Source organism: Amblyomma mixtum, chromosome 6 (assembly GCF_055824585.1).
Source record: "Amblyomma mixtum isolate Tamu chromosome 6, ASM5582458v1, whole genome shotgun sequence".
Classification (NCBI taxonomy): domain Eukaryota; kingdom Metazoa; phylum Arthropoda; class Arachnida; order Ixodida; family Ixodidae; genus Amblyomma; species Amblyomma mixtum.
In genome coordinates, this window is record NC_143017.1 from 153141786 (window position 1) to 153212970 (window position 71185).

Genomic DNA, 71185 nt, shown 5'->3' on the forward strand with positions numbered 1-71185 from the left:
AGCATGGTCGCGTAGCCTTTTGTTGAATACATCATCCGCTCAAAAACTATAGGCCTACATCTGAGCTGTTTCATTTCCCTAATTATGTTTTTGTTTTCTGTGTTTTGTTTTGAGAACTGCACCCAACGGGAGACAGATGTCCACAGCTGGCTTCTTCGTGGTTTTTATGTATATTTTCGGCGTAAAACTACACGACTCATCTGTAATAAACATTGCATCTGAAATACTGTGTGTCATATTGTGACTGTATTTATAATCAAGGCATAATTATATTAGTCAGGCACTTGCTTTAGGATAGCCTTGACTGTGGCTGATCAAATTGCTAACACCCTATAACTTTCTCTTGGGTGTTGTCACGGTCGTTGCTATCAGTTTTTTCTGTCCTAACGAAACATCTCTTTAAGCGGATTTAAAAAGGAGTACAATGTAGGCGGAAAATGCCCAAGTGTGCCAAACTTTGGGGGTGGTCTACCTAAATTTGGAAGCCAACACTGAGTTTCCCATAGTCAAATTAGGTTGGACCCCAATGTTGGTCAAATATGGATGTCAAATTTATGGGGTCCAGAGAGACAAATTTTGGGGATAGCCCACCTAATTTTGGAGCTCACCATTGAATTGGTCATATTAAAATTAGGATTGACACCAATTTTGATGAAATTCGGACAAGGTCAAATTTCGGTGGTTGAGAGGGCCAAATTTTGGGGTGCGGACACTTTCCTTGGATGACGGAAAATCGGTGCGCGGATCTTTGGCTCTCAGCTTCGGCTCGACATCACCTCAAGGTCGCCCACAGCGGGAGCTGAAGTCGTTTCATGCGTATATGAAAAGTTCATATTCGTTTTTAAGCCACCGCGAAAATTCTCAACTACAAAAACGATTAAGCCGTTGCATGTGCACTGCGTGGTGCCAAACTCAGTCTGAACCTTAATGAAAAATTTTAGAACGGCCATCGAAGCAAATGCCCCAGCTTGTTCCCAGCAGCCATCCCACTTCTGAAACTCCACTCGTGAACAACTTCATAAACTGTACTTCCGCGATAATTAGTTCGAAGTGAATACACATTTAACTAAACATTGGTATGCTGAAAATACTCAGGAATGTTCAAATATATTGTAAATATTATGCTTCATATACTATGCCGTGTTGAGACAGACGGCATTGAAAAGTAAAAAAAAAAGGATGTGAGATGTATGCAGCAAGTGGTTTTGTTCATGCCGGAAGCGCTCGTAATTGGCACTTTCATTGCGCGTACGAGACGCTAATTTATGTGGCTCGTGGTAGTCACGCGTGTCGCATGTCTTTCTCGCGTTTTTATTCAATAACAGAGCGTGGAAAAAGCGCGAACTTAAGAGCGCGCGCATGTGCCAGGCAACTGCCCGCACGGCGAGCGAGCGACGCCCAAAAAAGCGTGCCGTGTGCAGCGCGCGCAGCCGGCGGGCGAGGATATTCGAGGAGGAAAACGCCGGAGTGGAGGAGAGTGTCGCTACTTTCAAATTATTGAGGGGCTTTAGCTGCTACGCGCTCTCATCGCCCCTCTCTCTCTCCTCGCTGCCTTCGCAATCCTCCAGGTGTAGCCAAAGCTAAACCACTGCCTACTTTTTAGCAAATAGTCTTCTTGGGTACCCACCATGATGGCTCAGTGCCTCACGAGAATTTCGATCTCGGCTGCGGCGACCGCATTTCAATGGGGGGCGATATGTGGAAATGCTCCTGTGCCGCGATTTTGGTGAGCATAATAAAGCCATGTGACCGATAATAGTTCGGAGCCTTTCGCTACTCGGGCCTCTTGCTCATAGCGTTTGCTTTGACAGATCAATCAATCAATCAATCAATCAATCAATCAATCAATCAATCAATCAATCAATCAATCAATCAATCAATCAGTCAGTCAATCAATCAATCAATCAATCAATCAATCAATCAATCAATCAATCAATCAATCAATCAATCAATCAATCAATCAATCAATCAATCAATCAATCAATCTCACATGTTAAATCTATCAATGCTATACACGGGCTGTGAGAGACATCGTAATGGAAGGCGTCTAATTTTGACCACATGGTGCTCTTTTAACGTGCGCTGACATCGCACAGCACACGGCCATTTTTCCATACGTCCACCATCAAAACTCGGCCGCCGCGGACGAGAATCTACCCCGCGTCCTTGGGATCAGCAGAACGCCAAAGCCGCTAAGGCAGCGCGGCTGGTTCTCAGTGTCTTATTACATTTCGATGCAAGAGTACAAGTTAATTTCTACCCCGAGCCCGGGCTGCTCGAGCCTGTACCTGACTGAAGCGCACAATAAGGCTTCGGATTTGCTAGTAAGCCGCATTTTCGTGCATTCCTAGGCTATTATTGTGCGTCATTTCCGTGTACGGTACTACGCGCAACTGATACCTCATTCGACATTGACAACAAACTGCTGTTCTCCTGAGCCGCTGGTCGCGCCTTGTTTTTGTGGCTGGGATGCTGTTTTGGTGAAATAGCGAGAGCAGGCGAGGCACTTTACTCACCGGACCTCATGGCGACCAAGGGGCACGCAGAGAACGTGCTGTCTTCTTCTCTTTCTGCGCTTCTGCGTGGCGCGCTGCTTCACTGGAAACTGCATTCTATTTGAACTATGTTTCGCTGGACGGCATTGTGGACTCTGTGCAAGCGCCTGTTCTTGCGTCGCTTTCGAGGGAAAAAAAAGAAAAAAAAAATATAGCGTGGAAGCCGAGAGCGATAAATTTCATTGTGCGAATGTTGACTTGGAAGTCAAGCTCCACTTTGCATATGCGTGACAGGGTGTCAGGCTCCGTGGATGGAGAAGAAGAAGAAAACTTTATTAAAAATACAGGTGTTATGAAAGATTATTATTATTAGTTTTGTTTCTTTTTTCTTTTTTCATCCTCTCCGTGCCCTTCTTGTGGTAGACTCCCCCGGTGTTCCTCTCCCGTGTGCTTTCCTTTTGCCTTTACTACGTACAGGTGAATACCAACCTTTACCACCCGATTCTTGGCCGATCCCCCAGAGTGGGTATGTGCCATTCTGTAGGCTACAACAACAACCCAATGTACAGTCATGGACACAGGTTTTCGGGATGAAGAGTCGGGGAAAGGAATTTACAATGTAGTATGTCTGTTCTGCCTCGCTGACCAGCTAGCATTCTTCCAGAATGCTCGTCATTGAACGCGTTTCATTGACCTGCTTTCCTCAAGTACCCAGCGATAATTTTTTTCCTTACAAACCCAGATCCCGCTAACTTTTGACCACGACTATAGAAGTTCTTTGTCCCTTAGAGTAAATTACTACACCATAACACCAGCATAAGATCTCACCTCGTTCCAGCTTCGAAACGCATCAACCTTTCGGAACTTTCACACCTCGCGATGGAGGTTTCGAGTGTCGGCGGGTGTCAGGAGGCGGTAACCCTGTATCCCGCTAGCCGCCATAATGTTGCAAGTTTAGAAACTACAAACTCAACCAGCAAGCTGCTCGTGGCCCAAAATACACTGCACATAGACAGGGGGATGGGGAAGTGCAGGCCGCCTCCTTAATAAACGTGCGGAAGGGTTTAAGAGATGACACTAACAATGTTTGCCCCCTTCCGCCACACCTTGCACCGGGAGTCATTAGAGAGTTATAGCATAACGGGATCCGCTATTCGCTACCGTGATCAGCTTCCGAGGGGCGCTACTGCGCATGCGCAGGTCGCTTTGAGGGCGCCAGATGGCGCCAGGTACTGGCGAGAAGCCTGCCGCGCAGGGGCCAATCAGTGCGTGCGCAATGGCGGCGCGCGTAAGCAGATCAGGGTAGCGGATAGCGGATCCCGTTAGATTTGTATTATATGATTTTCCGGACCACCGAACTTCCCGGCCCCTGTGGCCGTAGATTTTCATGCCTCACCTCACTGACCTTTGAGTCACAGCTATAGTTCGGCTGTTGAAACCAGAACCGAAACAGCATGAGAGAATAAATTGAGTTATAAATAATTTAGGCGGTTATTTAGGTGGTGATTTTTGAGTACGGACATCTTGCAAAGAAAACACGCAACCCAAATTTGGACTCCTTTATTCTTGGCTCCACTTGGATTGTATTTGTTCTGCGTAATTAGGTTACAGCTAAAAATTCTGTTTTAAATATTTTACGTGGAACGAGACCCGTATATGCGCATGTCGCGGCCGAAATAACGCGCAATCCTTGGTCCATAGAACCTTTGTTCTTGAAGTTCACGTGAAGCCTTTGGAGGGCAGGGCGGCAGTTTTCGATTGCTGCACGCGCCAACGGAAGGAAAGACGATAGCCAGCCTTTGGAAATTTATTGCGCACTGCGTTAGCTCCTAGCACGAAACTTACAAAACCTGTCTCCAACTTCCTTCGGTTCCTTACATCGGACACCTTTCGATGTCCCAGATGTTTGCTTCAATGCCTCCGACATTCTTCAGTCCCGCCTCCTAATACTCTGCCCCGTGGCGGCGAGACTGAACACTAAGTTCACTGATTAGTAGCGATAACTGTATGTAGTTCCACTTTCTTCGGTGTGAACGGCGACGGCGTTCATGTCTTATCATGCCCTAACCGATATCTTCTGCTTCCATATTCTGCAAGGGATTAGTCCAAGGTGTCTATGAGAGTCCTGCTTTCGTTTACTTGGCATAGCGACTGCCCCGGATAGGCAGTTGTCCCGTCTTCGTTTCTTGCACCAGGAAACTACGAAGTTTGAGTGAAAGCTGTATAATTTTTTTTGTATCTTTATGACTGGGCGTGCGCGGATGCTAATGAATGATTACAATTCCTTATGCCAATGGTGAATACGCACTGATGCGTATGGCCATTGCGAAACCCGTGGGCCAGGTATTCTCCGCTTTTCAGTATGTTTTGTCTATAGCCATATGCATATGATCCACGTAGTTTAGTTATTGAGCCGGTGCGCTCACTTTATGGAGATAGGTGGGATGCCGTAAAACCATCGCTGTCGGAAATATAAATAAATAAATAAATAAATTCTTTATTTCACTCATGAAGTGAGGGAGTGCGGGAAAAAAAGCTGAAAATTCAGCTTGACTAGTTCCCAGCTCCCCAGAGTACAAAAAATTCAGGAAACAAAAAAAAGAGAGGCGAAGAAAAAAAAATAAAATAAAATAATGGCAGAGCGGCATAAGAACAGCACAAATCAAAATACAGAAATGTTTTGTTTACAAATTCAGATCGGCTTGTACAAGGATAATAAACAAAACAATTCTAATTGAACTGTATGAGACAACGGTGATAAGCGAAAGTACATGCCGGAAAAAGCCCGAAAAAGCAAGAACGTTACATAAGTAAAGGAAAGAGACGAAGAAAAACAATGCGCATGAACAGAAAAGCGTCGCTCAAGGAAGGGTACAGCGTACATATGCAGAATGCGAGAAATACACCATCATATGAACGGATTGTTGTCTGTGAACAGTAATTTCAGTTCTCTTTTTGAAGTTATATGGCTCGCCTTTTAAAGTATTTTTCTCCTGATGGAGCTTGTCTTCTCCTCCGTCCATTCTTCTCACTCTCCAATTATGACCGCACCGAATGCATCAGTCATTTCTATAAAATTTCATCAGTCATTCATAATCAGTTTTTTTTTTTAAAATAAGCAAAAACAGAAACAGACTGCCGAATCCATACGCCTGTAAAGCTGATGAAAGGCCCTGAAAACAACAAAAGCTGGTGACTTAAAAACAGGTGGCGGTGTGCCAGGTTCGCTTCAGATTCTTTGAAGCCGTGTGACTCCTGTCAATCACTTCGAGTGTCGTTCGGTGTGGGTTGAGCTCACTGAATTTGGTCGTGATGGATCCGTTAAGTCAGGGGCCGGACGAACTTGAGGTGGCAAACGAGGGTGCTTCACGTTCTCATGTCTAGATGTTCATGTCTCGAGAATCTTTACGACATAACTAGACGTAACGCATCAAGACTGCACCGTTGCTATCTTTTATCCTCCGATTTTATTCTTCCCCTCGAACAGCAACCCTCAGGAAAAGGATGCTATCCCGCGCCCACAGTCTGGAAAGCACCGAAAGAGTGCGTTTCTTGCTTTGCCCAAATATATAAACCACAAGTGACGCCTCTGCAAGTTTAAAAACATGCCTACAGGTGAATTTTTATTGGAAATATTTACAGCAGCTATATACACTCGGCTCTAAAACAACATTTTCTGGTTCTGCTATGTAGAGCACACTTCACATAATTTGACAAGGCTACATATCAAATAATGGAGAAAGTAATTAAGCGACGCATTTACAGCACAACCTCAAAAAAAGCAGCTACCTTTAGGCATGTGAATTCTTACAAGCCGTGCGTTTTTGTAAAGCAGCGTGTATTGCCCCGCGTTACCTATCGCTGGTTGAATAACAAAAGAGGAGCATTACGTTATAGAGGTAAACACAGTGTAACTCAAGTGAAAGGTCTGAATCTCTCTGTCATGTTACTTGACCCCCCCTCCCCTCTCATTTTGAGGTCATTCCAGGCAAAGGAGGGCACTTGGCTGCACGTAAAAGTGCATGCTTTTCTCAATCGCACGACATCAGGTTTGTTTCACAAAAGCACATGGCAACTACAAATGATAAACTAATCTTACACCGCAGAACCTTCTAGAGCCGCGAGGAATCCATCCGGAATACTATACTCGTAGCGATCAATCACTGTTCAGTCTTGTTCTGCGCACAGAAAACTCACAAAACTTTTCACACTGGTGTTCACTGTCATTGTTTAAGAGGGAAGCCATTTTGTTTTTGCGTGCGTTGTGCAAACCAGTCATGCTATTGTAAGATCACGCTTTTTAAGCCACCAACGACGTGTTGTTGACAAATCTGGTGATCATTTCGTACGCCGCTTCTGGCTGGTCGTAGGGCACGATGTGACCACCGTTCCGGATGAGAACCATTGAGAAGTTGCTGGTCTGCGTGACGTAGCCAAACAACTGGTCACCGTCGGACGAACGCCAAACCTGACGCCTAGCACTGGCGAACTCCTTGGCCCCCGACCATTCCAGAGAAGACATTAACGCCTCGGTTGCAGTGTACGGAACGATGATGTCCAGTTGGCCGCTGTAGACGAGTCCCTTTGAGAGAAAAGAGGAGATAGTGCGGCCCGGATGAGAACCACATTTTTCTCTTGCTATCCGAATAGCCTAGCTCTTCTATACGAATGAGGTTGGAATGACAGTCAAAGGAGAACAATAAACCTATGATTTGGTGATGATATTATCTTGCTAAGTAAACCAGAAATGCGATTGCAGCGCATAATTGAGGACCTAAACACGTAAAATACAGCGGTGTGATTTGAAGTTGGCTTTAAGAAAATTAAGTTAATGTTCAGCAGTCCGAAACTTAGTAGAAGCTTACCATAGGTAGTATGAGAGAGTGACGGACTTCAATGAAAGTGAAGAATTTAAGCGGCATCGAAACAGCACTGACAATTACTCTGTGATAGTGAGGGGTTTTAGGAGAGAAAGGTGAAAAAGAACTGCGCAGGAAATCGTTAAGCAAAACAAATAATAAAAATAAAATATCTGGTAGTTGAACTAGGGTGAACGTAGATTAAAGCTGGTGTTTAAAAGTATTAAGATAAGGAAGAAGTTCAGTTTAATAAAAGTTCAGTGCAAGAGAATATTTACCAAGAGGAAGGAGGCAGTGTGCAAGAAGGTTTTGTTTGTCAATTAGTTCGGTGCTCTGTAGATAGACAAATAAAAAGTAGGTAGTAAGGTAGTAAATGTAGAAGAAGTTGTAGACCAGGTAGAGGCGAATGCTGGATAGGGACGGCAGATCAGTTACGCGAGAAGGAAATAAACAGCAGAATGAGGATAGCTCGTACTGCTTGTCGCAAGCACGCTCAGGTTGTGGACACCAGCTTACCAAAAAATTCCTTAAATAAAAGTGCATGAAAGTTTTATTATGCGCGTACGCTTGTACTTCCGTATGGGGCCGTTATATGGAAACTAACGAAAAGGCTTGAAATTAAATTCAGGGCAGCGACGCGCGCCAAGAAAAAGAAAACTGGAAGGAAACGTTGAAAAACAGAGAGTAGAGTCCAGTGGAGAACAGATTTGAGTTAATGATATCCTAGCTGAAGTCAGAAGGAGAAATTGGACTTTGGTAGTGCCGTCTTTGCCAAAAGTCACCAGGAAGTGGGGCATGTTTTCCAGCAGTATAGCGGAGCTCATACGGCACCCTCAAACACCAGAATGTCTCGAAGGTGAGGACAAGCGTTCTCCTTACCTTACACAGATTTACAGCTTAAGAATTGTCATCAGTGTGCCGCTACACGGTTAAGAAACAAGCACCATTGCCTGGCTACTTTTGGTAGAGGCAGTACGTGTAAGGCGGAAAAATTTGGTGGTCTGTTACTGTAACAGTGAATTCAGAGTGAAGGACAGCTTAGTCGTGAGGCACAAATGGTCAGATAGGGAGTCTAGATTAAGACATTAGCTTTGGCAGGGAGGTCTCTGGAATGCCACACATGCAGCATCAGGGACAGTCAACAATTCTGAACTGATGTGTTGATGTGTGAAGAATCACCTTGTAGTTGTCCAAAAGCAGTGCGAACTTGTCTCTAACCGACTTCATAAAGCTGCTCAGAAGAGGGCTGGAAACGGGCGCTTTGTTCACGTGGAACTGGGCCCCTCCTACGTGGATGGCTTTGCGTACAGCAGGGGTCTGGACGAAGGTCTTGTAACGATTGTGCGACTCGGGCTCTCTGGTGGACAAGTAGTTGTAGGCGTAGTCATAGCCCGTGACCTTTCCAAAGTACGAAGGAGCTCCTGACACGGTGCCATAGATGAGCGGGATCATGATAAACATGGCCTCCAGATAGCGCTTCTTACGGGTCATTTTCGCTGCCACATCGCAGCCTTTCTGCATGTGTGCCGCTTGGCGTCGATCCATGAGACCAATCCCGTGCAAGTAGTCCCCGTACCTGAGTGCGGTTATGGGGTCGGTCATGCCGTTGCCAATAGCGATACCTTTGATGTGGATTGGCAGCCGCAGTTTGCCTCTGGACTCGTGTAGGGCGGCACCAATGACAGGAACATATTTGCCTGTAGAAATCGTCGTCATCATCACCATCATGCTATAAGGTCTCTCCCACTGAAATTCAATCAACCCTGTCCTCCGCCACTTGCAGTCATCCTATCGGTGCGAAATTCCTTATTCCCCCTCGCCACCTGATTACCTGCCGCATCCAGCTAGTTTTTATGCTCTTCGGAGTCCACCCTGCTACAGTAAGAGAACATCATGTCTAATTGTTTTTCTGCCTTGCATACTCCTGCGAAATCCAGTTTATGCTCTTTATTTCCCCTAAGATGTGGTTAGTGCTGATTTGTTCACAAATACACGGCCCCCTCTTCAGCCTCTTCGCGTTTCTTTAAGCTGTACTGAAGTGAATTTGAAGGTTTCTCATTAACCTCCAAGCTTCTGTCTCGTAGGCAATTACTCCAAACTTCTATATCGCAGGCAATTACAAGTATGGCTTTTTAATGGATATCGCTAGATTGACGGTCGTAACCAGCGCCTCCGCCAAATGAGTTCCAACCCTCTCTGTGTAATTTCTTCCTCACCGTCCGGATCTACAGCCAAGGCTTGACCTAAATTTATCTGCACCTTTACTACTTGCCCTCACTACAGATAGACAGTTGCTCTCTGCACTGTTGCTCTTTTCCCCGTCTGTTGAGGATTACTTTAGTTTTCTTCGCAATAATATGTAAGCCTATAGGCTTACAAACAACATGCAAACTGTTGAACAGTATACTGTTCAACAGTTTGCATGTTTAGACATTTACAAACATTTTATAGGCTTACAAACAACATGCAAACTGTTGAACAGTATACTGTTCAACAGTTTGCATGTTTAGACATTTAGCCATTCGCTGCGCATTCTTAGCCTGGCTTACTCAGGATCACAGTGTGATGAGCCAGGCACACATTATTTAAGCGTTCGAATAACAGTGCTGAAAGGAAGTTTGAGCGCTTTCCCAGAAGTTAACACTCCGAGCATTTTCTTTCGTTTTGTATCGCTGCCGCTGTTTGCATGCCGGAAAACCAGTGGCATGGAATCGTCTTTGCCGGTGGGAGACATTATGCCCCTCATTAAAACTGTACACAATCGCTTCTTTGGAATTAGCTCTCACCGCCGTAAGATTCCCCGGCCAGGTAGAAATCGTTCGAGGCGTAACTGGCGAAGAGTGTGAAGAACTGCTGCAGAAACTCCAGCATGTCCCTGCTCACGTCGGTGAAGTCGTGCGCGTAGCCTCTCAAGCTCTGCGTGAAGCTGAAGCCGGTGCCCACGGGGTTGTCCACGTAGAGAACAGATATGCTGCGTGTCCACGTGACTGGGCGCAGCTGCGCCAAATTGTGCTCGTCCACGTAGTAAGGGCCGTGTTCCACGAAAAAGCCCAGGAGAGAAGACGTGCCTGGCCCTCCCTGTAGCCAGAGCATTACAGGCGCCCGGTCGGGGTTTTCCTGTGGAAAAAAAAAAGGACGCCAGCATGAAAGTCGTGCAGCATATCATTGGAAGCCCAGTAAGTAACAAAAGGGCTAGGAAATTCAGCGATCAACAAAGCAAAGTACGCAAACAAACCGAACCGCAGAGAACCCTCGGGGACGTGGTTAAGCGCTTACTATCGGCAGCAGTGCTCTTAAAGTGCACCGCTGTTCTTGACGTAACTTGACCTTCGCTACTCTTCTACGATAGCTGTATGGGGTACTTCTTTTGGGACAAGCAGTGTCTGCTCTCTTGTGCCATGTATGAACACTTCCGTTCTCCGGCAGGTCAAGAAGAATGTTACCTAGGTGGGCATTGTTCGTAAAGGTCACGGGAACTGCGGAGGTAGCTGCTGTTTAGAACATGCCACTTGAGGTCATGCCATATATGCCCCATGGGGTGGGAGGAAGCGCTTGGTACTTCGAGCTGTCACAGGGAGCGTGATGAAGCAATAGGTGTCACTCGTGAGTGCGTGCATGTGTGTGTGTGTGTGTCAGCTAATATATAAACCAAGCCCACCTTTACTCGAAGAAAGTGAAATAATCATTCTATGTGAAAATGCGGTATTTCATGTGGCATATAAAGATGGCTTTCTCTTCTTTTTTGAGTAGAAAACCTGCCAAACTTTCCAGGTTTACAAAGACGTTACAGAAGTTTTAAATGGTAGTAAATTAGTAAATTTTGGTAATGATATTCGTGATACTTGGGGGCGCTCTTTGTGATAAGGTATTTTTACTGCAAAAAGTGGTGAGATCCAGTGAGAAATTATCTTTTTTTTTATGGCCAGCATAGCATCGCAGAGCTATGTAGGGCTGTGACAGAGTAAGCACAGAATAGGAAAACACAGTGGTGATAGTTACCATGGCAGGGACAAACCAGAAGAATAGGTTGCTTCCCAGTTGCTTGTTGACGGTGATGAAACCGGAGTAACTGAGCACTTCAGGGAGATCACCTAGGCTGCCTACCCTGCTTTTCTTCAAGGCCTCGTCATACTTGCCGGCTTCGATAAGCGGAGTCAAGAACAGGGTTTCTCCCACGTCGACTTCTGCCTTCGACTTGCCGCCTGGGCCGAAAAAGAGATTTGATATTTTGCTCCAGCTTTCAGGTTTGTCATGTTTTTCGGAGTAAATGGCGTGAGAGAGAGAAAATAAAGTTTAATGCGAGGAAAAGCGGAGCGGTAAGTGAAGCGAATAAATGAGAGACCAAGGACGTCAATGAATGAAAATATTCATTCATGCTCTCGTCTCGCCCAACATCCACCATTCGTTGGGCTCTCATTGAAGGTGCAGCATGTGTGAATGTAATACAGTTCGGTTTTAAGACCTTATGCGTTGATTTAGACAGGAAAAGAGGCACTTATCGCCTGAAAAAAGGAGGTCATCTTTTAATAAAGAGCAATAAAGATATTGGCAGAAGGACTTAGCACGAGTTAGTTACGATTCACGATCCCCAGTGTGCAGCTTTTATATGAAATACTTGACAAGAACCTATATGGGCAACGACTATAAACATGCTTATATGATACAATCAGCTCCGAACAAAGCATGTTCTTTGCTGATACTGTTCACGAAGTTAGCTCAGTCTTGTTGATGCCTCCCAGAGAAATTCTTGGAAGAATTGTAGAAGTTAGTTTGAAAATACACCGAGGACAAATCGAAGATTAGGCTACACCGCCATTCATTTCGAAACTTCGATCACGGATTGCTTTTCGGTGTAGTAAGTTGGAAACGAGTGGCGGAAAAATGTCGAAATCAAATTTTCTGCCAGAAAAAAAAAAGCTGCCGGACAAGCAGCAACATAGCCAGGAAGAGCGGTATGGCCGATTTTTACCAAGAACAAAATTGGATGATGTTTTCCTCAGTTCCCCTTTAGAATTTTGCCGGCGATAGTACTGGTGACTTGGACTCTACTGCTGCTGTCTTTGACGGTGAGCATTTTGTGCATGAAGAGGACATGCGCATGGGTTGTGCCGGGACTCCAGTTTTGTGTAATATTTTCCCCTACTGTTCTGACAAACGTGTCCAGCGGGTCTTGACGACAAGAATGTTCCAGCTCGTACATTTTTTCGACTGGAAAACAATAACTTTAGGCACTATAGCTGAGCACGCTGTCAGGCGAAACAATCAGTTGAGCCCTTCGCTGCGCAGGTGGTATCAAATACTGCTCAAACAGCGTGCAAAGCTGACAAATGACATAGCTAACGTCAATACACTTTTCGAAACAGCTGCTGAGTCGAGAAACCATTGTTTATGGCTGATTTCTCGGCTTTTCTTCGCCATGTGAACTAAAGTCAAACGATGAGTCAGCATCCTCCGTTATTGCTACATAGATCGCCGAAAAAGTCAACCGCGGACGCAGTCGAATATGAGCCGACCTGCCCCAAACTCTGATATTCTATGGCAATATAGTTGTTTCTCTCTCCCTCTCTCTTGAATATGAGATTTTCCGCGTTTCAGGGCGCGTGAAACGCTGGCGGAGGCGGCCCTTCTCAACTTCGACACTCTGCTTTTTTCACGAGCGATTCCAAAAAATCGCTACGACGCAAAAAAAAAAAGAGGTTAAAAAAAAAATAAACAGTGGTTTTCAAACCGCATGGCGCAAACGTGTTCAAGAACGGCACCGAAACGTTTGAAATTTGCGTTCGCATAAATATTGTTATCGGGCTAACGATTGTCAATGGGCGCGGTAGAAGAAAAAAAAAAGAGCTGGAGAATCACGTGTCTTGCTGCAATAATTGTTTTCCTTGTAATCTATAAAATCCAACTGTGTTCTGAGTGTGCATGTGCTGCGCTTATTATCCTGACCGAAAAAAAAATACAACAAAAACTCGTTTCTGTGCAATATCCAGTAGAGGAGCGAGAGGTGAGAGAGAGTTGAATCAGTGTATGTAAGCAGATGTGGATACTGGGTCGGCATGTCATCTCTGTATCTAGTAGGCCTTTTCTGAGCCGGTTTATTTTTTCACAGAAACCAGGCGCATGCTCGCACTCTTTACCTACATATAATCCCGACAAATGCGCCAAATTAACAGACGGAAGCTGGCACCCATGTGTATCATTTTATTGCTGTTTAATCCTTGTGCGCTACTCCTTATTTGTGTCATTTTTGCCGGTTAAGGCGCTTTTTACACAAGAGTGTACATTGCGAATACAGGGCTTTTTCTGGTATTGTGCAAGAGCTAGCAGTGATTTCTTCGTTTGAGACGAATTCAGCACCCTTCCTATTCTAAATGGCTGCTTTCTTGTTTGGTTTAGTTTACGGGGATTTAACATCCCAAAGCAACTCAGGCTTTGAGGGACGCCATACTGAAGGGCTCCGGAAATTTCGGCCACCTGGGGTTCTTTAACGTGCACTAACATCGCACAGTACACGGGTCTCTAGAATTTCGTCTCCATCGAAATTCGACCGCCGCGGCCGGGATCGGACCCGCGTCTTTCGGATAAGCTGCCGAGTGCTATAACGACTGAGCCACCGCGGCGGCCATGCTTTCTTGTGTAAGCTATCCAACGCATTAAATAATTTGCAAGGGTGGAAGAGCGGGCTAGTTGGTAGTTCATCTTGGGGAAAAACACAGCGCACTCCTAAGACAAGGACGAAGAAAGACAAGACGATACAGCGCTGCGTGCATTAAGTAATATTTACCAAAACACTGCAGCTCCGAATTCCGAGATGTACAGCCTTTGTCAAAAGTTTGGAGCCCAGGGGGTTTGCGTCTGAGCCACACTGTGTGGTTCGTAATGCATGTCCAGCGCTCCAAATTTCCTGAAGTTAAGATGATTTCTGGTCTTGACTCCTCCAATGGGTCGGGCTGCCACGAATGCTTCAGGAGTCCCACTACAATGCTTAGGAGCAAACCACCTGGGCTCTAAACTTCTGAAAAAGACTGTACGTGGGTTAACGTGGGAAGCTACGTGTACCCAGCTCACCTGCTTGTCTCTCGGCCTGCCGACGTCGTGCACGACAAGATGACAGCCTCCACCGACATTACATATTATCTTCCTGTGTTGAGCCATCCGTCAGCCGCACACTCGCAGCAGATTTTGTGAGCCCTTAAACTATCCGTATTAAAAAAAATTATGCTGCTGCTTTAGAATTATGCTGCATTAACAGTCAGACAGCTATAATGGCAGGTCTGCCGCGCTCAGGAGGTAATTCTCAGAGCCGTACGACGCACAAGGTCCTAGTCATTGAGGACACATAGGCTCGGAAGTTTAGGAACAGACTGGTCGTTGCTTGCAGAGCGAAGACACAACAGACATAGGCCGCCAACGCGAGGAAGGCATAGACGATGTTTTTACCTGCGTATGTAACATTTTGGGTATTGTTCTTCGGTAGGTCCTGGTGCCTGTACAACAGAAAAAATTAAAGAAAGGTTTCAGAACTTAATATCAATTGAACGACTACCTGTCTTTTCAGTACGACGCCAATCCGCATTGAGCAAGGCCGATATTGGTTTCGCATAGAACAGTTTTGGTCTCACATATTGCTTTCACAAACAAACAAACAAACAAACAAACAAACAAAAAAACAAACAAACAAACAAACAAACAAACAAACAAACAAACAAACAAACAAACAAACAAACAAACAAACAAACAAACAAACAAACAAACAAATAAACAAACAAACAAACAAACAAACAAACAAACAAACAAACAAACAAACACACAAACAAAGAAAGAAAGAAAGAAAGAAACAAACAAACAAACACAAAATGTGACGACTGTGAGTAGAGAAAGGTGTCGTGAAATGGAGTTGCCGGTGACTTGGCGAAGCACGTCCTCGAGACCGACCCGTTGGGAATATGCAGCCGTTATAGCGAAGAAAAAAAAATTAGACTGAGGTACAACTCTGTCGAACCGAGTTTCACGTAGCGAAAGCTAGAGGCGGCTTGCCGCAATGTTCTAAGATTAGTTTACTATACGTGCGCTCCTCAGCGCACTCTCCTTCCTCCATAGCGTCATAGCGTCTAAGCCAAGGGCACAGCTCTGGTTATACATACCCCATACCTGACGTCACAACTGTGAATCGAACCACGTGACACAACGTGATTACAACGTGGCTTTCTCACTGCCTCTGCCGACAACTTGCAAGGTCAAAATTCAAGGTCAAAGGTGACGGCCAGAGTTGAATGTCAAAGTTCAAGGTAAAAAGTGGTCCGGTAAGTGGACCACATATGGTTAGGTATGTGTGCATAGCAACACTAGCCATGACTTATCTCAAGGACGTTTCAAGATAATCCGGAGGATATTGGCGAAATGCGTCCCAGCTATAGTAGCGTAGCTTTCACTGCAAAACCTCTTGTCGAGCCTATTTTTCGTCGGGCGCGTATGTCGTTCCCTCTTAAGATACAACACATCGCTTTTCGTCTAGCTCCTATGAGAACATCACGACCCTTTTATTTGCACCTTTAGTTGTCTATGTGGCAGGTACAGAGCGTCATCAACGAACTTGTTCATTGGCAGTAGTGTATGGGAAAAGATGACAAGAGTTATTGGCAGTAGTGGCTGAATGTCAGCACTATGTGGATGGGCCAGATGGAGGAGATAGGCGTGGAAGAAAGAGGAAGAAGGAGGGAAAACTAATACAATGAGAGATCACGCTGCTGCCTGCGCACTCACTACGTTATACACGATGTAAACTGATCAAACAGATGTACTGCACTTTGGGAGAGGTGATATAGGATGGAAGGCGTATAATAATATACAGGCTTGCGAGTTGCTGAAGCTGCTGAATGCGCTGCGTCATAGCGACAAGGTTAAAAGCAATATGTCATGATAGAAAAGAGCTGAATTACGAAAAGGCAGCGAAATGTAGTAAAGAAAGGCCACTTTTAGGAATTATTGAATTTTCGCACGCCATATCCACACCGGGGGTTGAGAAACGCTATATAGATGGATTTCGATAGATGCCGACCCAAAGTTCTTTCGCCACTACAACTACCACTAGAATTTCAGTAGTTGACATTTTGTTTCCGCGTCACCTCTTTGGCAGTATGCGCGCCAGGGCCTGAAATCCAACCCACGACCTCGCGCTCAGCAGGAGGGCGTCATAGTCGCTAATTAGCCACTGAAAGTTGCCGAAAGGCTATGTAAAATATCATAAAATGAGAACTGAAATGCAATTATTTACTTTCACGAGAGCTATAATCAGCCGCCTGGAATACTGCTCGAGAAGTAAGCAACCTTCTGGAGCGTTTTGCCTTTAACTACATAGAGTTTAGCTGAACGCTAGTACCATTTTAAATCTACTCTAGAAGACAAGGTTGGATCAGAGTGAGGATAGAACGCGTACAAATCGCGTGGAACATTTATACAAGCGTTGAGCGCATGAGGTGCACGAAACCGCCAAGAGGTGGAGCACTCCCCGCACATGTTGACGAGTTCAGCTCACAGAGGCAAAACTGGCGGAGACTTACCTCTTGTTACGACTTACAGTGAAGCTAGAAGAAAAGTCGCTGCTGAACAGGAGAAGCAGGAGAATTGCTTGCATCCTGGCCATGAACCTCAGAAGAAACAGGCTTAGACTGCAAGGAGAACTTATTTTGAACGAAAGTGCACCCCTTATGTCACTAACAGGAACTTCAAACATACCACACAATGTACAGTTCCCGCAAAGCCAACCCCCAACATGCGCACAAGCCATCTTAGATTCGCGGAACGCGACTTTCACAATCCACGTGCAAAGAATAATACTTGTGCTCTTGTTTTTACGCTGGTTCTGGCATATCGGACGTACACCAAACAGCCTTCATTGCCACTCGGTCAAATAACAACTATGCCGCACAGTTAGTATATAACGGTCGTACTGCCCCATTCTATAGAGATCTGCCTGTGATAGACATAGTGACAGACATCTCTCATTGTTGTTAACAATGTGCACTTCCCTCTCCTCTCGCTATTAACACTGTAGCTGATAGCAGCGCGACAAGGCATAAGCTCCTTTCAGTATCATTTTTTTTCTACTTTCTGTTTTTGCTCTCAAGTTCAAAATGCGATGACAATTTACTGGTAAGCAAGTTTTTTATGTAATGAAGGCGCCTATGATGGGAATACCTTTGGATGGGCTCAGAGGACGCCAACATTAGCCTTTGTTTTCTCAGGAGAAACTGATTCAATGCTTTTTTCTGGCTACGTTTATATTTTTGCGATAGAAAAACACTCATTTATTGGCGAAAAAGTTCGATATGAAAGTTTAGAGGGTGTGGGATCTAAAGGGTATTTATAACTAGAACTTCAGGATTAAAAACAACAAAACGAACAGTGAGCAGTACAAGAAAGCCGATCCTGAACGCAGGTCAAGCGACCAGGCTGGCACAACGTTAGGAGACAGTTGTTCTCGTCAATATCCAAGCCGTAATTTTATGCATCCAGGTGCCACCAAGTTTCACCTTAGGTGGGCACTGATATCGAGGATACGTTGCCCTTGCGGAGCTTCAGAGAAGGCAGTGACACCGCAGAAACTTTTATTTTTGAGCCAGAATATACGACTGTGTAAAGCTTCTGTGAATAAATGCTGTGTATTAATTACTGAAGGGATATGTAAGAGGCCTTTGTCCTGCCTGCGGTGTGCAGTGGCATTGAGGCGCTGCAATAATTCATCTAACATGGCGAGACTCAGGAATGCGGAGAAGATGGAGTTTCGTGTTTAGCTTGACTATTCTTGGGCAATACTTTTGGAGCATTCAGCCGTAACGCTGAGACTGTTTTCGAGGCACACAGTTTCCATACTAGACTAACACCAAACTTTCACTTGTATTAAATTTATTCAAGAGGTGAAAAACGCAGCATTAGAAAAGTTTAATCTGCGCACAGAGGCCAGCATCGTGGTGCAGCTACCGATTTCAAAGGAGAAACTACGTTTTTGGCTCAAAATTAGCCAAGTAGAAAATGGAACCTCACCTGCCGGCCTTCCTGTGGTGGATGAAGTGTTCTTTAAGAAACTCAAATAGATGATGGCGCCATTTTCCCCTCTACGCAGTTTTGAGAAACTCCATGTACAGCGGGCATAGGACGGTGGTGATGATGATGAAAAAAGTTGCCGTGGGAAATGTTACGCCGCGGTGTTTTCCCATAACGTCTAAAACTTAAAAATGAGACTTTTCTCTCAACTTCACAAGTTGAAATCAAACTGCTTCACCCAAGGAATTAACAGGCGCAAAAAATGGAAACAAAAACACAAGTATTCCTAAACTATCTGCCCTGTTATGGGGAGCCTACCGATAACGACTACGGGGCTGCGCCCTAACCATTCCTATCAATAGCGTCCACAGTTGTGGTTCACATGGACCACAAAGGGCGAGGGTGCCCAACATTGGCATTAGCCAGCAGAGGAACCGGGAGCTTTCAATTACGTCAGCGTACTCAGACGCTGACGGCAGCACCGCTTTCTCCACATGAAGAGCCCATGAAGAAAGGTAGCGCTGTAAATTCCTCTAAAGGTGTTTAACGAACCGGAATGCTGTTGATCGTAAAGTCATAAAATATTTTAATGAGAGCGATAGTTAACTCAAGTGTGATGGGGTCACACTGTGCGTAGCTAACGGGGAGGGCGAGCCTCCTAGCCAACCATACTCAGGCCTCACTTGTACGCAACCCGTGCCCCCCAAACCGTGGAGCGGCAAGTTTAAAGAACGGAGGGTTCCGGTAAAGTAGGCACTCACGGACTCACGCAGAACAGAGCAGCGCGATATTTCAAATCTTCCTCGCTTAAGCTTGGTTAGAACTGAAAGCCAAGGACACAATCGAAGAATGCAGCTAGGCAGTACTTCGAGCAGCATTTGCACAAACTTTTCTTATCGACTGACATCGGGGCTAAAGTGGTCTATGGTTTATAGCTAATGGGGTTTCAACGTCCCAAAACGACTCAGGCTATGAGGGACGCTGTAATGAAGGGCTCCAGAAATTTCGACCACCTTGGGTTCTTTAACGTGCACTGACATCACACAGCACACGGCCTCTAGAATTTTGCCTCCATAGAAATTCGATCACCGCGGCCGGGATCGAACCCACGAGCGCCATAACCACTGCGCCACTGCGGCGGGGATCGGGACTAAACTGCTGATTATTTTGCAACTGAATAGTGATACGGAATGGAGATAACTTTTCGGTGTCTTTTTTTTTCTCTTTCTTGACACAGCTTTTCATCGCACTCTCAGTTTTGATTGGAATAATTGTTTATTATGATTTGTAGGGACGTTAGCCGGGCCCCAGTTTTTTTCCAACTTTTCACATTAGGGTGAAAAACCAGTAAAACGTTTTTTTCCGGAGTTATGCTTTTCCCGAGTGCTCCAATAGCTATTCTAGAGCATAGCGCTCAATATTTCAACTGCCTGGTTTCTTTGGCCTTTTTTCGAATATTAACCAGTGTTCTGTCTTTCCCATTGGGGTTTCAGAAGTCGTCGAGTTAGTCCACGCCTGTGAACCAAAGATTTAAGGCATGACCTTTGAAGTAAATCCTTACCTTCTAAAGTATGTCGAACGCAGCTAGTTGGTTCGAGCTACTTGGTAGAGGTCAGCATGAAGTGACGAAGCAACGAACACGAATCTGATGAGCACGATGCTGAAAAATGTGGAACAATGCACGTTATATAATGAAGTGTTTTGCATTTTTCAGCTATCTGTGCGCCAAATTTAGGATTTGCGGCCACAGATGGCATGTGCTGTGCTGCTGTTCCGCTTTGATGTAGGTCCGCAACCTCTGCCGAGTGCTGGCCCCGTCGCCTTGTCTCGATGCCGGTCATGAAGACATTAGAAGCACTATTTGTATCTTGTCCATCTGAATCAAATACCTCAGATGTGGACGGGTGCCGCTCTCGTCACTTCATGGCGATATCTCTGCCGTATGCGTCTTTCTGATAAGGGCTGTTTGGGCGTCGCCATATTGCTCGCTGGGCTGCTGTGGGCACCTGACGTAAGCACAGTGGAAGCTGCAACGGAACGGGTTTGCACCAACGGGTTGCCCCAGCGGGTTTGGAACGGGTTTGCTCCAAAAAACCTGTTTTCTTTTTTGACTTTTGATTTGAACGGCATACATATCCGTACGATATGCTTAGAACTAAAAGCATAATCACAGATGCCACGCAGGTGGAAGTTGTAAGGACTTCGCCCTTTGGCTAAAGTTATGTTTTGTATCGCATTGTTAGGTCTGCTTGCATACACCGAGGCTAGCCGTAGTTGCAACACCAAGAAGGACAGCACTTCTATGCATGGAAAATTGCACGCCTTTTCAATCACAAGGTATCAGGTTTGTTTCAGAAATGCACTTTGAAAATGCATTTTTGAAATGCACGTTGTCAATAAAAAAGATAGGTTCCTCGTGCCGCAAAGAACTTGGCTTCTAGGCCGGTTAAAAAACCTCTTAGCAGTTGACATCTGGTGTAGTTAATCACGATTAGGCTCATTCTCGTGGCAAAAACTTTTCAGAGAGCTAATCACAATCAGAACCTTTCTTTTGCGAGGAGGCCCTTTTATTTGTGTTCTGGGAATGAGTTGGGGTAAACCCTGCCTTCTAATACACAAACGAGACGTCGTTGAGAAATCTGGTGATCATTTCGTAGGCTGCTTCTGGCTGGTCGTAGGGCAGGATGTGACCCCCGTTCCGGACGAGAACCATTGTGAAGTTATTGGCTTGCTTAGCGTAGCCGAGCACCTTGTCACCATCCATCGAACGCCAAATCTGCTGCGTTACACTGGCGTACTCCTCGGCCCCAGACCATTGCAGCAAAGACATGAAGGACTCAGTCGCAGTGTACGGGACGGAGATATCCAGCTGACCGCTGTAGTGGAGTGCCTTTGCGAAAAGAGAATAAAACGTGGGGTCCGAGCAAGAAATAACATTTAACTGTTTTTAGTGCAACAACTCTGTACCCGTAACGACATTTAAAAAGTTTCCGGGGAATGGGTTTGCATCACAGAGTGCAGTACCCAACATAGGAGCTGTAGTAATCAACTTGGCACTTCAGAGTTTTGAAGTAGTGGGGAGGCAACTCTGCTCGTACTCAAAAAATCTGAAGCTCTAAAGGTTTCACACGACCATATTTGAAACAGCGCAAGGACGGGACACACTAAGGAGACATCGAGAGCGCTGGCTAACAACTGGTTTCATTCGAAGAAGCTCAGGAACATATATAGGTTTGACTGGCTAAGAGCAACAAAATAGTATACATATTTACACTTAATTTACAGTTCTTTTGTTGCTCTTTGTGGCTTACCTTTGAGATCTTGTTAGCAGCCGAGCTGTGCACTGCCGTTCCCTCTGTCGTGCCGCGCTGTGCACCTTTTGGAATTATTTTGCTGCTCTTAGCTTGTCAAGCCTATATATTTTCCTGAGCTTCTTGGGATAAAACCAGTTGATAGTCAGCGCTCGTGATATTCCCTTACTATGTCCCGTTCTTGCGCTGTTTCATATATGATCGGTGACCAACAAACCCAATTCACAAGACTTTTGCAGTTTCATACTAGCCTAGCCGCTGTAGAGAGGCTCGAAAAGAAACTCAGTGGAGTGAGACCAGATTTATAAGCGATTTCCCGGGCGACAACCCAGTCACGCCGGGAAGACAGGCAGTGTCATAGGCTCCATCTTGAGCCGGTTGTTCTACTTCATTGATCGAATAACGAACATGCGCTCCTTTGCCGACTTACGGCTAAAGGTTTACGTCAATCCTACTGTGATGCAGGACCACAGGGCGCCGTCCCGATACTGAACCACCGACTGCTGTTAACGTTTCCAGAATTTCGACACACGGGCAGAGGAGGTGAAATGCTGGACGTTGGCCCTGACATCGAAAATAAATTTAGAAAATTACTTCGCCGCGAAAATGGCGCTTGAATTTTATTCTGTCGAGCAGCACCGTACTGAAGAACAGCGCACCGGAAAACGCAGAGACACGATACAGAAAGACGCAGACAATCGCAGTGTCGCATTCCTGTGTTTCAGGCGCGCTGTTATTCATTATGGCTGAGTAACTAGCCCAACTGAGCAAATACCGTTCCTTTTTGAAAATATGAAGCTACATGAAACTTTCATTATACTCATCGGAGTGCAATATTCCCAGTGACCGGACAGTCAAAAAGCCTCTGTTGAGCGCTTTGAGCTACAAACAGCGACGTGTCGAGATTTACCTTGTAGTTATCCAAAACGAGTGCGAACTCCTCTCTGACCGACTTCATAAGGTCGGCTGCCAAGTGAAGTTTCACGGAGGATTCGTTTTCGCCGAACTGGACTCCTCCCACGTGGATGGCATGGCGTACAGCAGCGGTCTGCACCAACTTCTCGTAACGAGTGTGCGACTCAGGTTTTGTGGTGATTAGGTAATTGTAGGAATAAGTGTAGCCTGTGACGTTTTCAAAGTACGTAGGCCCTCCGAGGACGGTGCCGAGTAACAGATCTGTCATGAGCGAGCCGGCCTCCAGATAGCGCTCCTCACGGATCATTTCCGCTACCAGATCACAGTTTTTCTGCATGTATGTTGCTTGGCGTCGGTCCATGAGGCCGATATCGTACAGGTAATGCCCATAAACGGCCATGTTCTCCGGGTCAATCATGCCATTGCCAATTGAGATGCCTTTGAGGTTGATCGGTGCCCGCAACTCTCCTCTGGACTTGTGCAAAGCGGCGCCAATGGCAGGGACGTATTTACCTGCGGATAGAACAACGTATCAAATAATTCAGTTGCCTCAGGAGGGGGTGGGGGAAATAGCTTGACACCCCGCTTGCCTGATGCATACAGGCGAGCCTCACCTGATTAGGTATAGAAGTGAAATAAATGTACAAACGTGCAACGAACAAAACTATGCGGCTCCTTGTCGGTACCCATCTCTAAAGACTCTTATTGATTGCTTTACTCACGCACAGGCTGAGAGTGGTTATATAATGAAGCTCTACGCTCGATAGGTACATTCTTCTATTCTAATGTAAACCTTGTCGTTTCATATTCATCAGCTGTTGTTCCTGTTGATGTGTAGAAAGTGACAAAAAGATAAAACAGCGAGACGGTGGAATGGTCAGAAGCGACGGCGAAGCAGGATCCTAGTTGCGTATCAAAAAGGTATGGGTTCGAATCTTATTCAGACCTGCAAAACTTCGGACGGACTTCCCCAAGTCTGCACTTTTTCTTTTCAGGTGGTATTAATCATGGTACCTTTTCAGTAGCTTTCTGCGAGCCATCCTGAAGTGGCGACCGGTGCCAGTTTGCGCAGAAGGGGCCACGTGCCGCTTTTCTATTCTACGAAGAATGGGAGATTGGGCTCTGGGGACGAGACCGCTTGGTTGAGTTTGGTTTCAGTACAAGCCTTGCAGAGAAGCTGACATGCAGATTTCTCCAAGTTGTCAGTTAAGAGCTGTTCTTTATTTTCATTCACATCCTATATCTTTCCAGACGTTGTCGATCTCACAATAGCCAGTTGCTCACAGTCGGCAGATAGCCATACTTTGGTTTGAAAATTGAAGGGCAGTGACTTTTTACATTGTCTTTAGCCCTGACTTTGAGTGCTTATTATCATTTGTTTCATTCGGGGCGCAATGGTTGAGGCGGCAATAAATGGTATGGATGACACGGGCCCGTGTGCTGTGCGATGTCAGTGCACGTTAAAGAACCCCAGGTGGTCGAAATTTCTTGAGCCCTTCGTTACGGCGTCCCTCATAGCCTGAGTTGCTTCGGGACGTTAAACCCCAATAAACCAAACACTTTCCACTCGCCGAGGGCACAATAATCTGCAAACCCATTACTCGCCTGAGGAACACTCCAGGAACAATCCCATTTTGCTAATTATGTGCATCCGCATTCCGAAGACATGAAGGGCAACTAAAGAAGGACCTTGAAGCGCTAAGAGTGTATCTCGCATTGCATACAAAGCGTGCCTATGTGAGTAAGCCGGAAGGGCTGCGTTGCTTCTTTTTTGGTGGCGAGAGGGTAGTGATCGATGCCTGCAGTCCTTCCCAAGTTCTCGCCCCCTTACTAAAAGGAGGACAAATGATGCCCATCTAGCATTTATTTCTTCGCCCTGAAGCTATGGTCTTCCTGACTGCCTGCAACACTATGAAAGCTTTGTCCTCCTTCATTCCCGAAACCCCGCTCTTACCCTCGCGTATATTTTCTCGTTTTAAGTAGTTTCAGCACTGAAAAACTGCGACTGTAAATACCAGGACAATCAAGGTGGTAAAGGCTACCAGGATGAAGGGCTGCTCTTTTATCTGGTGGGGATTAGCGGTTACCAGTTGTCGTAAACGTAAATCAGGAATTCCAGGTGAGTGTTAATGCACACAAAAAGAAGACAAACATTTTGGCCCACTGCTTTGCTTTTTCCTTCGGCACATTCAGTGAGTACAAATAATTGCAGAGCCATGCAAGCTTTTCTAAAAAGCCATCTGTTGGGTTGAGGATTGACCCTCTTAACCCGAAGTTCTAGTTTCATACCTCATAGCCTACTTGCAGCATCGCGACGCTAAACTCCGCATATCACATACTACACTTTCTTTTTGGAGGGAGGGTTTGAAATCACTTTTGCCTCTGTTTTCACCCCTTGCGATACTCTTTGAGAAGCTATATTAGGGCGCGTCGTCATGCGAAGTTCCACTCGGCAATATCCTGCTCTAACTTGTCTTTCCCCTTTGCGACATCTATTTAAATATTTTCTTCAGCTCTTGTAGCAGTAAGAACATCGGCTTTTGCAGTGAGCGCTCAGTGTTGGATGTCGCTGTCGAAAGTTTCAACGGAACAAAAAATTGAAGATAAGTTGTGTTTTTAGACTCGCTGGGAACAGTCGCATTTTTTCACTGAATAGCGGGACAAGGCGCTGAGTTATTATTTGTGCCGAAGGAGTACAACGTGCTGCACCCTTTCGTGTCTTGTCATCATAAAAAGTGCGACGCGCTGACTGAAAAGATGTATGACGGCAAAGTGGCTCAACTGAAGGCGTTAGTCGGAAAACAGCAGTACTTTTTCCAAAAGCCTGAAAAAATAGCGGCAGAAAGGTAATAGCAGGCTTTATTATTTGCCATGTAATTTTGAAATCTACAAAGCCTTTCACTGATGTGTTGTGTGTGAAAAACTGCTTGCTTGAAGCCGCAGGCGCTGTCTGTCGCTGCGTGAAGATGTAAGTAAAAAAAAAAAAAGCCTTTCACCCAGTACTGGTGCAGAGTGAATTATTGAGATGAGCTACGACATTGAAAATGCCTACATGAAGCAATGTCGGGGCTTCTCAGTTCTTTGGCAGTCACGAAAGCACTGACATTACAGATATCACCCTGTGGGTTCATTAGGCACATGGACAAAGATCTCAACCTGACAGCACTACTGGGCTTGGTCCAAATGAAAGCCACCGCTACAGGAGCGGACATCATTTCATTACTTGATGGAGTTGTTGAACGTCCCGGCTTTCAGTGGGAGCTGAAGGTGTGTGTAGCCACCGACGGTGCGCGCCATCAATAGTTCTCATAAGCTCTCTCATAAGACGTTTGTAAACTCAGCTTGCGGGGCTAGGGGTAACCGAACAATTTATAGCGGCGTCCTACGTCTTGCACCATGAACTATGGAACAGAACATTGGATATGAAATCTGGCATGCACATTGAGTTTGGCGCAGTGAATTTGATTCATTCAAGACTGCATTTCACGTCTCGGTTACAAGAGGTAGATTGCAATCATAGGGAGATCCATACCGCACAGACGTGGGCTGACTGAGCCGCGGAAAAGTGTCGAAGAAATGTTTTTACCTCACAGAAGCAATCCGCAGCTACTTGCCGGATAAAAATGAGCCAGTAGCTGAGCTGTCTATTCAGAAATGACTTCGTTTTTTTGCATTTTCTTACAGACATATGTGATCGCCTGAACATCTTGAAAGCAAAAGTTTGGGGAAAACAAATGATCTTGAAGTAAATGAGCGCATACATTTGTTCATATCGGGTCAAATTACAACTGTGGGCGCGCCAGATAAGAGCGAATAAGTTGGACACCATTTTAGCTATCAAGTCTCGAGAGGGCACGTTGCCCAAGAACCTTACGATAATTTCATTGATAAACTCCACATTCTCGGGAAAGCATCTGAAATACTATTTCCATACATCCGTAGCCTCTCGAAAGAGTTCGAAATTTTCTCTTTACACTTTGCGAATCGCCGGTGTTGAACCCGAATTATCAGTGGAGGTCACTGAACTTTAAGCCAGTACCGCATTACGACAGGATTTTGAAGAAATGGGTGCAGCGGAGTTTTTTTTGGATGAGACAATTTTCCTAAATTTGCGGCACCAAGCTGCAAGAATCACTGCCATGTTAGGGAGTGTGCGAGAACTTACTCTCTTTACTGAAAGTACTTAAAGCGAGCAAATCTTCTCTGCGTTCAAGTATGACAGACGACTACTTCAGAGCCCCTATGTCAACCATCTCCGCACAAGACCTAACACCGGAAATTGCTTCCCTTGTCGCTGCTAAGCTTTGTCTAATCTCAAGCCAGCTGCATGCTTAGAATGAAGGTTCATTCGTGTTGTTAAAAAATAAAACCTCTTCTTGATCAGACCAATATCTTCTTCACAGACGCACAAAACAATCATCACTATCAGTGAACCCCTCCTCCCTCCCCACTTCTCCCCCTCTTTCCTGTTATTTTCCGGCTCTTAGACCGCGGGAGACGAAATTTTCTCGATGCGGCCCGCATAGCGATATGAGTTCGAGACCCTTGGCGTACAGCATGGGCACATTCTGGGTAACGCGTCTTTCCACTCCGAGTAAATCTCTCAGGAAATAAAATTTAACTCTTTCTTCTCCTACATGCGATACTGTATACGTTGTCACCGATTTTAATGCAGACAGCACCGGATTTTTGTTTTTGTTTATCGCTTTCAGTTTGAGGAGGTCAGGCAAACGCTACCTTGGAATAATATTTGTCTGTAGGAAACAGAACGTCTCTCATTAGAGCTGCGTATAATCATCTTAAGGATAGTTCTCACCCCCGTAAGATTCCCCGGCCAGGTAGAAATCGTTAGAGCAATAACAGTCGAAGAGGGTGAAGAATTGCTGCATAAACTCCAGCATGTCCCTGCTCACGTCGGACGTGTTGCGGGCGTAGCCGTCCTCACTCTGCGTGAAGCTGAAGCCGGCGCCTACGGGGTTGTCTACGTAGAGAACCGATATGCTGCGTGTCCACGTGACTGGGCGTAGCTGCGCCGCATAGTTATCGTCCACGTAGTAAGGGCCATGCTCCACGAACAGGCCAAGAAGTGAGGACGTACCCGGTCCTCCCTGGAGCCACAGCATTACCGGCGCCCCTTTGGGGTTTTCCTTTGGAAAAAAAGAAAGCCAGCACGAAAGCCGCGGAACACATATCTTAGCCATAATTACTGGCGAAATGTATAAAGGACTTCAATCAATCAATCAATCAATCAATCAATCAATCAATCAATCAATCAATCAATCAATCAATCAATCAATCAATCAATCAATCAATCAATCAATCAATCAATCAATCAATCAATCAATCAATCAATCAATCAATCAATCAATCAATCAATCAATCAATCAATCAATCAATCAATCAATCAATCAATCAATCAATCAATCAATCAATCAATCAATCAATCAATCAATCAATCAATCAATCAATCAATCAATCAATCAATCAATCAATCAATCAATCAATCAATCAATCAATCAATCAATCAATCAATCAATCAATCCCTGAAGGTCCAGTCAGTACCGGAAGGGTTAAAAAATTGCAGCGGTCGACAAAGCCGCATACACAGAAACTCGATAGCATGCTTTCAGGAATTTTCTTCGACGTTGACTATTGAGAACAGCCAGCGGCAGCTGGGTCTTTATTTACGCAGTTCACGTTTCCAGCGTTTTTAATTGACTTCAACGACGTTATTACGCATAATTTAGGCATTAATTATTGCCTATTTCAAGAAGTTGAAAACTGTGGCATTGTAGATAAAATGCAAGCAGGAGTACAAATTCGTTGAGCAGTTGTGAAGAAGAGGCGAGGGAAATGGATTTTTTGACGATGTTAAGCGACCAAGAGACTAGTACCACTTCGAAGTAGGATTCTAATGTAAACGCATATGTGCTTAGCGCACATTTGAGGCTATTCAGGCTTTTTGAAGACTGCACTGGAAGGGGCATATTTTGTCGCAAAGCTGTATGCGACGCCAAGACGCTTGACGTCTGTGCTGGAATGGTAATTTTCGCGATCAATTCAGCATTTTAGATGCGCTGGAATATTTCTTTCTACGAGTGGGAACGTGCCAGAGGAACCGTCCTGTTAAGTGCCAGCGTGTCAGTCATCACGCTCAATGGTATGCCTCAGAGGTTTGTCATCCAACGTCTAAAGTATGTTCCCACAGCAAGACCTGCATTTGCAGCTACCGCGAGAGTAACTTGTCCACCACCTCAGTAGAGGTACAAGCACGGCTGTCTGGCGTCACATGAGGATGTTTGAAAATGGAAAATACGTGTGAAGATCCTATAAAACAAAAAGAAAGATGATTTATAGAAGTGACAAAATATAAAAAATCATAAATCTTGGAAGTATAAAATGCCCGCTTGGGATTTGCAGCTAGGAGAATATCCATACCTACTCAGAAATTTTGGACAAGCGCATTTTCAACAGGAAGTTGTTTATGAACGCATTTTTGTCATGCATGATTAGATTACACTATAGCAATCCATATATCCGCAGATATCCCCTCGGCCGACTTGCGCATCTTTGCCATTAACGTTTTTGCTCTCGTCAAAAATGCTCCCATGGTTTTCTACGGCAGTCTTAACTACTCACTGCGAGCGATGGACAAACTTTAAAAGAAAGATTTTGCTACGCATCGGAAAAGTGGACCACTATCTTCAATACTTTCATAACAGTACCTTACAATATCCCACAATTGCCTCACAATTAAAATTGTTGTCCAAGAATCCCGGACTTAATCTAGCTACAGTGCTTTGATGGATGTCTTCTACATGACTGGCTTCCCCCGTTGGTGAGTACTCGTATGCTTAGAAAAAGAAAACACACGGCGACAAAAGAAAGGAGACAGCCCGTGGGCAAAGAACCGGACAACGATTTTGTGTTGGGTTTAAAATGAAAACAATTCTAGTGTACATGAAGGTTGCAGACATCCCGCCAAAGCGCAAAAGCTACTCGGAGTCCACGTGAACTCTGAGAATGTGAAGCTGTCAGCTCTGTTCCTAACAGCTCATTTTGGTGCCGTCTTGTGTTCGTCAGTTTACCGCGCATGTTCAACAAACGGTACGCACTATTAGTACAACGTTCTTAATTAGTACTATTTATAATCCGTACACCAACCCGGTTAATGTCTGAGCCGCAGAAAGTCTTGCAGTTCATACAAACGGGACATCTATGAGCAGTTTTGCCATTGGATAAACACGCACAACTTTACGCCATATCCAGCAGCCTGACCGTCTCTGGTCTGCCAGTGGCGAAGACGGTGTGTTTCAATGGAGATTTTTGAAATCTGTATTTTTCAGAAAACTAGGCAGTCCCGAGAGATTCTGCACTAACATGGCGACGTGATGAACTGCAAAATTTGACCAAATAATATTGTGACGAAGACGAAGCTGGCAGTGGCGCGGGACGGAGCGCTCGCGCTAGGCCAGCGGCCATTAAATCATCTCATAGCCATGGTTCACCACGTCTCATTCTTCGGCTGGCCGCCGCGTAACATTTGGTGTGAGGTCCTGGGGTCCCTTCATCGCCATCCTGGTCACGGAGCTTCGGCGTCCTGGGCCTGCCGTGGACGTCGGCCGTGAGTACCTGGTCAGCGCCGCACGGCCGTGCCCCAGCCCGCCCGACCTGAACCGACCTCGACGCTCACCCCAGCCCCGTCCCCCGCCCGGACCACAGTACACGACGACCCAAGACCCGACGGACCCAAGACCCCACCGACCCAAGACCCCACTGACCCAAACGTGAAGACACCGTCCCCCTGCCCCTGCCGTTCGGTGCGTCCAGAGACCTCGGCCGTCAGCTCCTGGCACCCTACGGCCCGGATGTTTCGTGGACCGGGAATCATTCTCACATCTTTCTCATCGTGGCGGCCACCACTGCACCATCTTCTACATCCTGTTCAACCCCCCCACTCAAGACCATCGCCATTTCGCCGTCTGTTCGTCACCGATCGGGACGATCGCTCGGAGGACCCGGGTAGTGTGACGAAGACGAAGCTGGCAGTGGCGCGGGACGGAGCGCTCGCGCTAGGCCAGCGGCCATTAAATCATCTCATAGCCATGGTTCACCACGTCTCATTCTTCGGCTGGCCGCCGCGTAACAATATGTGTCCTACGCCCACACAAACTGTTTACGAAGGTCTAAGAAAATTAAGGGGTTATATCGAACACTCCAAATTCCCGCGGTGATTTTGTGTGTTAGCAGCACGCGCCACGTGGTGCCAGCCGTGCAAATAAGCGTTTTTCCGGATTTATTGGGTTTATTATGCAAGAAATCCTTATCGTTCTTCAACTTAGTAGAGCACGTAGAAGCCATCCTGTTTTTCACTCAGGTTTCTCGATAAAGTTGCTCATGTTTGGGGATGCTATTTCTGATATTCGGAGATGCTATTTGTGAAATGTCATTTTTGAAGGGGAAGGTGTATTGTTTCTGGAAAGTATATTTTTTTCCTCTGCGGAAGCTTAGCATTATTCTAGCAATATCGGAGCACTGCGGTCTGTGCCTTGAAAGTTTACGGCTGTCTTCAGCGCTGGACATTACCATTGCAGGCACAAACCAGAAGAAGAGGTTGCTTCCCAGTTCCTTGTTGACGGTGATGAAACCGGAGTTACTAAGAACATCAGGGACATCGCCGAGGCGGCCAACTCTGCTCCTTTCCAGGGCTTCGTCATACTGGCCAGCTTCAATTAGAGGGGTCAAGAATAGGGGCTCTCCCTCGTCGACTTCCGAGGTTGACGTGGTACCTGTGCCGGACAGAGGGATGGAGTGTTTCTTATCCAACCATTAACTTTTCCTACACTCTTCAGAAGAGGTAGCGTAGTTTTCATCCATAATGGCGTGCTTTGTGAAAATGCATAGTGCACTTTACAGATCTGGTATATTTAGGCCTGTCGGGACAGTATACTTGGCCGAATGTACAGTCAGGCCGGAATGAAACGCGAACACGCATATGTCATACATCTCTGCTATGCAGCGAGATATTCCTTTACAACCTATTTTCGATTATGCATGTCAGTAGGCCCTTTACCCAGGCACATGAATCAGGCTAGTTGTACACTTCAGCTGAAAGTAGGCAGGTAAAATATTTTGTTTTCTTGACATGCTCTGTTCGCGTTTCATTCCGGCCTGACTGTACTCATTTAAACTTTAGGAAAGCAAACGAAGGGTCACCTGGCCGTAACTGCTAAGTTGTGAAGGCAACGCTTCTGGAGTAGTAGAGCCACGTAGAACTAGTTGTCAGTTTAGCACGAGTACTTCACCCGAAAACCATGGTTTGCTGACTAATTCAAGTTGTTTTATCTCGTGCGCCCTGCTCCAGCGCTTTACACATGCGCGACGCAGACTACAAAATTCCACGTTTTCGAAGTAGAAAATATGTGGAATACTACATTATGGTGATGCTTGGCTTAACTTATGCTGAAGCTGTGACATGCTCTGTGTGCGGTTGATTTGCACTGAGCGTGAGAGGGTTTCAAATACTATACTTCCTTGCAGGTGGTCATCTTGGCCTATGCAAAATTTACTTCCTTTTTTGCGCAGGTATAATCGCGAAACTGTCTTGAAAGTCCGGCGCACTTTTTCGCTTTGAACTTCACAGGAGGGTACAGTTGGGCAAAGGCAGGTAATGTTAGTAGTTCTTGGATACGATTGAGAGCTACAGTGCAGCATACACTAAAAAAAAAAAAACTCAACCCTTCCATTTAGTATTGAGCAGCTTGCAGGTCATGCATTCAATGTTGATTTAGGTTTGCTTGACCTACGTGCCCGTAAGGATGGATATAAGACAGTGATTGTTCTTTTTTAAGGCCACATTTAGTAAGCAGGAATATAACGCGCCATTCACACTATTGAACACGATCAAAATATGTTAACACCGTTGTTGGCAAGTTGGGACGCCTACACAACATAACGCCTAGACTCAGCTTTGTAGCACCTTTTAACGTGTTAGTATTTGTTCTAATTGCTACCATCAGTGGAAATGGGTGCATAGAAGGACGAATGCATTATTATACATTACGAATGCAGCGCTTATTAGTGAAACCCCTTTCTTGAGCTTAACTAATAAGTGCTGTTTGTTTTTCACCGCAGAGTGACAATGCTATTATCTTCGTCTCCACCTTTCTTGGTGTCATTGCTCGTTGCGTGCTGGCGCCTGCAAAACAACAAAATCAAAAATATGGATTAAGAGCTAAATGACTTCTGAACTAGTTCCGTTATTTTTAATAGCATGTACACCCGCAATGAACACAGTATTTTTGTTTAATTAAGAATAGGCTTTTGATTCATTATTTCGCGTCGATGTCAGACATGAGCACGTCCATTGCTTTAGACTCATAGAATATGGCTCAACCATTTACTAGAACGACAAGATTTGGCGTAAATTATGCTGTAGCATTATTAGGGAAGGAATAAAATTCGATCAATTTTTATCCTATTCAGTGACTCTACCTGTACCATAAGTCCTTAATAATTCACTATGGAAAGAAAAATGATAGATGTAAAGTTAAGAGATCGGAAGCGGGCGGAGTGGGTGATGGAACAAACGCGGGTTACTGACATTCTAGTCGAAATCAAGAGGAAGAAATGGGCTTGGGCAGGGCATGTAATGCGAAGGCAAGATAAACGCTGATCCTTAAAGATAACGGAGTGGATTCCAAGAGAAGGCAAGTGTGGCAGGTGCCGGCAGAAAGTTAGGTGGGTGGATGAGATTAAGAAGTTTGCGGGGATACGGTAGCCGCAGTTGGCCAAGGACAGGATTTATTGGAGAGACATGGGAGATGCCTTTGTCCTGCAGTGGGCGTAGTCAGGTTGATGATGATGATGAACAGCTTCAGTTAAGAGGGTAGATTGAAGAATGCACGTTGATAACTCAGCTGGGTGACACAGCTAGAAAAAATCGGCGACGTTCGGCACGTCGTCATAATATGTGGTGGCACCAGAATCGTGCTCTAAGCGATACATCCGTAGCCCTGACGTATTAAGCTGGTTTCTCATTAAGAGAGCGGGCGAAATAAAAGCTGTTGCTCATTCTCTTCAAACGTTGAGAGCAGCAGCGCAGCTCCTCGAGAGAGGCTGTTCATGAAGCTAACCTAGATCACATGACGACCGGTGGAGCGTTATTGAGATGCCCAGGCAACTCCCGGCCCAGCATGGCATGACACATGGCCCAACACAAAAAGATGCAAGACAAAAAACTTTTGTTTATTTGAGGACTGTGCTACTAGGCATTAGTTTAGACGAGGGTCGGCGAAAAAACAGTTAAGTTCCTGGTCGTGCTACACACATCTTCGGAGCATCGTGTGCTGCCTTCTCTGATTGGGGTGACTTAGATCTTCTGCCTCCCAATACAACACGACAGACCAGCCACTCGACATGAGCATTAATCACGCGCTCTGTAGGTGCCCCACTGGCGACGTGCTGCGCCGTACGCTGGACGAACCATGTGCCAACGTCCCGGATAGGATCTCCTTGTTCGCCGCCGTGAAAATGATTAAAGCCGCTTCGATAGAACTGACTGCCGCGAAGTGCGTCACGAATTGCTTCAGTGGGTAGGATTTATGCGCCCAAGAACGACGGAGGGTGCAGTGAACACCCACGGGGTGAGGCGCATTCGTGGCAATGTGTCATTCATGCAAAGCTGGCCGGATATGACGTTGTTTATGATAACTTGTTCCAGCGGATGATAACGCCAACATCGTAGAGTCATACACCGACGAGGCTACAGAGCGCCGTGTATAAATAGTCCCCAACTGCCAAGACTCTTATGAAGATGATGACAAGGAGGGCGACCTGGCACCGGCTGCCGTGAAGGCTTCAACCACGATTAGTTATTTCGCATCCCCAAAACTGCTTGTTAGCATCGTCTTGGCGAGGAGCACATTACCCCGTTAACGAGCCGGAAAAACGCTGTGACAGGGTCTATACTTTGAAGAAGCAGGCGCACATAAAGAACTCCTTTAAGTAATAAACAGCACTTGTGTCTGGCTTTGCATTTTTGGCTGTAATGTACGGGGGGTCCACTTACTGCGAACCTCGGATACAACGAACGCAACCTGCGTGACAGTCGGTTTAGTTATAAGAGGATTCGACTGTATTTAACTGTTGAATTTACTCTAGAAGAGGGACTGCGTCACAGTCTAAACAGGCTAGGTATAGAATGAGCGCAACTTCTTTGTAGGAGTTGAGGGCCTTTGACATTTCGTTGATTGCACTCCACCCTCTACGCTACCCGGAACCCTGCACAACGCATGGCTGCGTCAGAAAGTTGGTAGGAAAATTGGTTTTTGAGGAAAAAAAAGAGGGCAGTAAAACTCGCACCTCGGTGTAGACCTCAATTACCCCTTAAGGGAAGGGGTAAAGAGTCTGGGGAGGCGTACAATTTAAGGTGCAATGTGGTTGGATCGAATCCCTGTCGCAAGCTAGCCTCCAACTTGACTAGAACGTGTAAGCTATATGCAACGAGAAATCGTATGACACCACCCGGAACACTGTCTGGTAAATGATTGCGTCACAATTGGTATGAACGTAGTCAGCAAAAACTGGCGCCACGTTGAGGTCGGCAAGTGGGGAGTATACAGTACATAGGCGAACTACGACTATCTGAAATGGCGGTGCTTCATTTGCTGTGACGGCCGCTTGATGACGTCACCCTAATAATCATGCCATCACTGCGATTTCGTGTACTATCTGCAACTACACACACATAACATGCTGCCGGCTTTTCTCGTAGTAGAAATGCTTTCGTCGACATATTTTTCTGACTTGAGCTGGTAAGGCAAAAGTGGTGAAGACTTACCCACTTTTGTAATTTGCGCAGATGCCAGATGAAAAATTGTTGGTGAGCAGGAGAAGCAGGAGAACTGCTTGCATTCTGACAATACACGGGTGGAAAATGCGCATTAAGGGCAATTTGCGCTTGCTTTCATTTATGGCCACGCCGGATGTTCGCGTTTTGTAATAAAACAAACATCGTGAAAAATTCGTGGGGTAAAACAATGCGTCGTTGAGATCAATGACATACTCAAAGTACATCCCCATCGCAGATACAAAAGACATATGCCATAAACATTCTTTGATTTTCAATGAGTTTTCGTGACATTCTGACTGTTTTAAAGCCTCATTTTTTCCACTTGCAATTAGGGAGTGCAACAGCTTGAAAACATCAACTGCACACAGTTCAGCACTGGATGAATTTGTTAAAGAAGTGGAGCATTTTTGCACATAAACTCTAGAACTTTGTCCACAGATTCCTTGCCAGCATACTTGAATGATTTGAATATTGTACTAAGTTCTTTCATTGTTATGCACAATTGGTGTGCACATATACGTTGCTATAAACAATGTGTTTTCAGTGATATGTCTTTTCACTGTAACCTTTTTTAATGCGGAAGCATTTCTAGGCTATGTCGGCGCGGTCGTGTCACCAAAACGTGTCACCAAAACGTGTCACCAAAATATGTCGGCAAAACGTGTCTGCAAGCAGCTGTGACGTTCTCAGAAAAGTTAACATGAAACGAATGGTTGTGATCGATACAGGACGGTGTAAGGATGATGCCCAAACAAAGAAATTGTCATCAAGATCATTACGTAATTAATTATACTCAATAATTAGAGTCAAAATGTCGAAAGTGAATGTCAAAATAGCACGGACGGCAAGCAACTGCAGGAAATTGTACAAAATGAGTGAAAAATAAAAGTAAAAGTTAGAAACGAATTGAAATGTTTTTGGTGAATGAAATTTAAAGTAATCGGTTAAAACCCTTCATTGATTTGGAATAATTAATTAGAAGCAAAAGCAATAGAGAGTTGAAAGGTTTGGACTGATATATAGTAAGTTGACGGAAAAGCAATTAAGGCGTCGAATTATAACTACGAAATGGGTAATAAATCTTCGACCGATAAGGTTAAAAATCGATAATTAGTTAATTTATCAGAAGCAAAAGCACTGGGGGTGAAATGGGTTGGACGGGTAAATAGAAAACAGACGGAAAAGAAATTAAGGCGTCGAGTTTGAACCACGAAATAGGTCCCCCCCTCACGCACACACTTTTCGCTGTCTAGTCTCCGACGGTAAGAAAGCAGTTGTCTGCTCAGTGACCTCTTGCACGCGGAATTCCGGCTCGGGCGTCAGCGGGGCCCGCCGGCGACTCGGCGCGGGACGTTTCGGCGCGATAGTTTATACGTTTAGTCGCCTCCTCTGATTCGTCGGTCCCGGGCTCCGGGATGTCTGGGGACGGTGAGAGAGAGAGAGAGGGGGACACTAGGGGGGAACTGTGGAATGTGGCGGAGAGCAGTCGAGGTGGAGATCTTGGACGTGGTGGTGGGCTGGCTAACCGCGCGTGTGTGTGAAGTGTCAGCCGAGAGGAGGTGGTCGGCTCGTCGCGAAGTGTCTGGGCAACGAGTAGCGACTCCGGGGGCCCAGCATCGACAGCCCGACGCCCATCTCGGATCGGACCTCGACCACCCGAACAGATAAGCCCCCGCCACTCCTACATTTACGAACTATACCCTAAATTATTTCCTTCAGAGGTGCCTTGTATCTTTAATTCCTCTTACCTGTCGTATTTGATGCTGTGTGTCAAAGCTAAAATTTGTTCCATTTGTCCTGCGTCTATGCTGCGCTATTCTTGATGACTTGGTGAAAGTGTTGTTTCTCTTTGTTAATTAAATTATATTCACTCTCATTGCCGACTCCTGTGTCGTGCCTTCGGTCAGCAGCTGGTCAGGCATGAACCTATCGCCGGTTAGCCACTCGGTCCTGCTCAAGATCTGGCACCTTGGTGGAGGTGTTCGTCTCTTCTCTCCTAGCACGGTTAATAGAGAGTGTGTAGCCCGTTGGAGGCGTGCTCACACTTCGTGACAGACACACGACGGGGCTGCGTTCGTAGATTGTGTCTGATCTACACTATGAGGGCTAGAAACCACTCCACATTGTTTCAATAGATATTGCCTTCAACTGGAGATTTATTTACGCAGATCAATGTTCGCACCATCGAAACTGTATATCCTGCAGGGAAGTTGATTCACTAGAGCACTATATGTCTAGGGCTTATCGTAATCGGGATTCACTTCTTTAAAAACTAGGGCAGTAAATATAGCGCAATATTTTTAGAGCTCAAATGCAAGTAAAAAATTGGGTAACGCTGCAAAGTTTTTAAATTTTTTTGTTTTTTCTGATATTTTTCTAGCTAAAGGCTATTGATTGTGGGCGCTTGGTCGAGTGCGGACAAATGACATGCCTTATTTTTTGCTAATTAGTTGATAAAAATATGAAAACGGCAGGTTCCACCAAGAAACTGTTTAGAAAAAGAAGACTTTTTCTCATCTGTTATAATTATTTCGTCGCTTAGATTACTAATATACCATGCAGAACTTTTGCCTCCGTCCAAGACCTGCATGCCTTCCTTTGTACACTGCGAAAACATTAATTCAGCATTACAACTGTCATTTTGAAAGCACAGGGGCCTTGGAGCGGGACGTACTTAGCGTGGATAGCGCTTGAAACAACGATACCAATAAGACAATAAGACATCTTTGACCCGTGCTTTGCGACGGACTTCTAAAACGTACTTTTTTCTATTTAAGTTAAGTCGTGTAATGAATGACGAAGCGTTAAAAGAGGTTTTGGAATTACCAGTTCTTACTAGATCTTTCATCTTTAGGATTATTTGTTGACCGGAAACACCTCTCTAGAATAATCATAAGACACCGGTAAAATTTCGTGCGGTGTCTTTGGCTCAACGCTAGACAACGCACAGTCAGGTAGACACGAATTTACGGGTAGAAATCACGTTTAACCCGATTTTTAAGAAAGCTCTACCGGATGCAATATAATCGGCCAGAATCGCGTTTTACCCGGAAACGAAGGGCTTTATGTGATGTTTTCCACCTGATGGTTACTTGTTATTTGTTGTTATTTGGTTTATACTTGTAAAAAGATCCCCTCACATGGTCATGGCTCACTCTGTGTCGGCACTTCTTTCCTTCGGGGCTGGTATTAAAGGTTATGGTCTGCAACTAGCGTGCGAATGATTTGATTCCTATGTCGTTGGTACTAAAAAACCTCTTTGTTAAGTTATTTGAAATTTACTTCAAAACTGTGCCACTATTCTTTCAAGGTTTATTCAGAAACACCTCCATGCTTTTTAAATTTATATAAACCACCTTCTTTCAACACTCCTTGCCGTTTCTCCCACGATCTTCTGATGGTTTGTATGTGTGCTATCTCTTGCTTTCGGACTTTACGCCAAATCCTGGCTGATTACTCGCACTGGGTATATGTCGTTTCAACGAAGCAGGACAACAACAGCGACATGGTCGTTAAGCACTCTGAACCCATACATGTGCGCACCGTGCAGTTGTGTGGCGCAAATGTAAGCTATAGAGTAGGGTACGTTGCACTTCCGCAAGCATTTGTAGTACCACAGCCGGCGAGTATCCGCTGGCGCGATTCGGAGGAGGCCTGCAATGCACACACCTTTCTGCCCTAGTGAGAGAAATAGCCTCGTAGTACCAAATGTCAGGTGGCACTGAAATTAAAAATGAACGTTTTTAGCCGCGATTTTGCTTTTTCTTGGCCTACAACGCGATGGTCTCGATGTGTCCTGTTGCTCGCATTGCTGATGCGCTTCGCGTAAATGGCGTCTCCAGAGCTGTTCGTGACAGCTTGGTTTCCGGTGTCACTGCTGCGACGAACCGGCGAATGCGCTTTCCATTTCCTGCGTCGCTAAACGCCCTCTGCTCGCTCATAGGGCAAATAATAACATGCGCCACCTGATGAACACGTTGCCGCGGCCATTCTGAGGTTTCATTCTTGAAAGCCCATGCATAGAGTATTTGTGTTAGGTGGTGCAGGCTTAGTGTAGAATTAATGTACGTATACGATAGGCAGTGAATTTTCGCTAAATGACATTTCACGCTGTCATGTCAGACTTTAACTTAAAAAGGCGAGAGGACAAATCCAAGCGTTGAAATGTTTGGAAATGCAGCAATGTTTTGAGTGCTTTTTTTCATGTATTGAAAAAAGCGCATGGAAGAGGCGCCTGATTGAGTAGAAATTCAGATTCCCAAGTGACAACATATTTCTCGTGATATTCTTAAATTTATCGTGACCAAAGTAACGACCCTTGGAGCAACTTGGTACGCGCTAACATTTAAACAAAAGTTTAGACACAGCAGCAAAGGTGCAACCTTAAGATAATTTTTGCTCCTTGTCATACGAAAAAAAAAAAACAAGAAAGAAAGGGAAATGACGGCGTAAATAAATGCATGCACTCTCTGTCTTCCTCCCCCAACCCCGCCCATAGGGCACCGATAGAAAGCCTACATACTGCCAGGCCTCCACGGCTCACGGAACCACACTGACATGTTTCTAGGATCGTGGTAATTTTCGTCGACGACATTTCACGCCCAAAGTGCTCTACACAGATTAATGCTGCGACGCAGATATCATGGATAACACATGTAACTGCGTTCAAGCGGCGCAATAATTTTGCTTCCATAGACACAGATACATTTGAGAGTAGAATGAACACTGGGTTTACTACGTCGCCTGGAGCTGTGGTTGCGTAATCCTCATTTCTGCACCATTGTTTGCATGTCTTCTGAAGCCCTTCCACTTGAACCCAAGGGTCGGCACTATGACCATAATAAAAAAACAAAAATAAATAAATTTTCTTGTCGCCCTTCCCCAACTTTCTTTTTCCCCTGATCGGAGTACATATCTGCTAGATATGTTTACAACGAAAATCATAAAAACTGATTTCATGTTGCTGGCAGTTGCAAAGGCTGAGCTGTTCAGCTATAGTTTGACTTCGCATTATTAAGTCTGCTTTCAAACGCTGAGGCTAGGCCTTATACATACGATACTATGGAGAAGAGTGCGTGTATGCACGGGACAATGCAAGTATTTTGAATCGTAAGGCGTCCGGTTTGTTTCAAAAATGCGCATTGTCCCTACAAACAATTAAGTACTTGTGTCCCACAAGCTTGATTTAGAGCGTTTAGGAATCCGCTTAGTAGGCGACATCTTTTGTAGTAATCATGACTAACCTGATCATCTTGTATTAAAGTGCATAGAACTTATCGCAATCGTATCATTTGTTTGCACATGAGACCATTTTATTTCTGTCGTGAGAACGAGTGCTGCTAAAGTCTGCCTCCTAAACCACAATCGAGACGTCATTGACAAATCTGGTGATCAATTCGTAGGCCACTTCTGGCTGGTCGTAGGGCAGGATGTGACCCCCATTCCGGACGAGAACCATTGTGAAGTTGTTCGCTTGCTTAGCGTAGCCCAGCACCTCATCACCGTCGGGCGAATGCCAGATCTGCTGCGTGGCACTGGCGAACTCCTCGGCTCCGGACCACTGCAGCGAAGACATGAAGGCGTCCGTCGCAGTGTAGGGGACGGAGATGTCTAGCTGACCGCTGTAGTGGAGTGCCTTTGGGAAAAGAGAGCAAAACGTGAGGTCCGTGCAAGAAGTAACATTTATCTGTTTACAGTGCAACAACTCTGTACACGTGAGGATTTTTGAAAAGTTCCCAGGGAAAGGGTTTTGTAGCATGGGCGGCACAGTGGAGCTGAAGTGCCCAACTTGAAATTTTAGAGTTCTGAAATTGGTGATGAGGGAAGTGTGCTCATCCTCCGAAAATCTGAAGCCAAGGTTTCATTCGAGCCGCACTGTAGTGCTCGGAAAGAAACTCATTAGACTGGGGCCATTAAAAAAAGATAGTGCCTGTGTCTGCAAACATAGAGCCACAACCCTAAAATTTTACCACACATCAGTGTTCGAAATCTTGGGTGTTTAACTTCCAAAAGGCGACGCCAATTTGCAGCGTTATGGGTGAGGTTGCTCTAAAAAAAAAAAAAAACAGAAGTGAGAAACAGTTGTAGGCACGGCAAGACGGTGCATGTGATTGAGTACGCGGACTTGCTACAATCAGCACGAACGCTCATCAGCTGAATTCAATTCTAAGAACACTTTTTCTTTGCAGGCATCTCCCCGCTAGATGCCCTTCGCACACTAGCGCCTGCGAGCTGGCCAATGCCGCAAACAAGATAGAGGTAGGCAGTTTTAACGCAGAATTGCATTTAACGTCCATATTCGTGAAACCTAGCTTCCGTCACGAGCTCAGTTTCATAACCAAGCACGAAAATCATCTACACAATGCAATGGTGTACGTATAGCTTCGATAAAACGCATGTATTTATGATGGGCGCCGCTCGCGCTGTAATTTTTAGTTTATCCTCGCATAAGTGCTATAGCTGCTATAGCTATAGCTGCTGTAGCTATAGCTATCCTCTCAAAGCTGCTATAGTTTGATCTACCCATATAGTCATACATTCTACCGTAAAATGTACAGCGTCCGTTGTAAGGCCTTAATTACACGGTGAATTTGTTTTACCTTAATTAATGGGATTTATTTGCATTGAGGTAATTTGTTTTACATTGAAGTCAGCAGGTGGAAAAGTGGAGGGTGAAATCTCCCGTCCACGTTGAGGGGAGAGGAAGGAGAGGGCAAGTACGAGATTGAGCAGAGAGAAAGGGTGGGGATCGAGGGATTATCTTAAGGGGCAGTGCGCTGAATTTGAAACACCCATTTCTTTCCAGAAGAACGGAGATCTTGCTGTCGGAGGTGCTGGATTCTACAACGTTTTCGCTGGAAGCGCTGTAGACGAGTTTTACCGAGAATTTTTTCTTAAGTTCGTGCGCCTTTTTTCATGTGTCCCGATGCTGGGAATCATGATCCGCGAGCACGACGGCGATTGCACGTCGGGAAACGTTGTGTAGCTGAAATGCTGCAAATCTCACCCGCCAGACAGTAATCACTCAAGTTTGCTGTAGAATAGCTTCTTTTCAGTGTCCACAGCCAAAGCTGTAGCGGCATTGCACTATACGCCACGTCGTCAAAAGTTTTAGTGGACTGCGGTTGCCGCTCCATCAAAGAAATTGGCACACTGTGGCGCCTTCTAGTGGCGAAAGCTGAAAGCACATTAACGGCGATACGAATTTACATCGAAGGGCGCACTGGAGAGAGCTTAAACCGCAAGAAAACATGCCGAACACTCCTCCAAGCAGGCAAAAAAAAAACACTATGCAGTTAAAACAAATCAGTGATAATTTGCGGAGATGTGGGCACGTAGAGGGTGACACTGATAATGGTAGGGTTTCACGGCAAGATATCATTTCAGTTTGCTTTATTCTATGCTTGAATCACTGAAAAAATTTTCTAAGCTTTCAGTGGCTCTTATTTATGCTCATTTTATGCAAGGGTGCCTCGATGCAGCTTCGATTGGTAGGGTGGTGACGTCTCCGCAATTTTGAATGGCAAGTCACGTTTAGCCGTCTTTTTGCGAAAATCAATACTTTCGTGTCTTTGACACACGGTAGTGTCCAGTGCTGCTTCCAAATACTGAAGCCTTAATTGGAATCTGATTTTAGAACCTTTCTCTCCTTTCTAGGCGTCGGCGCTGAGCATGCGGTTCAAAATGGTGTGTCCAGATGGGACCATAGGTGTCATCAGCCTTCCAAAGGAACGCTGTATCGAGGCACCCTATTTTATGCGGCTTTCAATGACACATAAAATTTTTAACACTCTTTTGGGCGAGATTGCAGTACTCAATTCTCCCTATATGAGGCACGACGTTTTCAATTCCGCCGTAATCTCATGAGACGTTTTGACCAGTGGTCGGTCTCTGTAAATAGATAAACCTGAGCTGTGGCTCAGTTGTTGATTAATGCGTAATGCGATTAACCTTTGATGATTTTTGCGCCGCATTAAGCTTTGCTCTGCAAAATATTTCTCTTTTTCTGTTGCTCTAGCCGCCGCGCCATCACGTACCCATTGTCCTCAGCATATTATCAACGGAGTTCCTGAACTAATTAGCAGTTATGACTACAAGATCATGGCCGCCGCCGTGTTCTCGGAGTATCTGCAGTTCATCCTTACCGTGCAACATGCAACTAGCAACCACTGACGACCGCTTCGACAGGCTCTTTTCTGGTAGCCGTCGGATTGGCCCACTGAGTGGGACTTTTATATTGCTGCCACCACATCGCGGTCGCTGCCTGTCGTGGTCCTGGTCGTGGTTTGTATGCGGCGACAGTCGTTAGAAGTCGTTATGAATCATTATAGTATAACATTCGTCATAAGGACTACAGTACAATGTTCACAACGATTGGGCAGTCAAAAAGACTGTGTTGAGTGGGTTAAGTTACAAAAAGTGACCTGTGGAGGATTACCTTGTAGTTGTCTATAAACAATGCGAATTCATCTCTGACCGACTTCATAAGGTCGGCCTCAAAGTGAAGCAGCACGGTGAATCTGTTCACTCCGAACTGGGCTCCTCCCACGTGGATGGCACGGCGCATTGCTGAGGTCTGGACGAACTTCTCGTAACGTGTGTGCGACTCGGGTTTGGAGGTGAGCAGGTAGTTGTAGATGTAGTCGAAGGCCGTGACGTTTTCAAAGTACGTAGGCCATCCGAATACGACGCCGAACATCAGTTCCATCGCGAGCGAGGAGGCCTCCGTGTAGCGCTCCTCACGGATCAATTGCTCTGCCCGATCACAGTTTTTTTGCATTTCTGTTGCTTGGCGTCGGTCCATGAGGCCGATCTGGTACAGGTAGTGGCCATAAATGATCATGGTTATCGGGTCGATGAAGCCATTGCCAATGGAAATACCCTTAAGGTTGATTGGTACCCGCAACTCTCCTCTGGACTGGTGCAATGCGACGCCAATGGCAGGGACGTATTTACCTGCGGAGAGAATTGGACATCAAAGAATGCAGTCGTCTCCGGAGGTGTTGGGAGTAATTGTTTGATGTCCTGCCTTCCTGATGCGTTCAGATCTGCCTCTTCCGGTTAGGCGTAAGAGCAAAATATGCGTACAAATGCGCAGCAAACAAAACCGTGTGGCTCCTTGTCGGTACTCTTCTCAACAGCAAGCAACACTCTTATGGATTCATTCACTCACGCACAGGCTGGGAAAGAAGTTATATTGAAGTTCTGCGCTTTATTTTCGATTTTATTTATTTATTTATTGTTCTACTATAACCTATATCTTGTTGTTTCAGGTCGAGTAACTGTTGATGTGTCCACAATAATAATAAAGATAAAAGAGGAGATACTGGAGTGTTTAGACGCGCGAGCCGAGCACTATTCCGGCTGCACACAAAGACGTGTAGATTTAATTCCGACCGCAGCGGGCGCTGGGGTTCGATCCCCAGTGCCGCCGGGTACCCACCGGTGATACAACGGGTACAAGCTTTCCCCTGGTCTGGTGCTCGGCTTATTTGGGGTGAAATGCTTGGGAAATAGGTCTTTGACCCCACCTCTTGAGCAGAAACAAATACCTTGTGCCATGGCGCTCTTTGGCCACAGATGTCCTTGCGCTATAAAAATCCATCATCAACATCATCATCAGATTTTAATTCCACTGTGGCGGGCTGATTTCTCCAGAATGCCTCAATTTCGCTGTAGTGTTCGTGTGATGCGAACAGACGGACTGACAAAAATGTACAGACATAGAGAGGCGAAGATGTGGACATAATATTCATTTCTGCATTAAAGTGTCATTAACGGACAGCAGTGCTCCGTCTGTTCCTGATATCGAAGAGGCTTGCGGTTACGGAAGGTAACTTGACCTATTCAAGAATCAGACCGCTCGTCCACGTCTTTCGGACATACGTTTTGTGATCACTGTGTTTAATACTAGGCAGGTTGCGACACTGTGTGGAACTGCGGGGGTAAGAGAATGCACAATTTATACGCAAAAAAAAGCATAAACCTGAAAGGGCTAACTGGCAGGAGTTCTTGATGATAGGACCTCGACAGTATTTTATTGATGGTACTACCAATGCTATCAATAGTTTAGTTGAGTGAATATGAAAATATCAATAGCAAGAAATAAATCTACGGGTAATACTCTCCGAAGTACACTATCCATAGGGCGATCTATAGTATGAGATCAGGCAATGCGCCGTGCGTATTTACTTTAGCATAAACTAGGTGACGTTTCCCGCATGTCCGGGCACGCGCTATGCAGGTGGTGCTAACGATGATAGGGTTGTCTGTTTTCGCAGTACACGCGTCATCGAGCGCGCTGCAGGCGTATCCTGAAGTCACTGGATAAAGTATTCAGAGAACCACGATGGTCCTAGATGTGTTGTCAATAGCGACCGGCGCTGTCCATGAGGTTCTAAGCGGCCGCGAAATTCGCTGAGGCTAGATCTCACCTGCGTAAGATTCCCCGGCCAGGTAGAAATCGTTAGAGGAAAAACTGTCGAAGAGGGTAAAGAATTGCTGCAGAAACTCCAGCATGTCCCTGCTCACGTCGGACATGTTGCGGGCGTAGCCATCGTCACTCTGCGTGAAGCTGAAGCCACTGCCCACTGGGTTGTCCACGTAGAGAACCGATATGCTGCGTGCCCACGTGACTGGGCGCAGCTGCGCTGCGTTGTGTTCGTCCACGTAGTAAGGGCCGTGCTCCACGAACAGGCCCAGAAGAGAAGACGTGCCCGGTCCTCCCTGGAGCCACATCATTACCGGCGCCCGGTCGGGGTTTTCCTGTGGAAACGAAAATGGTATAAAAGATGGTTCAATCAATCAATCAATCAATCAATCAATCAACCAATCAATCAATCAATCAATCAATCAATCAATCAATCAATCAATCAATCAATCAATCAATCAATCAATCAATCAATCAATCAATCAATCAATCAATCAATCAATCAATCAATCAATCAATCAATCAATCAATCAATGAATTCCTGAAGGAATTGACTGACTGATCGATCGGTCAATCAGCACCTTATTGAAGATTAAGTATCAGAAAGATGAAAAAAAAAATGAATGAAGAAATAAAAGTCAACAGACCGGCTCCACAACTAGTCGATAGCGCTGCGTTCAGGAATTTTTCCCGACGTTGACTAATGATAACCTCAGCAGGTGGGTCACTTTTCATCCAATTAGCGTTAGCTGCATTTTTTTATTGATTTCAACGGATATTGTTACGCCTCCTTTATGCATCAATAATTACACGAATTTTAGAAGTGAGAAAGTGGTGTCAATGCAGAGGCAATGCAAGATAACGAATTCGAGCAAGAGTTGTGAACCATATGTGTGGGCTATGAATTTTTTTGAGATGTTAAACTACCAAGTGACTAGGGCTCATGCGCTAGTATAAAAAGTATTATTATCGGTGTAACTCGAATTTGAATTAAGGTTGCAGACAGCACAGAAAAGTGTGAAAGCTTTTCAAACACATCTGCAGTCGGAAAATGTGATGGTGTTAGCGTCGTTGTTATCCGTTCTCTGATAAGAGTGCTGTCTTACGTTCGCCAAGCGGTACATAATATCTTAGAACTTTCTTGATATTACAGTTTGAAATCCAGTCACGAGTTCGGGTAAAGTTTGCGGTGCAGAAAATCTCGCAGTTTAAAGAAGACGGACGTGTACAAACAGTTCTTCCATTGAAAAAAATGATGCTAGCAATTCTTTTTCTTCTTGCCGTTGTGGAGAACGTGCAACCTACCTTGTAATTCAGTGAAATTATTCCATAGTGTTACGGATTTGGGAATGCGATTTTTAATATTTCGAGATGTTATTCGTGATATGCCGTTTATAAAAAAAAAAAAGAGCGTTGTGTCCAGAAAATGGGATCTTTTTTTCTTCTGAGGAAGCTTAGCATTATTCTAGCAATGTCGAAGCACTGCCGCCTGTGCCTTGAAAGGTTACGGCTGTCTTCAGCGCTGGACATTACCATGGCAGGGAAAAACCAGAAGAAGAGGTTGCTTCCGAGTTCCTTGTTGACGGTGATGAAGCCCGAGTAACTGAGGACATCCGGCACGTCGCCGAGGCTGCCAACTCTGCTTCTTTCCAAGGCTTCGTCATACTGGCCAGCTTCAATTAGAGGGGTCAAGAACAGGGGCTCTCCCTCGTCGACCTCTGAGGTTGACGTGTCGGCTGTGTTGGACAAAAGGATGGAGTGTATTCTTTTCTTTAATTGTTAACATTTTCTATTCTCCAGAAGATGGAGCAGTGTTCTCATTCTTGGTCCGCAAACCAAAGAGACACTTCTCCGCAACTGCTAGGTTTGGCACGCAACGCTTGTGGGGTAGTATAGGGCCACATAGAAATCGATGTTAGGTGGGCAGTAGCACTTCACCCGAAGGCTATGGCCTGCTGGCTAATTTCAGGTTTTATTAACTCGTGCTAACTGCTGGAGTGCTTTACGCAGGTGTGACGCAGGTTGTACAAGAATAGGATGTAGTAGAATTGGACACTATGATGAAGCTCTATTAAAATTATGCGAATCTTCTGAAATTACTTTCGGGGTTATGTTTTCACTGAGCTTGAGAAGATTTTCGAATGTTATAGTTCCTACCAAAGAAAATGTTTCATATTTTTTTTGCAGCTGCTCTAATGAGACGCAATTATAAAAGCAAAGTTCTCTTGCAAGTCCGGCGCACTTTTACGTGTGGCTCTTTGCTGTAGGGCACACTCGTGATTGCGCAAAGAAAGTTAATAAAGAGTCCTTGTAAACGACTTTTCAACACAGCGCAACATATACTAAAATAATCCAGTATACTCCTTCAACTTAGTATTCAGCAGGTTGAGGATATTGCATTAAATGTAGTTGTTTCAGGCTTACTTGACCTACAAGCCTATAGCGGTTCAAAAAGAAACAGTGTTAGCGTAAAAAGATGCTAGCACCTGCGTTAGCCAAGCAGTGCACGAACGTAATATGCTGCTTTAGCTCGGCTTTGCGGCACGTTTTAATGTTTTTGTACTTGAACTCATTCTCACTAGCAGTCAAACTGGGTGCACTCAAGGACGAATGCCTCTCGTAAATGACCTAAAATTGTCATAGTCTGCAACTACTCCCTATTTTATCTTCAATAAGCGGTGTGAGTTTTGCCACCGCAGACTGACAATTCTGTTTACCTTTGTGAGCGCTTTTCTTTTCGCCATTCCTTGATGAGTGGTGGCGCCTGCAAGACATTCACAACAAAAATATCAATTTAGAGCTAAATAACCCCTAATCTTGTTCTTCCATTTGGAACTTAACAATACTGCAGATTGGGCGAGTTGGTTAACATACATCTTGAAAAATTTAGCGCGACACACAAGGACAGAAAGAGTAGACGACACGAGCGCTGACTAACAACTGAAAGTTTATTCGAAAACACGTAGAATTATAAAGGAAGAAAGTGCGATAAAATCGTTGGTCAAAAACCAAAAGAAGAAAACTAAACACAACAGTCACCGCCAGCTCCTGCTATCAAGACGCAAAGCACTTGTCCAGATAAGCTACCTCTTTTTCCCGTATAGTAACGGACGGTTTGGCCACGCACGTGTTATGAGCCTTGGCGATACTATATGCCTCGTAAATTTCCCTACACAACACGTTGTCATTCTTGTACACAATCGTAGTGTTGTCAAGGTTCGGCGAGCACTTGCTGGTCCCGAGATCCTTGCACTCACGGCAGTGCAAAACAAGGTTCGAAGACACCGGTTTCCTGCAGTCCAGTGAATTCTTGCGCTCCTGCAGCCGCACATTGATGCATCTGCCCGTTTGGCCGTAATACACCTTCCCGCAGGCCAATGGCACCTTGTACACAACCCCCTTTTCGCAGGCGGTGAAATCGCTGGCATGACTGGCAGTACACTCCCGCGGGTATTTTCGAGGCAGTGTCTTGTCTAACCTGTTCCGAACTGCCGCGCACACTCTCCCGACCTTGTTATCAGCTGAAAAAACCAGCTGCACATCATGCTTAGCTGCGATCTTCCGTAGTCGATGAGACAGCCCGTGTATGTATGGCATACATGCAACCTTCTGGCGTGGCCGGTCCGCTGGTTCCTGAACCGAGGGGAAAGCCTCGCGCTTCAGTTTTAGCAATAGTCGCTCCGTAAGCCGGGCAAGATGCTTTTGAGGGTAACCAGCTTCTTGTAGTCTGGCCACTTGCCTCAAAAAACCTTCCTCAAGTCGGTGGGGACACGACTGCCTCAGGGCTGTGGTCATACCGGACATGGCTATGCCGTCCTTGACAAGTCTTGAATGCTGGGACTGGAAGTTTAGAAGGGGCTTACCCGCCTTTGGAGCATACACCCAGCAAACATGCTGATTGGTTAACTTCAACTCCAGGTCCAAAAACCGGATACAACCCTCTCTTGGCACTTCAAAAGTGAAGTTGAGGCCCTGACCTCTATCCTTGAAGATCTTGAGAATATCAGGCGTCGTTCGGATGCTACTGGCCCCTTTGATGAAGACAAGGTAGTCGTCTACATACCTGAAAATTCGTCTTGTGACGTCCTTCAAATCAGCTTCCAGATTCCTGTCTACCTTCGATAGAAAAATATCACTGAGAATTGGAGCAACCCGAGAGCCGATACACACTCCCGAACGTTGAACGTACACCTTGTTTTCCCACACCTTGTTTTCCCTCGGGTTGCTCCAATTCTCAGTGATATTTTTCTATCGAAGGTAGACAGGAATCTGGAAGCTGATTTGAAGGACGTCACAAGACGAATTTTCAGGTATGTAGACGACTACCTTGTCTTCATCAAAGGGGCCAGTAGCATCCGAACGACGCCTGATATTCTCAAGATCTTCAAGGATAGAGGTCAGGGCCTCAACTTCACTTTTGAAGTGCCAAGAGAGGGTTGTATCCGGTTTTTGGACCTGGAGTTGAAGTTAACCAATCAGCATGTTTGCTGGGTGTATGCTCCAAAGGCGGGTAAGCCCCTTCTAAACTTCCAGTCCCAGCATTCAAGACTTGTCAAGGACGGCATAGCCATGTCCGGTATGACCACAGCCCTGAGGCAGTCGTGTCCCCACCGACTTGAGGAAGGTTTTTTGAGGCAAGTGGCCAGACTACAAGAAGCTGGTTACCCTCAAAAACATCTTGCCCGGCTTACGGAGCGACTATTGCTAAAACTGAAGCGCGAGGCTTTCCCCTCGGTTCAGGAACCAGCGGACCGGCCACGCCAGAAGGTTGCATGTATGCCATACATACACGGGCTGTCTCATCGACTACGGAAGATCGCAGCTAAGCATGATGTGCAGCTGGTTTTTTCAGCTGATAACAAGGTCGGGAGAGTGTGCGCGGCAGTTCGGAACAGGTTAGACAAGACACTGCCTCGAAAATACCCGCGGGAGTGTACTGCCAGTCATGCCAGCGATTTCACCGCCTGCGAAAAGGGGGTTGTGTACAAGGTGCCATTGGCCTGCGGGAAGGTGTATTACGGCCAAACGGGCAGATGCATCAATGTGCGGCTGCAGGAGCACAAGAATTCACTGGACTGCAGGAAACCGGTGTCTTCGAACCTTGTTTTGCACTGCCGTGAGTGCAAGGATCTCGGGACCAGCAAGTGCTCGCCGAACCTTGACAACACTACGATTGTGTACAAGAATGACAACGTGTTGTGTAGGGAAATTTACGAGGCATATAGTATCGCCAAGGCTCATAACACGTGCGTGGCCAAACCGTCCGTTACTATACGGGAAAAAGAGGTAGCTTATCTGGACAAGTGCTTTGCGTCTTGATAGCAGGAGCTGGCGGTGACTGTTGTGTTTAGTTTTCTTCTTTTGGTTTTTGACCAACGATTTTATCGCACTTTCTTCCTTTATAATTCTACGTGTTTTCGAATAAACTTTCAGTTGTTAGTCAGCGCTCGTGTCGTCTACTCTTTCTGTCCTTGTGTGTCACGCTAAATTTTTCAAGATCCATTTGGAACAGCGCGTCATCCTGCCCAGAGCAACGATTTTTTTTTTTTTCATTTGAAGTACGTTTCTTGTACGTTACTCACCGCCGATGTGACGTGCGACCACATCTCACGGGTTCAGATGCCTACAATGCGACTAAACAATTTACTGCATCGACAAGCTTTGGCTACGCGGTAGCATTCTTAAAAAAGGAATACAATCCGAAGAATATTTATCCGACCCAATGGCTCTGTCCGAGACGACCTTGATTCATAAACAGCTTCGACTACGTGGGTAGGTTAAAGGATGCACGCCTAGAACCCAAGCTGGGCGACGTAGTAACCAAGTCAACATCGTCAGGCGTCAGTATAGCAAATGGCGGCTGCAGTATCATGCTCGGAAACTGTGACATGAAATGGCCGGACGCGAAGTTGGATGCTATACTGGTAGAGAGAGATAGAAAATAACTTTTATTATAAGAAAAAGGGGATGCCCTTCCATGGTCACTTTTGTCGTAGCTATTTACGTGGCCCGGGCGATCAGGTGACGCTGGTCGTCCCGGGCTGTGCAAGGCAGGATGGCTCCCCATCGGGTCCGGGAGAGGTAGGGCATAGGAAGTACTGAGGGAGGACTGAGGCATTCCCTTGTGGGATGGTAAAAGGTTTAATGGGCGCCACAGAAAGGGAAATTTGTGGGACAGTGTGTGGGGTAAAATGTGAGCCTAAGCGCACGATTGGGGAAAGTGTCAGTCTGGATTTGGCGCCAGTAGACTGCCTCCTCTTCTCTCAACGAAATTTTTTACGAGGTGGTGAGTACGTTCTGCAGGAGAGCCGGTAGTGTTGGGGTATGCGTGATCATGTGAGAGGTATGTGCCCTGATGCGGTATGCGGATCGTCAAAAGAAGGGACGAAATAAAGTTTGAAGCTGCTTTCCACCCTCTTCAAGAACTCTATTAAAAAGGCGATGGAAACTAAAATAAGCAAAACAGTGCATTTTCAGGGTCCCTTGAGATAACATGAAAACCATAGCTGTCACGCTGGTTGGCGAAATCAGCCCGCTCACCAGGCTACGCTGGACCCCATCACAGGCGGTATTTTGTAGGGAGATCAGCTCCCTGGTCTGCACGACTTTCAAGCGCAGACAGCACATTTTCGACGGCGCCAACGGTCTCCCGTGCATCCCTCATGACTTAAGCCTTTTTGCATTACACGTTACCTGGCAAGCAGCTACGCAAACACAAGATTTTCTGGCTGTTACCCACGACGGCCACACCGACTTCAGAACAAGTTTCCCGCGCACCTATCACCGAGGAACATATCGGTATAAAAGCTGCTTAGTGCTTATCATTCAAGAGAGCGAATGTTAACATCTACATTCCTTGGTACGCGCCTTGAATTCTGCACACTACGAGTATAGACCCGAATGGATGAACCTGAAGCTGCTTCATGGCGATAAAAATAACGAAAAAAAAGATCTCTGCCTCTCCCGTAACCGAGAGTAGAGTAAGCATGAAATGTTTACAGGCATAACACCGTGGTTGTAGATGGTACTAGTCAACAACAGTGCGGGCTTAAGTAGGCAGCCGCGAACCGTGGCGGCCTTGTCGCTTTCGGGAGCGGCCGCATAATCATGGCGTTGTCGGCAGGGGTGAGCAGTCTTCTGCTGTGGCGTATCACTCGCAAAGCGATCGCTTTCCGCAAGACGCTTCCTACCCCTCCTTTCATCAGGCTCCATTGCTTGGCTTAAGCAGCTGTGACGGTGGCGGCATTGAAATGCAGGACGATGCAAAAGCGCACGCGGACACGACGAGACGCAGGCCTGACAAGAATGTATATGCAGCGCGTTCGAAAACTCCGCGAGCGTGTATACATCTGCCTGCCAAAGGGGGAAACTTCATGAGCGCGGCCGGTCTTTTACATGCATGAGTGTGGGACCGCAGCGCCATCCTTGGGGACGGCGCGGAAGCAATTTTTCCGCCCAAAGCCCCTCTCGCCGTGGAGCTCCCCTCTTGCTCTAAGCGGCCCTCTATCTTAGAGAGTCTCGTTAAATCTCGTACCGTGCCCGGATGCTCTCGTTTCAGGGCCCGGATGAGTGGAATTCAGTGCGCGGATGTTGGCTCTCGGTCTCGGCGTGACGTCACCACACTGCCGACAACGGGAGCTAAAAGCATTTCATGCTTAATACCAAGAACGAATGTTGAACATAGTTTCCTAATGTCAGTCATCTGCGGCCGTGACACCTGAAAAAGATTGGGGCGTGTTATCCATTGCTTTTTACTTTGAGATAACTGGACGTGTACCGGTAAGGAGATGGATACGGATGAAGGAGTCATAAGCGTCAGATGCGTACAGTGGTCTGTGCCAGAGTCTACAAGGTAGAGTACAGTGCGGGAGGAAGTGTAATAATCATTACATTTGTAATAAATAATCATTAAGCCACTTAAGTAGACAATCGTCTGGGAAATATAAGGAAAAAACATATACGAAGCTTGCTGCACAAGAATATGGCCGCTGGGAACTGATGGCAGTTTCCGAATGTACTGCGTCATTTTTTTCGCCTTGAGGTGTTTTCGTCCTTCACAGCAGCACTTGGGCTGTGAAGGACGCCACAGTGCAGATCCCCGTATTAATTTAGACCATCTTTAGACCACACTTATGACACTGCACATGAGGGTATTGCATTTAACCTCCATAGAAATGCGTAGCTAGCCACCGCCTGAATTCGATCCTGTTGCCTCGGGATCACACACCGAATGCCAAAGCCTTTGAACCACCGCGGGAGGTATCGCGTGAAAAGAAAACTCTAAAAGAAACATTTTAACGACCAGAAATAATTGCACTGTCTTCGAAAGCTCAGTAAGTTACAGTGAGAAGGCTATGTTGAAAACTGACGAATTTTCGCGGAAAAGATGCACGTGGTCGGTGAGGCGTACCTTCGTCCAGCACGGTTTTGAAATCGTATATCGAAGTCCGAATGTCGAGGCTGGGAATCCATTCCTCGAACTTACGCTCATTAGCAGAACGCCATAGTCACCGGATAACCGTGGAAGATGTGAGAATGTGACGCGCACACTTCAGAAAACGGCAGCTTCCGCATAATGTTCTCTAATGAAGGCTAATGGGCTACGTAGAATGCTGCTTACACAGGTATTTAAAAGGAAGTTTGATGGAAAGGGTTGTGTTACATTCTGCAGTAAACCGAAATATTTATCCACTGCATTTACTCTTGAAGGTAGACTGCGTCAAAACAAAAGGAGACTGGTTATATGACGAGTGCGACGTATGAGTAAGATTAACGCGCTTTATCTTTTCCGGACAATCCAAGGAATGGTTTGACCGTAGAGATACTTCCAGGACTTGAGCTCGTAAGGCAAAACTGGTGAAGACTTACCCTTTCTTGTGACTTGTGCAAACGCCAAACGAAAAACCAGTGGTAAACAGGAGGAGTAGGAGCACCGCTTGCATTCTGGCAATAAACCATACGTAAAATGCGCTGTAATTGACATTCGCGCCTTCCTTCAACGAAAGTAGCGCATTTATGATGTTTAGAATATTTGCAGTTTCGGGACAAAATACTAGAAATTACAGGATTTTTGATAAAATCGTGGTGCAGACCATTGGTCGTTCAGATCAGTGACATACTGAATGATTAAATTTTTTGAACACGGTAAGCCTTTGGTGAACAGCGGCAGAAAGGTACCGAAGGTTGTTGTTCAGCAAAGCTTTCTATGGCCGCGGTTCTGGTAATATAATTTCGTTTGCCAAGCGCTATATTGTTGTAATTTGCTAAGGTTGAAATGTGGCACTGGTCCATTGGTTCTGGGTTGCAGGCATGAGCGGCTGTTTCGTTCCTGTTTATTCCTGCGCATGATACAGGAGCGCCTTTTAGTGAGAGCTCCACAGGAGTGATATTTAATGTTTATTTTTGCTCCAGCAGGTGAATTTTGATAATAACACAGAGAAGGAAGGGGCGTCTGCAAAGGGAATGGATTTGGAATCGGCTTGAATCGGTACGGATTCTTCAGGAGATACTGGCACTCAATATTTTTGCCTCGAGTAGCCCTGGCTCACACTGCTGATACTGTCCTCCTTTTCTTCCACCTCCTCGTGTTTCTCCTTTTGCTCCTCACCTTTCTTCTCCTTCTACTACTACCACTGTTATTACGAGACAAGAACAGGGCAAATAAAGGTCACCTTAATCCTACTATGGGTGGCACCACGAATACTAGTATTGCCACCATTTTTTGTACTCCTTTCAAAAACCCTTTGTATATTATGCTTATTTTCACGTTCACGGTGAAAATACGCTGAAGAATATCAGGTAAAAAAAGTTTTATGGCTTAGGGGGGTTGAACGTCTCAAAGCGACGTAGGCTATGAGGGACGCCGTAGTGAAGGGCTTTGGAAATTTCGCCAACCTGGGGTTCTTCAGTGTGCACTGATATCGCGCAGTACACGGGCTTCTAGAATTTCGCCTTCATCGAAATTCTACCACCATGGCCGGGTCGAACTCGCGTCTTTTCGGTCTGCAGCGAGTGCCATAACCACTGAGCCACTGTGGTGACTCACATAACCAAAGATTCTCTAGATTACAGGCAATGACAACTCACGCAAATGTAACGAAACTTGGGGAGCAGGTCATAAGCTTCCGCTGCGGTTTTTGCTCAAGCACTTTTTTTTTTTGGTAAAAAGCAGCAGTGGTTCACAGTGGCCTTTTCATATGCAACAGCGCAGTTCTCGCCAGTTGCTACTTGTGAGCGCACGTGAACTCTGTCGGGAATGCCGACTGCGCGAGAACGCAAAGCAATGTTGTGTTTGTTGATTGTTTCGGGTTCGAATAAAAATTTAGAGGACGTTTAATTCCATTGCATGTTGCGAATATGATAGCATTATAGCATGAAGTCCGTTCGGCCTGCTTCTCCCCCTCCTTCAATGCTGCTCACCCCATTCGCTGAGCCTAAGCAGCCTCCGATACTCCATCCTCATCGACATCCTTCCGGGGTTGCTTTGTATGCTTGCAGGGATTATACACTGCGGTTGACACGCGAGGCGTTGATTCCGGCGCCATTCCAGCCCGATAGCCGGAGCTGTCTAGATACCTCTACACACGCCCAAGCGCACCTTCCAGCTGACGCTGAACCCGCCTCTGCGCTTGTCCCTGTCACGTGAACAGCGCCAACTGCTATCTGCCAACTGGCAGCAGACAACTGCCGAACACCTGCCAACGACGCCATGCCACGTGGACTAATGACGTTACATAATCTGTAGACCAACTAGCGCTGGACATGTCACGTGGTATCGTGACGTCACGCACCCCGTCGACCAATCAGCGAATTTTGTGATAAACGCCGCTGAGTTTTTTCTCCGATGAGGCTTTTAATGCTATTGCACATAACGAGCTAGAAACAGTCTCATGGTTTGAATACATATAGCCTTCATTTGGACACTTATTTATGGATATCATGGTTGACACCATCGAAACTATGTGTATTCTGCAGAATATTTTGAGCCTTATATGTGCAGTCCTGCTGCTGGCTTATTCCTTGGAGGGAGAAGTACTTATTCAGAGATCCCCTCACACAGCCATGGCTCACTCTGCGTCGGTAGCGATACTTCTTTCCTTCAGTGTATGAATTAAGGGTTATGCTGTGAAATCTGTGAGTGACTTCATATCTACGGCAGTACCACTGGAAATTATTTTTCAAATTGTGACAGGATTATTTCAATGTTTATTTGCAAATGGTCATATGATTTTTAAGTTTATATAAACCGCTTTCATTGAAAATGCTTAGCTGTGTCTCTCGATAGCTTTTGGTGGCGTGTTTGTGTGCTATCTTTTTTGTTTCGAATTTAACGTCAAATCAAGGCTGATTCCTCATTGTGGGTATGTGCCATATCAACGAATGAGGACAACACCAACAACCTGGGAGTTAAGCACTCTGAACTAATACATGTGCGTGCCGTCCAGCTGTATGAGACAAATGTAAGCTACAGAATAGGGCACGTTGCACTTCCGTTGGCGTCAGTAGTACTACAGCCGGCGAGTATCCGCTGGTGCGTTTCGGAACAGGACTCTTGGATTGGACACCTGTCTGGCCTGGATAGTATAAGTAGCCTAGTAGTAACAAAGGACAGGTGCCGTAAGGATTAAATATGGACGCGTTTCGTCCTGCTTTTTTTTTTCCTTCATCCGCCTACTACGATATCAGCAAACGACTGTCTCTATGTATCCTGCTCTTCGTGCGGCTAATATAGTACACTACAAAAAAAGAAAGACGGCTATAAACAGGCCAGACTATAATAAAAACTAGAACTGCTTTGCTAGGCGTATCCATACAAAAATGAAAATTGTCATTTTAACAGGCAGGCTTATGTAGGGTCCCATGTGCTTTACAACAAAATTGTAAAAGTTAGAACGAGGCCGCTCAGATAACTTGCATGCAGCGGCTCCTTCAAGGGTAAAAAAAAGAAACACAAGGAAAGAAAACGCCAACGGCTCTCCGTGGTGATAGTGGCTGCAGGTATCTTCTACTTCCCCACAACGCCAATTAAAGAGGAACTGTAGAGGTTTTAGAGGGTCCAATGTGTGAAACTTGCAGACAAAGCATGTGAAGTCTTTTTGGGCTAGCAATTGAAATAATTAAGTGATCGCCGATTAAAATCGCGACAGCCTTAAAGCATCTCCGCAGCGCACAACGCCAAGTGGGGGCGGGGGGGGGGGGGGGGGCGTGATGACGTCATCGAAGGTATCGGTACATTTCCAACGCACAAATGCCTGCTTTGAAGGAACAAAAAAACCAACGCCACCAAAGGCAAATCCCGCCGAGTGTTGTTTGGCAGCGTCCAACTAGGCACGGCAGGGTGTAACTGACGACAGAGGTAATTTCAAATCATACCTTCCGTGACGCCGCACTAAACTTCCCCGCACTTCTTTGGTGCATTGAGAAGAAGCGCAAAACTCAATCGTCAATATCGTGTCACTATTTTGAATGCTAGTGCAAAAACACTTGGCATACCTTACATACAGCCTATATAGATCTGAATCCTTGAATATTGCGAAATTTTCAAAAACTGGTACAGTTGCTTTTTAAAAAGCCGCGGCGGTGGCTGAGTGGCTATGGTGCTCGGCTGCTGGCCCGAAAGACAGTGGTTCGATCCCGGCTGCGGCAGTCGCATTTGGATGGAGGCGAAATGTTAGAGCCCCGTGTGCTGTGCGCTGTCAGTGTACGTTAAGGAACAGCAGGTGGTCGAAATTATCAGGAGCCCTCCACTACGGCGTCCCATACAGCCTTAGTCGCTTTGGGACGTCACACCCCGTAAAACGAAACCAAAACCATATTTATCAGAAAATTTGGAAACTCTCCTTTGCCAAATATAACGGGTGTTGAAAATTCGGAACGAATTTCGAAAATGAAGACCGTGGCTGCAAAGACCGAAAAGTGGATAGTTGGCTGATAGAGCTTAGGTACAATTTTTCGTGTCAAGAAAAAATGAAATGAATGGCCAAGTTACAGTGAGGATGTCCTGTTATGTTTTAAGGTCAACAAGAGCAGCATCTAACACAAAGGCAAAACACGCGTGGAAGCGGTCATCCTGTAAGCCTGTGTTACACAATCAGTGCCGTACTTTTCTCCCTTTAGTGCGCCAACAAATCCGTACGTTAACGGCTGACAGGCTGTTAGCGCCTGCTGATTGCGTGGGCTTCGAGCCAGCGACCACTAACAAACACCACTGCTTGCATGGCTGAGATCATTAGAATGGGTGATGAGCTCCACGCCTGTGCAATGCGATTGGTCTCGCTCGCTGCTTCAGGTCGAAAGTTTCTCCGATGTTTTAAGGCGAGAGCCTTTGATGCCTCATCGTTGTCGACAGAAGGTTGTCGACAGAAGGCTGTCAGCAGAAGATTGTCAGCAGACGTGTTACGCTTTTTGGCAGGTCGAAATGGTTATGACGTCAGAGTGCGCGGATTCGAAGTTATGAGGTCACCCACGGATGCCTGACGCCCCCTTTTGGAGCAGGCAACAACTAAAATTGTCCGCTCCGACAGGGGGCGTAAGGCGTCCGAGGGTGACCCCATTAAATACCACATTACTGCGAACAGAGCCATGGATACAACCGAACTCATCGAAGCTGAGAGAGAGTCGTGCTAAAGAAGCAGACAGAGTCGGCAGTTGTAATGTGTAGTCAAAGTGTGTAGTCAAATAACGCGCTAGTACAACGCAAACAGTCTCGCAGCAAATGCCAAACAGTGCGACAGGAAAGACTTTCGCCTTGCAGCACTTTAGAGAGCCAAAGTGCCCCTGAATTTTTTTTTCACGACAGTTTGGTTTCCGGTGTCACCGGTGACAAACCGTCGCACGTGCTTGCCATTTCCTGCGTCGCTGAAGGTCCTTTGCTCGCGAATATGGCAGCGAACTAGCTTTTATTTTAGTGCATGCAAGAATGTTCGACATGTGAAGGGCGGCATGCAGCTGCCATCAAAGGTTTCGTTTCTCAAATCCGGTGCATGGAGTATTTGTGGCAGATTTTGAACCCGTAGTCCAGAATTGACGTTTGTGTGTACAACCTTTGCCAGAAGTTTAGAGTTCAGGTCTGGTTGCTTCGTGGCCACGCCGAAAGGCTCGTTGTGCATCCGTACGTTTGAAGCGATTTAAAGGTAAGACGAAATCAGACCCTTCCACATCTGAAGGTTAAGTCTGAAGAGGTGGGCTACAAGACAACGGCGAGGCTGCTTAAAAGAGAACTTTTTTTGGGCTCTAAAGTTGTGACAAAGGCTGTACCATTATGCTCGTCTGTGGCAGGCAGTTAATATTCGCAAAATGACATTTCATGCTGTCATGTGAAAAACCTGAAAAGCGTCAAGAAAAACGCCAAGCTGCACAATATTTGGTTGAGAACAGCAAAATTCTGAACGCTTTTTTCACGTATTGGACAAAGCGTGCGGAACCCCACTTTGGCGTACCGCAGCAGCGCTCTGTAAATACGTGACACCGAGGCGCGATTTTCTAATTCAGGCGCCTCAAGTGATACTGACAGTATAAAAAAAATTCCGACAATATTCTTGAACGTATTGTGAAAAAAACTGATGACCTTGGGAGTTTTGTCGGACGCGCTGAGGTTACAAGATGCTTTAAAGGCAATTTCAAAAGTTCGATCTAATTAAATAGGTTTGTCAGTTCTCACGTGGTAAAAGAAGAACGGTCTCCTGGATGTCCGTGTCCCTTCGAGGAGGAATGAAGGTATAAATAAATGCATGCACTATCTGTTCCCCCATACCTTATTCAATGACAGGGCCCAGTTAAAAAGCCCACACACTACACTACCGGGCCTCTCTGGTTCACACAACTGTTGGGGTGGTCGCAAAAGTCTTCCGTTGCGAATTTACGCGCCTACACTAGCGCCGTTCATTTCACATTCCAAAATTTTTGCAGAAAAAAAAAATTGAATATGGGAATATTGTAGGGTACTATTATAGAAATATTGCAGGTAATGGTCAATTTTTCCGATGCGTACCAAAATCTTTTCTTATTAAGTTTCTTCATCGCTCACATCGAGCAGTAAAGAGTGCCATAAAAAGCCGACGGGGAACATTTCTGACGATCGCAAAAACGCTAACAGCAATAAAATGCAAGCTACCGACGGGAGATCTGAGGATATATTGATATAGTGAAATCTTACAATATATGAAAAATTTGCTTTCATAAGCTCTTGCCCTCAGAAAAATGCTTTTGTCCAGAATTGCTGGGTATATGTACGCAGATATGTCGGATGCTACATCTAACCACGTAGAAGTGGTGGAGTAATCTTCCTTCCATGCACACAGAGATATTTGTGAAGAGAATGACAACTCACTCAAGTGCGTCGCCTAGAGTTGTGCTCGCTGCGTACTTGTGACGGAGGCCGCGGTGACTGAGAGGACAGCACACGCTCCAAGCGGATAGTTCGGTGTATATACATTATTTATATGCGGTTGTTATCTGGCATAAATTTTTATTGCCAGTAACGACAGAAAATGTCCCTGAAAAACGGAGGCTTGTCTGTTCGTCTGTTGAAGCAGGTGGCTAGAAGGCGCGTTCGGCAAGTGCGTCAACAGAACGGAAGCTCAGATCGGGGCTTCGGACGGAGTCAAGTGAAAGCGCTCAGGAGCACTCCGTCTTATAGCGCGATGACGCTATGGATCTCTCCCTGCTAATACTGACATAGCATTTCGGGCGTTTCGCTACGCAATGATAGCACCGGTCGGCGGGAGAGAGGTAGATTGAAGCCATCGTCGAAGTAGTCATCGCGCGTCTGTATCGGTGCAGGCGGGAGTTCTTCACTGTATCCCAAGAATACTTTCTTGAATGTATGTATGTAAAGTATGTCTGAATACTTTAAACGGAACAAGAGAACTGCATAAAGTTACTGTTCCTAATGAAAAATGAATATCTTCCACTGCGTGCTTACGTTGACTTACGAAGCATCTATAGGAGGAGGAATTGGATATAAAAGATATTTTCGCCAGTCGATTCGAACTACGGAAAGGGAAGGGCTGCTACTGTTTCGAAGTGAATGGCGGTGCAGCGTAGCCTCTGGAATCCACTCGAAAAATCAGGGTGGCCGCGACAGTTTATTTATTTTGCTTTTTCTAGTTTATAAAATCTTCGTTTTCGGTAAGAGTGGCTCTTGTGATTAGAACATGCACGTCGATATAGGACAACTTCTAACTTCCTCAGTGTGCCTTTGTATAATGAGAGAAAAAGAAAAAAAAAAGCGGCCCGTAGCTGCGCTACTAAGCAGGGTGCTAATGCAGGAATGAACCGCATGGTCCTTATTAAGGGCGGGGCATTCATTTTACTTGGGTGCTGTGTTTCTAACATGACAGAGTTGTGGGGCACGTGTCGCAGACGTCGGTGTCGTTGGCCGTGGACGAAAAATGCACGGAAAATTGCCAAAGAATCAACTTAGGTGATAGGTGGGCCACCTAGGTCACGTGACTAGATTTTGGCACCATCACAAGCTGCCCATCAGATTGTGAGCAAACTGGCCACCGTGGGAGGTGGCAGTTACATTATTGACGGCTCGCGTGAGGTTGCTCGGTAAGAGCAACCTGGATCTCACAAGCACCACAGGCGGTAGCACCTGCCGTCGCAGGGCATTGGCGCATCTTTTAACCTCTGCACCACTGCGCCAGGTCTGGTATTAGGACTCTCAGGAATCTATGAATGGCAAAAGTTCCCGATATGAGTTATGAATGGCAACCTGAGAGGATTCAAAGATCCCCACCATCCTAAGCATGCTCGCTTGTCTGAGCGCCGCCTTTACAGATTTGCTCCGTAGCCGCTGTGAACTGAAGGCCCAGGATTAACTGACAAATACGTGGGAGACAGGCAACATTTGGAAGCTGGTAGAACGGCAACCTTAGGTAAGCGAGCATTGCGGAAAATATTGCTGGGAGGCAAGAAAATTGATTGCTTAGTTCATGGAAGAATAAAAATAAATATGACCTCGCATTGCCGTAAGTTAAGATAAACGGTAGTTGTCCTCACGATACTTGGGGCTCGCACCCTTTTCACTGCAGATTCATTAGTTTGTAATATATGCAGTCGGCGCCTTTACTTCGGAAACTCTTCGAAATACCATATGATGTTTTTTACCAAGGAAAACTGCGAGATAATATTCCGCATATCTTGCTGGTGGCAGAGAACTTAAAAAAAGATGTAAAAGTTTCCTTTTTCTGGCTCGGAAAGCTTACACTCATCTCCACTTATTTCGCCTCGAGTTCTGTGACCGTTTTCCCACCACATGAAATATGAACCTCCGCTCTCGCCCCTATTGGTACATGTAGGTTACGTGAAACACTCCCGTAAAGGCCCCTTAGGGCGCCCGGCTATTGGCGAACATCCTGATTTTGAAGCGAATCGACTGGTTTATGCGCATGCTAGCAACAGTAAACAAGAGAAAAAGCAAAAACTTCACATTAACCGTTGTAAAATGCTTGTTTGAGGAACAGTATAACCACATTGCATACGTCACTAATTTCGCGTAGCGTTTGGTATAGTGAGGCATTGGTCAAACGTTTTCATCCAACTAGGTTGCCTAGTAGGTTAGAGTTTAGAACCTCCAACCGTAGTTTTTCAGCGCTCTAGAGTTATTTTCCTCACTTTCTCAAAATAGATCCACCTTGTGTCGTGTATTGCTGCCACCTTCCTGAAAGTATGGAGGTGGCCGCCTTTGCCCTTTGCCATTTGCTCTCCTCTAGTGTTCACCTTTCAGATCCCTCTGGTCACTTCTAACCGCCCACCTGTATTCTGCAGAATGCCCTACCCACCACCCATCCACTCACTTCTACCCCCTATATACCCTCATCTTTGAGAAGCGCCCGCAGCACTGGAATGTAAAAGCCGCAACGGCAAGACAATCTTTGTAGCAGTGAAATGCACAAGTACTGCAAACGGAGATTCGTCGTATCCACTCATATGATCGCCTGTGCATTTTTTGTTTTACACCAGGTTCTTCAGAACGGTGTAGAGGAGACATTCAAGTACTAGGGTGTACCTTGACCTCTACGTTGTCATGGAACATGCATAATAATGAAATTTGTTCTACTTTCCGCGTACTCTTCTTCCTGTGGCGCAAAATTAAAAACGCCCCTCCTAGTGTGAAATTTGTCAGACCGAAAATAGAGTATGCATGCAGAGCGGTGGATCTTTACACTAAATGGAATATCAAGCGGCTCTAAGCAGTGAAAGGAAAGGGAATGGGGTTTATGTGCAATAAATTCTCAAGGCTGGACTCTCCCCCTAGAATAATGATAGGAAATTCCATCTCCCCTCTTGATTCATGCCGAAAGGACTTCAGACTAGAATTCCTCCTTGTTAACGAGAAGATTCCAATGAAGCAATCACGTTATGTAAAGCCTGTTATGACACGGCACACAAAACGTCGCCATCCTGATCGACTGATACCCACTTATGCTTGAACTGATACATTTAAAGATTCCTTTTCTCCTCAGACCATGCAGGACTGGAACGATGGTTTACAGACAGCTACAGAGTCAGCGAAAATTGCATAAATGTATACTTGCGTGTTCCTGACTTCATCATTGTTTGTATGCCTTCATATACCCCTCTTCTTCCACCCACGGGTCAGCAGTAAGCCATAATAAACAGATAAATATAAATAAGATATCCTGTCCCTGACGTCATTTTTTACTGCTGATTGAAATGCATATCAGCTACATATGTTTACAACGAAAAGCATAATAACTGAAGTCATGCTGTTGCAAGTTGCAAGAATTGAGCTGTTCACCTCAAGTTATATTTGCTTTGCATTATTATGTTCGTTTGCGAAGACTGAGGCCAAGCCTTGTACATGTGACACAATGAAGGAGAACACTTGCATGCACGGGAAAATGCGCCTTCTGAATCATAAAGCACCAGGTTTGTTTCAAAAAATGCCCATTGTGACTACAAACGATGAACTATTTGTGTCCCACAAGCTTAGCTTTTAGAGCGTTTGCAAATCTTCGTAGTGGGTGACATCTGTTGTAGTAATCATGATGGGTCTTATTCTTGTGATTGCAAGTGCACAAAACAAATCGCAATCGTATCCTTTGTTTAGAAATGAGACTATTTTATTTGTGTTGTGAGAACGAGTGTTGCTTAATTCTGCCTCCTAAACCACAATCGAGACGTCGTTGACAAATCTGGTGATCAATTCGTAGGCCACTTCTGGCTGGTCGTAGGGCAGGATGTGACCCCCTTTGCGGACGAGAACCATTGTGAAGTTGTTCGCTTGCTTGGCGTAGCCCAGCACCTCATCACCGTCGGGCGAACGCCATATCTGCTGCGTGGCACTGGCGAACTCCTCGGCTCCGGACCACTGCAGCGAAGACATAAGGGCCTCGGTCGCAGTGTAGGGGACGGAGATGTCTAGCTGACCGCTGTAGTGGAGTGCCTTTGTGAAAAGAGAGGAAAGCGTCGAGTCCGTGTAAGAAACACATTTGTCTCTCGATAGTCCAATAACCCTGTGCCCGTGAGGACTCTTGATAAGTTCCCAGGGAACGGGTTTGCAGCATAGGCCGTACACAGTACAGCGGAACTGTACTGCCCAACTCGGAACTTAAGAGTTTTAAACACGTGATGATTGAAGTCTGCTGATCCTCTGAAGATATGCAGGTTTCATACGAGCCGCGCCGTAGTGCTCGGAATGAAACTCGCTACACTGGGACCATTAAAACAAGATAGTGGCTGTGTCTGCGCACACAGAGCACAACTACAGCCCCATAAATCTTTGATTGGATATTAGGGCTAAAAATATTGGCTGTTTGCTTTGCAGAAGGCTACGGCAATCTGCAGCGATATGGGTGCGGTTTTCTCGAAAAACCGAAGAGAGAAATAATTGTAGGCGCCGCAAGACAGCACTTCTGATTGAGCACGTGGTATTCCGTCTAGGAGCGCGAACCCATCCCTGCTGAATTAAATGCATACATTATTTTATCTTTGCAGGCATCTCCCCGCTAGATGCCCTTCTCACACTAGCACCTGCGAGCCGGTCCACGCCGCAGACAAGAGAGCGTTGGCAGTTTTAACGCCGAAATGTTTTAACGTCCAGATTCGTGAAACCCTGCATCCATCACGTGCTCAGTTTTCTGAGTGAGCGCGAAAATCATCGTGAGAATGCAATGCTATGCGCATAAGAATACAAAAACAAGAAAATATCTTCTATAAAACGCATGTGCTCGTAGCACGCGAAACGGCGACATTGTGGCCAATGAAGCTCACGCAACAATATATGGTTACGCGCAGATGTTGCTTTCGCAATCCTCCAGGTTTAACCAGAGCTAAACCAGAGCCACTTTTTGTTTTGTTTTTATTTGTATAGTGAAACATGATATAGCTTTTATTTACCCATATAGCCATGGATTCTGCCGTAAAATGTGCAGCGTCAGTTGCAAGATTTTAATTACATGGTGAATTTATGCATATTTAACTTAGTGACTGGGATTTATTTGCATTGTGGTAATTTATTTAATGAAAGTAAATTGAATCCAGCAAGTGGAATTCACCCCACTGCAACTTAATTCAATGTAATCCATTCTTAACCCCCGAAAATCTAAGTAATCCTTTCCACTACAACCTAATTCAATATAATCCACTCTTAATCCGTACGCGTTAAAGAACCCCAGGTGGTCGAATTTTCCGGAGCCTTTTATAAGGTGTCTCTCATAGCCTGAGTCGCTTTGGGACGTTAAACTCCGTAAGCCATACCAAGCCAAACTAGAATTCAGCGTAATAAAACTTAATTCATTCTACTGCAGCATAATCCAGTCCACTCTTAATCCACCGTAATCCAACCTATCCATCCCACTGGAACTTAATTACAGACATGCTGCACTTGTTACAGATGTCGCCAGCCTTTCTCGTAACGGGGCTGGTAATGCTTTCGCCTTGATATTGTGCAAAAGCATGGTTTTATGCAGGTGGATACCACGGCCACGTACATTTGCCAAAAGTAACCGGGCAACTATGGTTTGTTTCTTAGCCGCGTAGCAAAGCACCTATGGCAGCCCTTAATCTCTGAATATTTGTAAATTAATGCGAGACCTATTCTCCACGTGTTGACACCTTTCGGTCTTTAAGGGTGCCGTAAAGGCGCCATCGTACGGTTGAGAAACAAAGACCTGTTGCTCGGTTTCTTTCGGCAAAGGGGGTACCTCAAAGCTCAATTGAGGTGTCCACTGACTCAGGCAGGCAGTCTTCAAATGAGCGGAGTCTATACTCTCCACCGATTTCGAGAATTTTCAGAAAGAGAAAGGCGCATAACTGTTTCAGTATGTAGGCGGACGCCAATGCCTGAGGTAGTTACACTTGCGACTCAAAGGCCTCACACTCATACACAATCACACATCGCTGAGACCCGGGTAGTGCGGCTAGAAGTGATTTCGCAATAAAAAGAAACACTGCGCACTTAAAGCAATTAGGCGATATTTGGCCGAGATGTGGTCACGCATTGGGTGGCAGTGATAATGGTAGGGTTTCACTGCAAGGTGCTAAAGATTCACTTTTTTTTAAAATCTGAAGCCGCTCTAATGCTAGGGTTCCTCGAGGGAACGCTGTATCGAATCATCATACTTCATGCGGTTTTCTATGCCACATTAAAATTTTGAATATTCCTTTCGTCGATATTGCTATGATCAATCCTCACAATATGGGGCGCGATGTTTTCAATTTCGCCATATTCTAATGAAACGTTATGATCAGTCCATTTAAATGGATAAACCTAATCTATAACTGCCTTCGTTGATTATGCGCAATGGCGGTAAGCTTAGCTCTGCAAAATTTTTCGAAGTCTTTTCTCCTCTCCTACAATCTGCACGTAACAGCAGGCTTTATTGATTTCCCCGTGTGGTCAATCTCCTCGTGTATGCGCCATTATCCCATGTCACAAGAACAGGAACAGCAACAACACGGGGTTGTGCACCAGCTCCTGTAAGAAGAAAAGGAGAGGAAGTTGGGGAAAGCAGTCCTAACTGAATGTAATGATATAAAAGGGAACATTCACGGCTCTGTAAATGGGCAATTATGGGGCATCGCTTTTTTTGTCGCGTGAAAATAGAAGGAAGAAAAGAAAGACAAAGTAAAAGAAAAGATGGGACACCCAGTAACGACCACATAAGCGTTTTTGTTGTTCAAGCACACTGGAAGGACAAGAGCGTAGAATAGAATCTTTACAAGGTCGAGTTGAAAGACAATAAAAAAAAAACACAGAAAAAAGCCACATCCTGGCTTAAGCGGGACACGGCCAGCCCATGTTACAATAAACGTACGTCCTCCGTGACGACCGAGCTATGGCGACGTGAGCCGATAATGCCGAGAGACCCCTGTCAATGGATCTCCGCATAACTTTAGCGGAGTTATGGCCGACAGTTTGAGGTGTGGTTCGTAAACGTGGAGTCTCGCCTTCGCCGCGAACGCATTCCGTCGCCGACAGGGTATACGGATACGTACATCGCCGGTGCCTTAACACTTCTGAAAAACACCGTTGTCCGCGGCATACTGCGAAACCCTCTTTGCCCCAACCCCATGATGGTCGCCCACGGATAAGCAGAACTCACTCGTCGTACGGTCAGAAAGGATGCCTCGAGCAGTTCCTCGCCTCTGAAGAAGTTGACGGGAGGAAACCTGCAGAGACGCTACTACACCATACGGGGCACCCCCTTGGTGACCACGCGTGCTCCCCAGATACCAATATATCTTTCGAGAGCCGTTGCTCCAGCCGCAGCTCCATTCCGTACCCATTGGTTTGAGAACATGGAGACATAGACAACAGTTGAGTCTGAGCTAATTAGCAGTTATGACAGACAAGATTGTGGCTGTCGGCTTCGCGGCATCTCTGCAGTTCACTCTCCCCACGCTTCCAAGTCTACATAGAACTAGCAACCACTCCGGATCGCTTAGACCAGCTTCATGTTGTCAGCCTTCGGACAGGCAAGCTGAGTGCAATTTTTATATTGCTTCCACCACATCGCGGTCGCTGCCCGTCGCGGTCGGGGTTGTTGTCTAGATGCCGCGACAGTGGTTAGAAGTCGTTATGAGTCATTATAATAGCAGTCGTTATAAGGTATGCAAAACCATATTCATAGCTACTGGGCGGGCAACACCGCTGTGTTGAGCGCTTTAAGCTACAAAGAGCAAAATGAGCAGAATCACCTTGTAGTTATTTATAAACAATGCGAACTCGTCTCTGACCGACTTCATAAGGTCGGCCTTAAAGTGTAGCACCACGGTTGATGGGCTCTTGCCGAACTCCACTCCTCCCACGTGGATGGCATGGCGTACTGCCGAGGTCTGGACAAACTTCTCGTAACGTGTGTGCGATTCAGGTTTTGTGGTGATCAGGTAGTTGTAGACGTAATCGTAGCCGGTGACGTTTTCGAAGTACGTAGGCCCGCCGAGGACGGTGCCGGAGAGCAATTCCACCATAAGCGAGGAGGCCTCCGTGTAGCGCTCCTCACGGATCAATTGCGCTACCACATCACACTTTTTCTGCATTTCTGTTGCTTGGCGTCGGTCCATGAGGCCGATCTCGTACAGGTAATACCCATAAATGAGCATGGTTATCGGGTCGATCACGCCATTGCCAATTGAGAGACCCTGGAGATTGATTGGCACCCTCAGCTCTCCTCTGGACTGGTGCAAGGCGGCGCCGATGGCAGAGACGTATTTACCTGCGGAGGGAATACAGCATTAAATAATGCAGTCGCCTCAGGAGGTGATGGAAGCAATAGCTTGATGTCCCGCCTGCGTGATGCATACAGACATGCCTCACACGGCTGCGCATAGAAGCAAAATACACGTACAACCTGTGGTAAACAAAACCATGCGGCTACTTGCAGGTACCTATCTCAATAGCAAGCAACACTCCTGTAACTACGAAGTTTCTGAGAAAGCTGTATAGCTTTCTTTTGTAGCCGTATGGCTGCGCTCGGGTGGATGTCAATGAATAATTACTCCCTTATTACAAATCTACTCCACCTTGGGGCATCCCCTAAACATTTGACCATGACCGTTATCTCTTAGCCGTGGTGAAGTATAGTTTTGGTTTGATTTTGTTGGTCTGTTTTCGGGGGGAGAGGCAGCGCGAAAATCCCTGTGTTTGTACTCGTTTTATCGAGCATGCCTCCCTCCTATGTAGCCTTGCTCATAGCCCACAGCACGGGGCCGTCTGGATAACGCATCCCGCCACTTCATGATCAGGAAATATGTGCGAACATTCTGGAGGCCCGTGTACTGTGCGATGTCAGTGCACGTTAAAGAACCCCAGGTGGTCGAAATTTCCGAGCCCTCCACTACGGCGTCTCTCATAGCCTTAGTCGCTTTGGGACGTAAAACCCCATAAACCAAACCAAACCGATTCTAGTTTACGCACCTTATACGACATGCCGCATGGCGCGGAAGACTGAAAATCATGGCGGGCATTTAGAATCTGCGGTACATCGCATTGATTTTCTATGGCTGTCGGAAGTGGTTGGTTTGAGCGCAAGCAGAATTTTATTCGTCGATATTGCAGCAAGCGGACAAGTAGACCATCATAATCACCATGTTCACCCAGACTATATCAGTACTTTCTACTATTCTCAGAGAAGTTTTAAAATAGTTTTTAAAATATCCCCAATGAGTTACGCAGTGGTTGCCACTGGAGGTCAACAGATGGTCCTACTCGCTGAATCATGAGGAAAGTTGGGGATGCCAATCACGCAGGAAATAAGGCTTAACTCCTCCTCCTGGATTCGATTTGCGTACGTTGTCACCGAATTTAATTTTTGAGAGCACGGGTATTCACTTTTTCTTAAAGCTTTCTTTTTTGGAGGTCAGGAGAACGCTGCCTTGGAATTATATTTTCCTTCATGGAATGCAATACATTTCATTAAAGCTGTGTAGAATTTCGTTGGGCAGTGTTCTCACCTGCGTAAGATTCCCCGGCCAGGTAGAAATCGTTAGAGCTATAACAGTCGAAGAGTGTGAAGAACTGCTGCAGAAACTCCAGCATGTCCCTGCTCACGTCGGATATGTTGCGGGCGTAGCCGTCCTCACTCCGCGTGAAGCTGAAGCCAGCGCCTACGGGGTTGTCCACGTAGAGAACCGATATAGTGCGCGTCCAGGTGATCTCGCGCAACTGTGCCGCATAGTTCTCGTCCACGTAGTAAGGACCGTGCTCCACGAACTGGCCCAGAAGTGAGGACGTGCCCGGTCCTCCCTGGAGCCACAGCATTACCGGCGCCCGCTCGGGGTTGTCCTGTGAAAACGGAAGTGGTGTGAAAGTT

The 71185-nt window shown here is 45.8% G+C and overlaps 4 protein-coding genes across 4 annotated transcripts in view; all 4 read right to left on the reverse strand.

The window, feature by feature from the left end:
* Positions 1–6795: 6795 nt before the first annotated feature.
* Positions 6796–17138, reverse strand: LOC149340815 (venom serine carboxypeptidase-like). Its single transcript, XM_089551188.1, has 5 exons — positions 17132–17138; positions 11354–11556; positions 10141–10471; positions 8534–9051; positions 6796–7077 (listed from the first exon to the last, which is right to left on the reverse strand). Exons 1-5 carry the CDS (start codon positions 17136–17138, stop codon positions 6796–6798), a joined length of 1341 nt encoding a protein of 446 aa, XP_089407314.1.
* A 3864-nt stretch (positions 17139–21002) lies between these two features.
* Positions 21003–35535, reverse strand: LOC149340816 (putative serine carboxypeptidase CPVL). The gene is made up of 6 exons (XM_089551189.1): positions 35462–35535; positions 32761–32818; positions 31207–31437; positions 27437–27767; positions 22616–23133; positions 21003–21284 (listed from the first exon to the last, which is right to left on the reverse strand). The coding sequence occupies exons 1-6, from the start codon at positions 35533–35535 to the stop codon at positions 21003–21005; spliced, it is 1494 nt and encodes a 497-aa protein (XP_089407315.1).
* A 5291-nt stretch (positions 35536–40826) lies between these two features.
* On the reverse strand, positions 40827–54844 carry LOC149340817 (venom serine carboxypeptidase-like). The gene is made up of 6 exons (XM_089549706.1): positions 54771–54844; positions 48620–48666; positions 47436–47638; positions 45907–46237; positions 43911–44428; positions 40827–41108 (listed from the first exon to the last, which is right to left on the reverse strand). Exons 1-6 carry the CDS (start codon positions 54842–54844, stop codon positions 40827–40829), a joined length of 1455 nt encoding a protein of 484 aa, XP_089405832.1.
* A 10190-nt stretch (positions 54845–65034) lies between these two features.
* The window catches only part of LOC149340818 (putative serine carboxypeptidase CPVL), a 12224-nt gene continuing 6073 nt past the window's right edge, over positions 65035–71185 (reverse strand). The window contains exons 4-6 of the mRNA XM_089549707.1: positions 70827–71157; positions 69072–69589; positions 65035–65316 (exon numbers count right to left, since the gene is read on the reverse strand). Of these exons, the coding sequence (XP_089405833.1) occupies positions 65035–65316; positions 69072–69589; positions 70827–71157 (1131 nt within the window). The remainder of the gene's footprint in view (positions 65317–69071; positions 69590–70826; positions 71158–71185) is intronic.

Coding starts and splice junctions, on each gene's coding strand:
- LOC149340815 (XM_089551188.1), bottom strand. Junction 10,472..11,353: donor TCTGGTTTGTCCCTGCCATG/GTAACTATCACC, acceptor TTTTTTCCACAG/GAAAACCCCGACCGGGCGCC. Junction 7,078..8,533: donor TGCTTTTGGACAACTACAAG/GTGATTCTTCAC, acceptor TTTCTCTCAAAG/GGACTCGTCTACAGCGGCCA.
- LOC149340816 (XM_089551189.1), bottom strand. CDS start 35,535: ATGCAAGCAGTTCTCCTGCTTCTCCTGCTCACCAACAATTTTTCATCT. Junction 31,438..32,760: donor GAGACGAAGATAATAGCATT/GTCACTCTGCGG, acceptor TGGTTGGATAAG/AAACACTCCATCCCTCTGTC. Junction 27,768..31,206: donor TCTGGTTTGTGCCTGCAATG/GTAATGTCCAGC, acceptor TTTTTTCCAAAG/GAAAACCCCAAAGGGGCGCC.
- LOC149340817 (XM_089549706.1), bottom strand. CDS start 54,844: ATGCAAGCGGTGCTCCTACTCCTCCTGTTTACCACTGGTTTTTCGTTT. Junction 46,238..47,435: donor TCTGGTTTTTCCCTGCCATG/GTAATGTCCAGC, acceptor TCGTTTCCACAG/GAAAACCCCGACCGGGCGCC. Junction 41,109..43,910: donor TGTTTATAGACAACTACAAG/GTAATCCTCCAC, acceptor CTTTTCCCAAAG/GCACTCCACTACAGCGGTCA.